At 42.5% G+C, this 57,698-nt stretch overlaps 1 protein-coding gene across 1 annotated transcript; it reads left to right on the top strand.

Annotated features, from left to right (window-relative positions):
• Window positions 1-5,118: 5,118 nt before the first annotated feature.
• On the top strand, window positions 5,119-55,215 carry dhx58 (DEXH (Asp-Glu-X-His) box polypeptide 58). The gene is made up of 13 exons (XM_063037091.1): window positions 5,119-5,237; window positions 18,309-18,489; window positions 23,736-23,940; window positions 26,083-26,273; window positions 31,470-31,586; window positions 34,359-34,485; window positions 38,099-38,290; window positions 40,476-40,729; window positions 48,965-49,114; window positions 50,207-50,368; window positions 52,580-52,770; window positions 53,375-53,468; window positions 54,470-55,215. Exons 2-13 carry the CDS (start codon window positions 18,316-18,318, stop codon window positions 54,644-54,646), a joined length of 2,034 nt encoding a protein of 677 aa, XP_062893161.1. The 5' UTR covers window positions 5,119-5,237; window positions 18,309-18,315; the 3' UTR covers window positions 54,647-55,215.
• The last annotated feature ends 2,483 nt before the right edge of the window (window positions 55,216-57,698 follow it).

The following is a 57,698-nucleotide window of genomic DNA, read 5'->3' as shown; positions in this document are numbered from 1 at the left end:
CCGTACCCTCCGGTCTCACAGTCTGCGGTGGTCGTAACCTTGATCTCCTGTACCCCTGGGTCTCCAAGCCGGCACTGTCGCTGACTGACCACCGCTGTTATAACGCGCAGTCGGTGTGAACGGCGTGAGAGTTAAATTGTAAAGTGAGCTTTTTTGGCTAGATCCCCTAAATTGATTTGATTGAGTCTATCTTTAATAAATAATAATGTCAGAAATACTGCGCAGGTCTGGCAGCAGGAGATTCCACTCTCTTGTTGATCTTGGGTAGAGGACGGCTTCATGCATGTGTTGTTTACTTTATTGTCTACGTCAATAGTTTGGATTTAAACATCCCTACTGCTTTACTGACTTTGTAGTTGTTAGTAACTCGCAGAAACAGCTCGACCTCATTGTCTGTCTAAACAAAAAAGTCCGGTCTGATTTTTCCAGCGGAGGTTTTCTTTGTATTCCTCGAAGACATTGTTGAAAACTTTCTTTCGCTGTTGTTGTTGGTACTCTAGTTTTATTTTATGGAAATAGCACAACGCCGCCGCAGAAATGTAAATATTATACCGTTTCCTCTTCGCTTGTTTTCTGTAGATGTATCTGCGCATGCCCAGTAGGAGTAGATTCTCCCAAATATCCGTTTTGATGTGGACAGAGATAGTTTGAAAAACGCGTAGTGTGGATGCCTGTCGTTTTTACTCAAAACCGGCGTTTTCAGAATTATCCGGCATAGTGTGGAATACAGTCTATTCTCATTGTTGAACTTCAGAATCTGAATTTGTTGTTTTGCAGCAGCAATGCAGTGCAACACATAAACTACTATAAATCACAATGAGATATTTAATTTTTAAATGCATTTCTCATTGTAATTTATAAGTAGTGCAAAAGGAAGGGAAAATAGTGAGGCAGTGTTCATGAGTTAGTTCATTTATTGTTCAGAAATCTAATAGCTTGAACATTTAAATTGTTTTTTTTGTCATGGCTCCTTATAGGAGCAGATGTAAAGTTTGATCATTGTCTATTTTCTTTCTGCTTGGCACTTCAGGCAGCATGTGATTGTGAACCTTTCAGCTCTGATGCTGGATATCCTCTTTAATGAGGATAAGGATGTCCCTGAAGCAGGAGAACCTGTTTGAATCACTGGAACTAAAGTCATACTTAGTAAAGGTGACCACAAAGCTGCTAATGATCTGGATGATAATGTGGTAACAGACATCCCACCCTGCAAAAACTCATTTCAGGGAGGTAGCACCATCGATTTGCGGAAGACTTCCGGGAGAGATGGGATGTTTGCAATAGAGTAGCAGCTGGCCAGCTAGTTTAAATAACGTTAGCTATGTTTAACGTGACCTGTTAAACTCACCACAACATGTCTTTTACAGTCTTAACCCACTATGGGCAATAGAAAAGTCACTGTTGCAAACAGTGTAGCGAGCAACACTGTCATTATTTTGACCCCTATTAGGCTGGGGTACACTTCAGTGTAGTCTGGGGTGACGTATGTTTTATATTTTCTTTTTTTGGAACACTCTGCCATGGCACACACGCGCTCTCTCTCTCTCTCGTGGTCGCTCTGGCACTCTCACTTTCTCTCGTCGCCTTCGCACTTTCTCATGCTTTCTCTCGCTCGCTCGCTCTCAAAAAAATTGATTTCCGTGACATTGTATGTAATTTGCGGGCATCAAGGAACCACTATTAATATGCGGGAGACTCCCAGAACTTCCGGGAGAGGTGGGATGTCCGTAGTAAGTTGGATCAGCAAATTTGCTGATGATACAAAGATTGGAGATGTAGTGGACAGTGAGGAAGGGTTTCAGAGCCTGCAGAGGGATTTGGACCAACTGGAAAAATGGGCTGAAAAATGGCAGATGTTTAATACAGACAAGTGTAAGGTATTGCACTTTGGAAGGACAACCCAAGGTAAATGGTAGGGCACTGAGGAGTGCAGTAGAACAGAGGGATCTGGGAATACAGATACAAAATTCCCTAAAAGTGGCGTCACAGGTAGATAGGGTCGTAAAGAGAGCTTTTGGTACATTGGCCTTTAGTAATCAAAGTATTGAGTATAAGAGTTGGAATGTTATGGTGAGGTTGTATTAGGCATTGGTGAGGCCGAATTTGGAGTATTGTGTACAGTTTTGGTCACCAAATTACAGGAAGGATATAAATAAGGTTGAAAGAGTGCAGAGAAGGTTTACAAGGATGTTGCCGGAACTTGAGAAAGTGAGTTACAGAGAAAGGTTGAATAGGTTAGGACTTTATTCCCTGGAACGTAGAAGAATGAGGGGAGATTTGATAGAGGTATATAAAATTATGATGGGTATAGATAGAATAAATGCAAGCAGGCTTTTTCTACTGAGGCTAGGGGAGAAAAAAAACCAGAGGACGTGGGTTAAGGGTGAGCGGGGTAAAGTTTAAAGGAATATTGGGGGGGGGCTTCTTCACACAGAGAGTGGTGGGAGTGTGGAATGAGCTGCCAGATGAAGTGGTAAATGCGGGTTCTTTTTTAACATTTAAAAAAAACTTGGACAGGTACATGGATGAGAGGTGTATGGAAGGATATGGTCCGTGTGCAGGTCAGTGGGACTAGGCAGAAAAATGGTTCGGCACAGCCAAGAAGGGCCAAAGGGCCTGTTTCTGTGCTGTAATGTTATATGGTTCTATGACATCAAGATTGACATTGTGGTTGATAGTGAGGAAGAAATTTCCAGGAAGCTATGGAACAAACATGAAGGTTCATTCTATGGGCAAACAAATTTGATCATTGTGTTCCATGGTACTTTGTGATTTATAGAGCCAAAGGCTAAAAATAAGTGGGAAAAGGCCTTGCATTGTGAGTTTTGATATTCCTTGTATTTTTGTGAAATGAAGGTTACGTCAGCTGCGCCTCCAGTTGGAGGGAACTTACAGAGCAATTTGAGGGGTTGCTGTTCGGTCACTGGAGGAGTTGGGTGTGGTGGGGGCAGGAGCTCAGTCAGAAGAGCCCTGATGATAACATTTGCAATAGCACATATGGTAGTTATCATAGCTAGACTTGATTCCTGTCTTGAAGATGGTTACTCCGATGGCATCTCTTAAGCCCCTGATGCATGAAAATGAAAAAGCTGCAGATGCTGAAAAATCTGAAATAAAATAGAAAATGTTGGAAACACTCAGCAGGCCAAGCAGCATTTGTGGAAAGAGAAACTGAGTTAATGTATAAATCAGTTCCTGCATCAGAGATGGAAGTGTGTGGAAATGAGTTAGTTTAAAGTTGCAGAGAGGGTGGGAGAAAGCCTCATTGGCACTTTTATTTTTACTTGGCTGCTGGCCAAACACAAGGGAGGAACAGAATTTGGTGACGATTTTGACACAGGTATGTTTCCTATTTGGAATTAGGCTTAGAGCAAACCAAATGATTTTGTTTGGTACAATGGTTTCAGTTGCTATGCATGGGATCATTTGCCCCCTAAAGGACCCCTGCTAAAAAAAAGTAGCTTCTCTGCATTACGTGCTTCCGTGTTGTTGTTAAGTCATACAAATTCAAAGCACAGCAATCTATCATAACTATATCTGGGCAAAATAGACCAGATTAATCATACTTCCTAGCTCTATATCCAAATATGTGAGAAATGGAGGATGCATCCCGATCCCCTTCATGTGCTTTCACCTGTCATCTACCGACCGCTGTCTCACCCCTCCCTCTCATACCATCCACACTGGGCTGGGTCTCAATCTAAAACATCAACAATTCCTTCCCCCGCCCCCCAACTCCCATAAACAGACTTTAGCTGCTCAACCCACTAAGTTTCTCCAGCAGTTTGTTCTATTTTTGAAAGTTGATGTGGAACTGCACTTTGAAAAAGTCCCCTCCCCTCTTTGAAAGTTCTGTGATTCTTGGTCTCATCGTGCCCCCCAACCCCGTGCTTTTTGCTCCATCTGCAGGCTTTGTGTCTCCCTCTTAGGTAATTCCTCTCTGTTTATATCAATATTGCCCAGTTCTGCTACTAAAACCCTCAAGCGACTGAGGAGCAGTTTCTCCCTCTCTGCTATCTGATTTCTAAATGGACATCGAACCCATGAACACTACCTAACTTCTTAAAAATTATTTCTGTTTTTGCACTACTATTCTTAATTTAACTATTTAATATACATATATATACTTGCTGTAATTAATTTATTTATCTCTATATTTATCATGTATTGCCTTGTACTGCTGCCGCTAATTTAACAAATTTCACGACATGATGCGGTGACATTAAACCTAATTCTGGATCTGATGTATTTGGCAAATTTTTAGCTAAAAATTTCTCACAGCTCTCAACCCCATTAAAAATCCTGATCCTTAAGCTAAAATAACCTACACTTTAAAAAAAAATTCTATTCTGCTACTTTTAAATATGTGGAGAGAGGAGCGGATTTAACGACACCTGGTTTTATCTGATGTAACATAACAGCCCATTTCTTTTTCTTTTTTTAGTTTGATTAGGTTGATTTAGATTAGGGTTTTTATCCCTTTTTTTTAATCTTTTTCCATGATATTTTTGTATTTTTTTCTATATATTATTTTTGTACTTTATAAGATTTTGGAGGTTAACATCTGTGTGTTAACTGTGTTCAAAATTTACATACAAACACACTAATTATTAACAATGTATCAATTATGTAACGATGTATAGCTTTCTGTCAATTCTTTGTCATGCTTAAGAATTTGATATTAATTAAAAAATTGAAAAAGAAAGAAAAAAATGAAAGGTTAATACATTTATATAAATAAATCAGAATGAGGTTTAATATCACCGGCATATGTTGTGAAATTTGTTAACTTAGCAGGAGCAGTACATGATAATATAGAAAAAATATGGTAAAAAAAACCTGTACTTTTAAGGGTAATGTCTATAGTCTGTGAACGAGAAATTGTGCACTAAAAGTTAAAATCTTTCCTCTGTTGACTAGGTTAGCTTGCAGTTTCAATTTTTGATCAATATCTTGTCAATCCACTGGTACAGATCAGAACATTGTTTATTTGTGGCAAAAGTGAGTTTTTTTTTCACTCAAATGTCATTTGAACTTCAAACATTTAGTTTCTGTCGGTAGTCGATGTACCCCCTTTAAGGGCCCTTGATGCAGGTACTGTACCAGCAGACTTAGTTTCAGTTTCTATTCCGGAAGCAAATAGAACGGAATTTAGTGTTCTATTCAAAAGTGAAGGCAGGATCAGATATTGTCATTTCCTTCGCTGCTCATCGGAAAAGAACAAAAAGAGCTTAGAGGTGAGTTGGGTTTTTGATTCAAAAACGTGGTGTTTGCATCTTGGCTGGAGCTTCTGCTGAAATTCTCCTTAAAATATTTTTTCGAGTTCAATTCCTGCTTGGGAGGTTTGAGTGCAAGAATCTAGGCTGTGGTCCTAGTGTAGTGCTGGTGGGAGTCCAGCATTATCGGATGTGCTGTTTGTTGAATGAAGACCCATCTGCTTTCTGGAGCATCTAGGACATCGGAACTTAAGCATTGGAATAAGGTTTAATATTACTGGCATATGTCATGAAATCTGTTGTTTCGCTAAATGTTGTGTAATTATCTGGTTACCTGTGGGAGCTTGCTATATGCACTTTACCTTGGTAGTACCTTACTCCTGTGGATGTAAGTGACATCCTGAAATTGATTAAGTATTGGCTTAGTTTGACTAAAATAATTCTAAGAACCCGACTGTAGGTATGGATTCCACATTACAGTGTTTGTTTTGTTTTCCTCTCTTGTGTGGATGGCTACTTGAGCTTGAATGCAGATTTATCAGTTTCAGCAACCCCTAACATCTCAGGCAAGCAGCCGTTCTTTGAGTGTTTGCCACTGTGATGCAGTTTCATTCAATGAGTGATTGGTAAGTCCCAGTGAGTTGGTTTTTAATTTATGTCGTACCTTGAAGTAACTTTAATGAGCCAAATCTCTTGTGAGATTTGTTAATTTCGTAGCCTACAGGCAAAGTCCATTGTTGCAACGAATGCTAAAAGGTGCAATCAATATTAGTCATGTACACTCAGTGGCCACTTTATTAGGTACACCTGTATATCTGCTCGTTAATGCAAATATCTGATCAACCAATCAAGTAGCAGCAACTCAATGCATAAAAGCATGCAGATATGGTCAAGAGGTTCAGCTGTTGTTCAGACCAAACACCAGAATGAGGAAGAAATGAGATCTCTAAGTGACTTTGACCATGCCAGACAGGATGCTGATCTCCTGCAGTTTTCATGGACAACAGTCTCTATAGAGTTTACAGGAAGTGGCGTGAAATACAAGAAAATATCCAGTGAGTGGCCGTTCTGTGGGCGAAAATGCCTTGTCAAATAAATTCAAGCTGACAGGAAGGTGACAGTAACTCAAATAACCACACGTTACAACAGTGGTGTGCAGAAGAGCATCTCTGAACACACAACACGTCGAATCTTGATGTGTGTGTGGGGGGGGGGGCTACAGCAGCAGAAGACCACACCGGCTTCCACTCCTGTACCTAATAAAGAGGTCACTGAGTGGATAGGGTGGAGGAAGCATTTTCTTGGAATAGTTTTAAGACAGAGGAACTAAAATACTCAATGAACAAGAAAATCAAACAAAAATAGGAATGTGGAATTGAGATTATTATAAGGTCTGTCTTAGTCCCATTAAATGATGGAGCAAGTTTGAGAAGGAGTGGCTTATTTTTGCTTCCAATTCATGTCCTTGTATTTCCTGGATCATGCCATAGACAGTGCAGTTTAAGTAAGTATGAGCTGGGCTAAAGGGCCTCTTTCCTGTCCAATAACTCTATGAATTTTTGTATCTTTGAGCAATCTGTGTCACGGCAAACTGAAGAGTGAGAGAAAATCTTTGATTGAATCGTGATTTGAATTATAATAACGTTAAATTTCATTTTGCTATCTACCACGGAGAACAATTAAATGCACCAAGTTAGTATATTTGTAACACTCATGGGATATTTATGTCAGTGCACTTTCCACAAAATTTGGATAGATTTCCAACTTCGCTGCTTAAAAATAACGGAAACAACACCGATTGTAATCGGAAGTGCCCCTGGAGGCCACCTCGGAAGAGGCGTGGGTGTAGATCAGGGTTACAAGTGCGCTTAAGGAAATGAGGTTTTGAACTCCCAATACTGACTATATTGCTGGCAAACGTGCAGTCTCTGGTGAATAAAATCGATGATCTCAGAGCTAGGTGCTGAATCACCCTGGGGACATTAGGACCATGTGTGTTCTTAGTTTAACGGAATCCTGGTTAACCCCTTCCATACTGGATGCTGCAATTCAGATCGAGGGGTTCACTATACACTGTCAGGATAGATCTATAGAGTCTCTCAAAAGCAGAGGTGGAGGAGTATGCCTCATGATTAACTCCTCTTGGTGCACAAATATTAGATTAGATTATTAGATTCAACTTTATTGTCATTGTGCCGAATACAGATACAAAGCCAATGAAATGCAGTTAGCATCTAACCAGAAATGCAAAGAATAGTGTTATTTACAAAATAACTGCGAATCAAAAGTGCTACAGCACACAAATATAAAAGTACTGAGATAATACAATATGGGTGCAATACTGCTTAGTGCTGTGATGAGAGGTTCAGCAGGGTCACAGCCTCAGGGAAGAAGCTCTTCCTGTGTCTGCTGGTGCGGGAGCGGAGGCTCCTGTAGTGCCTACCGGATGGGAGGAGAGTAAAAAGTCCATGGTTAGGGTGAGATGCATCCTTGATAATGCTTTTCGCCCTGCCCAGGCAGCATTTATGGTAGATGTTCTCAATGGTGGGCAATTGGGTACCAATAATCTGCTGGGCAGTTTTCACCACATGCTGGAGTGCTTTGTATCAGTGCTGTCCCAATTCTGCTCACCAGACCTGGAATATGTAGCAGTAAAGTGTCGTCCTTTTTACCTACCATGGGAGTTCTCTCGGGTCATTGTGGTAGCAGTTTACATTCCACCTCAGGCTAATGTCAAGCAGGCTTTAGATTATCTGAGCAATGGGATCAACATGCACAAAACAGCGCACCCTAACGCCTCCACCATTGTTTTGGGAGATCTTAACCAGGCCAGTCTGAAAAAAAATCATTAAGCAATTACCATCAACAGATCACTTGCAATACCAGAGGAAACAACACACTGAACCATTGTTACACCACCATCAAGAATGCCTACTGTGCTATTCCACGCCCTCACTTCGGGAAGTCTGATCACCTGGCTGTACTTCTGCTCCCTGAGTATAGGCAGAGACTGAAGACTGCAGCACCAGTAAGTGAGGACCAAGAAGGTTTGGACAAGGGAAGCACAGGACCACCTACAGGACTGTTTGAATCGGTGGACTGGATGTATTCAGGGATTCATCTTTGAATCCGGATGAGTACTCTGCAGTTGTTACCGACTTCATTAAGACCTGTGTGGATGTGTGTGTGACTACAAAGACTTACTGTACATTCTCAAACCAAAAGCCGTGGCTGAACCAGGAGGTACATCATCTGCTGAAGGCCAGATCTGTGGCATTTAAATCTGGCAACCCAGCCCTGTACTGGAAAACCAGGTATGATTTGCGGGGGGCTATTTCAAGGGCGAAACAATTTCTAATGAGGTTGGAGGAGACATCAGATGCTCGGCAATTCTGGCAGGGTCTGCAAGGCATTACTTCCTACAAAGCGAAACCCAATAGCATGAATAGCAGCGATGCTGCACTACCAGATGAACTCAATGCCTTCTATGGACGCTTTGAAAGGGAGAACACAACCACAGCTGTGAAGATCCCTGCTGCACCTCACAACCCTGTGATCTCAGTTTCAGAGGCCAATGTTAGGCTTTCCTTAAAGCAAGTGAACCCTCGCAAGGCAGAAGGTCCCGATGGAGTACCTGGTAAGGCTCTGAAAACCTGTGCCAACCAACTGGCACGAGTATTCAAGGACATTTTCAATCTCTCACTGCTACGGGCAGAAGTTCCCACTTGCTTCAAATAGACAACAATTATACCAATGCCAAAGAAGAATAATGTGGGCGGCCTTAATGACTATCTCCCGGTAGCACTCACATCTACAGTGATGAAATGCTTTGAGAGGTTGGTCATGACTAGACTGAACTCCTGTCTCAGCAAGGACCTGGACCCATTGCAATTTGCCTATCGCCATAATAGGTCAATGGCAGACACAGTCTCAGTGGCTCTCCACACAGCTTTAGACTACCTAGACAACATAAACACCTCCGTCAGGATGCTTTTCATTGACTATAGCTCAGTATTTAATACCATCATTCCCACAATCCTGATTAAGAAGTTGCAGAACCTGGGCCTCCGTACCTCCCTCTGCAATTGGATCCGTGACTTCCTAACCAGAAGACCACAATCTGTGTGGATTAGTGATACCATATCCTCCTCGCTGATGATCAACACTGGTGCACCTCAGGGGTGTGTGCTTAGCCCACTGCTCTACTCTCTATATACCCATGACTGTGTGGCTAGGCATAGCTCAAATATCTTCTATAAATTTGCTGATGATACAACCATTATTGGTAGAATCTCAGGTGGTGAGGAGAGGGCGTACAGGAGTGAGATATGCCAACTAGTGGAGTGGTGTCACAGCAACAACCTGGCACTCAACGTCAGTAAGACAGAAGAGCTGATTGTGGACTTCAGGAAGGGTAAGACGAAGGAACACATACCAATCCTCAGAGGGATCAGAAGTGGAGAGAGTGAGCAGCTTGAAGTTCTTGGGTGTCAAGATCTCTGAGGATCTAACCTGGTCCCAACATATCGATGTAGTTATAAAGAAGGCAAGACAGTGGCTATACTTTATTAGGAGTTTGAAGAGAATTGGAATGTCAACAAATACACTCAAAAACTTCTATCGTTGTACCATGGAGAGCATTCTGACAGGCTGCATCACTGTCTGGTATGGAGGGGCTACTGCACAGGACTGAAAGAAACTGCAGAAGGTTGTAAGTCTAGTCAGCTCCATCTTGGGTACTAGCCTACAAAGTACCCAGGAAATCTTTAGGGTGAACTTTAGTACCCAGGACTTCTCCACTCAGAAAGGCAGCGTCCATTATAAAGGACCTCTAGCACCCAGGGCATGCCCTTTTCTCACTGTTACCATCAGGTAGGAGATACAGAAACCTGAAGGCACACACTCAGATTCAGGAACAGTTTCTTCCCCTCCGCCATCCAATTCCTAAATGGACATTTGAATCTTTGGACACTACCTCACTTCTTAAAAAAATATACAGTATTTCTGTTTTTGCACATTTTAAAAAATCTATTCAATATACATAATTGATTTACTTGTTTATTTATTATTATTATTTTTATTTTATTTTTTTCTCTGCTAGATTATATATTGCATTGAACTGCTGCTGCTAAGTTTGTCATAAGGGGGTGATGGGAGCGGACCCAAATGCAAGACACAGACACTGAATTACTAGGAACAGGACTCAGTGTGTCAACAAAGCAAGGGAAGTGGGGAAGAAAGGATGCTGGACATTGACACAGGCCCTGGACAAGACTAGGATGCAGGGCCTGGGCTAGGGCATGGACAAGAAACATGGAACCCGGACAAGGAACTAGGAACAAGGAGCCTGAACTAGGGACACAGGACTCCGGAACTAGAGCCTGGACAAGGACCCGGAACCTGGATCTTGGTTGAGACTAGGAACCTGGGTCTTGACTCGGAACCGGAATCCAGGTTTAGGCTAGGACAAGACGTGGCTACAGGACAGGACATGAGACTCCTGGACAGGATGAGGGAACTCCAGGGCTGGGCGAGGTACTCCTGGACTGGGCGAGGCACATGGACAGGACGAGAACACAAAGCCTTGACTTGGTCTTGGGAGACAGGAACCTCGAAGCCTTGGACTGGGAACTCAGGGACCTCAGAGCCTTGGACTGGGAACTCAGGGACCTCAGAGCCTTTGACTTGAGCACAGGAAACATGGAACACAGAGCCGGGACCCCTCCTTGGGAGCAGGACGTAGGGCTGGGACTTGTACACAGCACACAGAGCCAGGACCCCCTCCTTGGGACCAGGGCCAAGGGTCGGGGTTCTTTCTATACACAGAACACTGAACATGAAGAGACAGTTCTCCACTCAGGGTAGCGGCAAATGGCTGGACATAAGCAGCAGAGGCGAGGACAAAGAGACGGTTCTCAACACACAGTAGCAGCAAACTGCCGGACCTACCTAGCGAAGGCGAGGACACAGAGAGACAATTCCAAACAACCTCAGACTGTTCCTTATCTTGACACAGCAAGGCCCCGGGCTTCCTCTGGCGGTTGAACTTGACGGCATTACAGGTGAAGGTTGCAGGCGAGGCTTCAGAAGGAAGGAGAAGGGAAGGGAACAGTCCAGCAAATGAAGCTGTCTGTCTGTCTGTATCTTGTTTTACGGCGGTTGGCATCCAGCTTAATGGTGCATTACTGCCACCCTCTGCTCCAGAATGTGCACTAGACATACATTCTAGATCTCTTCACCCAATCGCGCGCGCGCACACACACACACACACACACACACACACAAACCTACACTTCACCCTCCCATCTTTGACCATCCTAGTATCCTATTCCTGTTTATTCGTCATATTCTATAAAAAACCCCTGTATCCCTTAAAAAAGCTAAAAATACCCGGACTTGTGCTCTCTCACCCATGCCCAGCAACCCTTTTAATGTGAATTCCTGCATCCCCAACTCCCTTAATTTATTTTTCATCATTTCTCTCTGTATCCCATACTTCCTGCAACACAAAACTACATGTTCTACTGACTCCTCTTCCTGACATTCCTCACACAATCCTGTCTGGTGTTTCCCTATCATTTTCAATGTTTTGTTTAATGCACAGTGCCCCAGCCTTAACCTAGTCCACACAATTTCCTCTCTTCTGTTTCCATTACCTACCCTAGTACCTGCAACACTCTTTTGTATTTGATATAAATGCCTCCCTTTCCCCTCCCTGTCCCATCTTTCTTGCCGCATTCGGTTGACTTTTTCCCAGATTACACACTTAACCTCTGCTTTACTGATACTAATGTGCATTTCCACATTTTCTTTCTTTAACGCCCTCTTTGCCAACTCATCCACCCTCTCATTCCCCTTCACCCCTACATGTGCTGGAACCCATAGAAATTTTACCTGACCTCCCTGATTTGCAATTCTTGTAACTAACTGAAGGACTTCATAAAGTACATCTTGCCGACTGTTTGTGTGAAAAGACCTTAAACTTGCTAGAACTGAGGATGAATCTGAACATATCAATGCTTTGGCTTGTCTGGCTTTCTGCACCCATTGCAACGCAACCAACACTGCCAGCATCTCCACTGTAAACACCCCTAACTTATTAGATGTTCTTCTGCTGATTCCAGTTTCTTTTGCTGGTATTACCACCCCAAACCCTGTCACTCCTGTTTCAGGTTCCTTCGCACCATCCGTATAAATGTGATCACTATACTTTTCCATCACATGACAGTTAAATGCATTTACCAAATCTGTTTTATATCTTTCTTTCCTTTTTACCTCTAACAAATGCCAGTCTATGTCAGGCCACACAAGCTTCCATGGAGCTACAACTGGATAAACTACTGAAGGACTTATCCTCAGATCAAATACTCCACATTCTTTCGCGATATCATTCCCTACCCGACTAAAGGTATCCCTCTGAAACCTCCCATTTTCCCAGCACTCCTGCAACACTCCTTTAGTAGGGTGAGAATCATTGTGCCCCTGCAAGTTAGCCCAGTAGTTTGCCATCAGTTGCATCCTTCTTAGTTCCAAAGGCATTATTCCCATTTCTACCTGTAGGGCTGACACTGGTGACATTTTAAAAGCCTCACTGCACACTCTCAAGGCCTGAGCCTGAATCACATCCAGTTTCCTTATAAGAGACCTAGCTGCTGATCCATATACTATATTTCCATAATCCAATACAGATCTCACTAAAGCCACATACATTCTCTTCAAAGCTGAACAACTTGCTCCCCATTCCCTACCAGTCAAACATCTCATCACATTTATTACTTTTTTACATTTCTCCTCAACTTTCCTGATATGGTCTGCCCATGTTAATCGTGAATCAAATATAACTCCCAGAAATTTAAATGATGCAACCCTTTCTAATTCAACCCCATACATCCTTAACTTCTTCCCTACCTCAACCCTTTTCCTGGTAAAAAATACAGTTTGAGTTTTGTCTACTGAAAATCTACATCCCCAATCATAACCCCACTCTGATTATATGGTCCATGTTCCTGCCTCTTTTCCACAAGGCCCCATCATCCGCAAACAGTGACCTACCTATATCCACTGGTACCTTTGTGAAGGCATCATTGATCATAATCATGAAAAGTAACGGGCTAATCACACTACCTTGAGGTGTGCCATTTTCCACTATGTACTGTTTTGATAATTCTGATCCAATCCGAACTTGAATTTTTCTACCAAACAAAAAATCTTTAATCCAATTAAAAACTCTCCCACCAACCCCCATCTTGTGCAGTTTAATTAATAATCCTTCCTTCCACATCATATCATAGGCTTTTTCAATGTCAAAGAACACTGCCACTACTGACTCTCCATTTGCCTGGGCCTTCCTTATTTCAGTCTCTAACATAATCACTGAGTCCATGGAATTCCTTCCCTTTGTAAAACCAATCTGATAACTTGTCAGCATTCCCCTTTTCTCAAGCTCATATGATAACCTTTCTGTTATCATCCCTTCCATTATCTTACATATACTTGATGTTAATGCAATTGGTCTGTAGCTAGTGGGTTTTGACAGATCCTTACCAGGCTTCCTTATTGGAATTACTACTGCTTCTTTCCATGCACTTGGTAATCTTCCCTCCTCCCACACTCTGTTATAAAAATGCAGCAACTTCAAGAGTGCTCCTTCTCCTAGATTTTTTAGCATCACAGAGCATATCAGATCTTTCCCTGGGGAGGTTGGTCTCGATCTCTTTATTGCTCTCACCATTTCTGCTAATGTAAATGGATCATCAATTATATCATCTGTTCCTTCCCTCCTGCTTAACACACCTGGGTGTTGGCTCATTATTCTTTCCCTTCTTCTTCTCCCTTCTTCAGACAAATTTTCTGAACTGTGTATCAGTACAAATGACTTGGCCATGACCTCAGCCTTATCCCTACTGGAGACTGCAGTTTTCTCCTCAGATATCATTACTGGATATTCCCATTCCCTTCTATCTCCTCCCATCCTCTTAATCATTCCCCATACCTCTCCCACAGGTGTTGTTCTTCCTACCTTGTCGCAAAAACTCCTCCAACTTGCCCCTTTAGCTTGACGTATAGTTCTTCTCACCACTGCCTGTGCTTTCTTATATTGAACCAAATGCTGCATATTATGGGTTCTCTTAACTAGCCTGAATGCTCTATTTCTGTTTCTTACAGCCTGACAACATTCCTCTGTCCACCATGGTACCAGTTTTCTATTCATCCTATTTTTACTCCTAGGTATAGATCCTTCTGCTGCCATGATAATTGCTGAAGTCACCTGACTGTTTAATTCATCTACATTTCCAGAAATATCAATCTTTGTCAACCCTTCTTCACTCAACTTCTGGAACTTACCCCAATCAGCTTTTTCAAACACCCACTTTGGGGTTCCGCCACCTGGTCTTACTTCAACTCTTTCACCCACTGAACACAAAACTGGGTAGTGATCACTGCCTACTGTTGAAGCAGTCCAAACTCCCCAGTTACTAATGCCGGCCAAGGTATTAGACACTAACGTAATATCTAACACTGACTCAGTTCCTGTTGTTATATCTATCCTTGTGCCGCTACCATCATTCATACACACCAAATCCCTTTCTTCCATCAAATCTTCAATTACCTTTCCATTTGGATCTGTAATCTGATCCCCCCCATATTGTGCTATGAGCATTGAAATCTGCACACCACACTGCTTTATGTCTGTTTTGTCCTTGTATCTTTAATAGGCTGTCCAAATCCAACCTTTTACATGGATTGTAGTAGTTAATTATAACCACTCCCTCCCCTCTCTCCCACACTTCCACCACTATGTATTCCTGATCATCTCCTTTCTCCAGTACCCTATATGGTATACCTTGCTTGATTAACATAGCACAACCCCCTCCTCCCCCTAGATTTCTATCTTTCCTTATCATTGTATACCCATATACCACAAAGTCTAAAGTTGGTTTCAACCAAGTTTCCTGAATACACACTACATCCGGTTTTACAACCATTTCTTTAATAAAGTGCTTGAATTCCTGGCTATTGGCCAGTAAGCTCCTTGCATTCCATTGTAAAAGAATCACCATAATTAGTATTAACCAACACATGACACTTCCTGGCTTGACTGATTACTGACGTTCTCCCTCACTTCCTCCCATGTCAGTCCTACTAACCCTAAATGGTTTACTGCTGCTTTTACCACCAGCTGAATTTTGTCACTTTTTGACTTTACCTCAGCAGTACTATTAATTACTCCTGCAATGAATGTTACTAGAGCCTTTTTGTCTACATAAATCCTGTCATTTGTTCTTTGTTGCATCTCTCGTATCCCTATTGCTCCCTGTTCATTAGGAGGATTATTCTGTTCTCTTGACATTCTTACAGCTTCTGCATAAGTGATCTTTCTTTTCACTCTTATTTCTTGAATTTTAGTCTCCCGTCTGACAACCTCACACCCACTATATGCAACATTATGAGCTCCTCCACAATTGCAGCATTTTGGTTGAACTCCTGTTCCGCACTTTCCATATTCATGATCACCCCCACATCTAGCACATCTCCTCTGCCTTTTACAGTTTTTAGCCACGTGTCCAAACCTTTGACAATTATAGCACCTCAGTGGTTTTGGCACATACACCCTTACTGGGTAACTCATGAAACCCAGGAACACCTTCCTTGGCACTCTTTCTTCTTCAAATTCAATCAGTACTGATTCACTTTCCTTTTTCACTCCCTCCTTTGTTTTCAGTCTTTGAACATTCATTACTTTCCCTCCTTTGATATTCCTCTTTATCTCCTCCATATTTATACTCATTGGTATCCCCGTGATCACTCCTTTACAACCACTGTTTTGTGCTCCCACCCCCCCAGTGTATTCCACCTTGCATTTTCCTATCTCTTTTAGCTTGAGTGCTTTCTCAAGTTGTTCCTCATTCGCACATATTACCAATAAGTTGCCATCATTAAGGACTTTTGCAAATACTATTTCCCCTACCTTATTTGTCAGAGTTGTTGTTAGCACAAACGGGTTAATTTTCTTCATATGTCCCTGAGCCTTCTCATTAAACCTAATTATGACAACACCTCCTCTCTGAGCTTGTTCATCTTTCTCACTTTCAGAGCTTTCTCCACTATCATTTCTTATTCTTTTATTCCCTTTGTCTTGGTTTTTATTCATCCGACCCCTCACTACCTCCTCATTCCCTTTATTTCTCCCTTCACAATAATCCACCTCTCCCCAGCTGCCTACCTCTGGTCCCAAGTCTCTATCCCTCTCCTTCTCCACTTTCTTTCCCTCAACCCCACCTCTTATCTTGTCCGCCATTACTGGACCCACACGTCCCCCTCCCAGCAATTTCCGTTCCTTCCCCACTCTCCTTCCCTCAACAGGTTCCAAACCACATTCACGCATCAAGCAAAACACAGCCATCTTCCAGTCGAGCCAACTCAGCCGGCCTCCTCCGTACTGCAGCAAATGAAGCTCTCTCTCTCTGTATCTTGTTTTACGGCGGTTGGCATCCAGCTTAATGGTGCATTACCATCACCCTCTGCTCCAGAATGTGCACTAGACATACATTCTAAATCCCAGTGACTGAAGCTGAACCCAGGAGCTATTTATGTAGCCAGCCCAAAATGAGAATCAGGTGCCTCAATTGAGGCACTCAACAGAACAAGGGAGAAAACAGGAAAACCCGGAACAAGGATCGATGGACCAGACCGTGAACTGGAATGCAGACTTAACGGACCGGACCATGGCAAAGTTAACAAATTTCACGTCACATACTGGTGATAATAAACCTGATTCTGATTTTGAACTTGTTACTTAGAAGTGGAGCTGTCAATGTGTGCTGGCTGTTGTCGAAAATGCCCAGTTTTCATTTCCATTTATCTTGTTTATTGGAAATCTGATAAAATGTTTCAAGAATAAAGGAGTTACAATATAAGTAGAGCTAAAGGGATAATATTTTTTTCTGACTGAATGCGAATAATGACAATGGAGATTCAAAAACTATGCCTTAAGTCTTTACGTGTAGCCTTCACAATGCAGTTTTCAGCAGTACATGATCCATAATTTCTATCCCTAAAGCTACTCTCTCTCACTGCTTGCTTTTGCTCTCCTAAGCACACCCATCACCTTACAGGCCATGCTGTAGATACTCCAATTTTTTCATGGAGTAGGACAAATGAGATGGTGATGGACTTTAGGAAGACGAAGCCTGCACTGCACCCTGTTACTACTGATGGTGAGGACCTACAAGTACCTGGGGATGCACCTGGATGACAGACTTGAGTGGAGCACCAACACAGAGGCCGTGTACAAGAAGGGCCAGAGTCACCTCTACTTCCTGAGGAGACTGAGGTCCTTTGGAGTATGCAGGCCTCTCCTTCACATGTTCTACCAGTCTGTCGTCACCAGTATAGTCTTCTGTGTGGTGGTGTACTGGGGCAATGGCATCAACACGGGTGATGCCAACAGGCTCAATAAACTGATTAGAAAGGCTGGCTCTGTTATAGGAGTCAAAATGGACACACCGGAGGCTGTGGTAGAACAAAGGATCCTGTGGAAAATCCTGGCAATTCCGGACTGTCTCTCACCCTCTGCATGCCACTTTGGCTGAACAGAGGAGCATGTTCAGTAATAGACTAAGACAACTGTGCTGCTCCAAAGAGCGTTACATGATGTCATTCTTACCTTCGACCATTAGGCTCCATAATGAGTCAACCTATAGCTGGGGAAGTGATGACCCCCTCCTGTTAGACTGTTATTTATTCTCTTCTAATATTGGTATATCTGTGCACTTGTAATGCTACTGTGACACTGTAATTTCCTTTGGGATCAATAAAGCATCTATCTATCTAAAATCTTCTTACACTTCAATCCTGTCAAATCTGGTATCTTATTGATCTTGACATCAACATTCATACCCTTATTCTTCAAGATTCTCAGCATTTAACTGATGAGGAAAACCACACCTTTTAAGTGAAAGTGACAAGAAAAAGCAGATTACTTTAGTGGCAAAGTGTTAAAAAGATGTTATATCAACCCTAAGCTAAATCCACAGTCTTCTTTGAATTTAAAATGATTGAGAGGGTTAACTTCTTTTGGCCTTGTTGCAGATACACAATGCAAATTGATTTGAGAGATTATCAATGGGAGGTTGTGCAGCCTGCTCTCAGAGGAGAAAATATCATCATATGGCTACCGACCGGTGCAGGCAAGACTCGGGCAGCTGTGTTTGTTGCCAGACACCATTTGGACTCAAGAAGACAAGGCAAAGTAGCTGTTCTTGTAAATAAGGTAAAATATACAGTCAGCATTTTAATATTATACAGGTTTCCCCCGCCATCCGAAGGTAGAGCGTTCCTATGAAACGGTTCGTAAACTGGAATGTCGTAAAGCGAAGAAGCAATTAGCATTTATTTATATGGGAAAAATTTGTGAGCGTTCGCAGCCCCAAAAAATAACCTACCAAATCATGCCAAATAACACATAAAACCTAATATAACAGTAACATATAGTAAAAGCAGGAATGATATGATAAATACACAGCCTATATAAAGTAGAAATACTTTTCCACAATCATTGCCTGCACTGTTCTCCATAGCGAAAATCTCGCGCAAGCACTCTCGGCAGAAAATCTCACGCAAGTGCTGTTGGCAAAAACACGGCGCAAGCGCTCTCAGCAGAAACACTCTCTCCAGTAACCTTTAAGCTATGAAGCTGCCAAATCATAGCAAATAACACGTAAAAATACACAGCCGATATAAAGTAGAAATAATGTATGTACAGCGTAGTATCACTTACGGGAATCGGGAAGACATTGAGCACACTGATGATGGTGTGTTAGGCTGAGTCGTCGCAGGTTGGGGTGGTGCTGTGGCCCCCACCCTCCGGGCAGCGAACTGATACCGATCCACGAAGCATGCAGGGGTCCAGCGGTAGCCAGGAGCCACACAGCACATCTTTAAGAAAAAAGCTGAAATAAACAAGCTAATTAATTAGGTGCCGCCCGGCACGTAATTGTCAGCCCAGATCAGACCGGGTGGCACCTAATTAATTAGCTTGTTTATTTTGGCTTTTTTCTTAAAGATGTGCCGTGTGCCTCCTGGCTACCACTGTATTCTCCGCGAATCGGAATCTGTCCGCGGCCCGGGGGTTGGGGTGGTGGGACACTGGGGTGTCATTTCATCGTCGTCTGTTTCCATCGAGGCAGGCAGGTCATCTTCTTCTATGTCTGCCTGCCTCAATGTCGAAGGTCGAGGTTCGTCATCTGCTATGGCTGATCTGGAAGGCTTGAAAAACGACAGTATGCTGACTGCTGAGCCTCGCGCATTTTTCTATCATACAGTTCTTTGTAAGCACTCAAACCATCTTGCAAATATGCCCTAAACCAACGTACCCTTTCAAAATTAAAGTCGTACTTTATCATTGCAGCGAAAATCTCATGCAGTTGCTTCACGTTCAGTTCCTGGACAACTTCACTTTTAGTCCATTCGCTACTGTATTCTGTTTTGATTGTTATCCTTTCCTCTTCCAATTGCATCAGCTCTTCATCTATCAGTTCTTGGTCATGGGATGCCAAAACCTCTTCAACATCATCTTCGTCAATGTCCACAAGCCAAACTCACTTTGTCCTTACTTCGTTCACCACGATCAAAACGTTTAATTATGTCTAGTTTTACACTAAGTGTAACACCCTTACGAGCTCTTTCAGGCTTTTCCGATACCTTAGAACTCATCTTGCAAACGGATGCTCAAAATAAATTGACATAAAGCACAGATGCTCACAGGCATGTGTTCAAGCAATGCTGGCTAGAATGCAGTTCCGAATCCAGGGGAGAGTGGCTGCTCGGGGTGCGCGCTGCTTTTTTTTTGCGCGCTGCTTTTCCCCGCGCGCTGCCTATTTCCGTAACAGTGAAAACACCTCCTGTTAGCGAAAACAGGTAACTAATGTAGGTCTTTCATAACAGTGAGGTTTCGTAAAGCGAACGCTGGAAAAGCGGGGGACACCTGTAAACCAGGGATTACTGAGTCAGTATTGTTTAGAACAGCTTTATTACTGACAAAGGAACTTGCTGGTAGTCAATGGCTGTTCAATGTTGAACAAGTAGCAGCTGCCAATGTAGTTCAGAAAATGGAATTCTCACATTTACTGGATGAACATCACCAGTGCTGTCTCATTTGAGCTTTGGTCACAGAGTCATACAGCATGGAAACAGGCTCTTTGGCCTAAATTGTTCATGCTGTCTCTTTTGCCCAGTGAGCTAGTCCCATCTGCCTGCATTTGGTCCATAGGCGTCTAAACCTCTCTTATCCATGTACTTATTTAGATAGCTTTGCGAATGTGCCCATCTGAACCACCATTTCTGGAAGCTCATTCCAAATTTGCAACATCCTTTGTGTGAAGAAGCTGACCCTGATGTCCCTTTTAAACCTTTTGCCTCTGATCTTAGCCCTTTGCCCTCTTGTTTATAGCACCCCATCCTTGGGGGAAAAGACTATGTGCTGTCATCCCATTTGTGCTCCTTATGATCTTATATACCTCTATCAGGTCACCCCACAGTGTCCTACATTCCAGAGAGTAAAGTCCCAGACTACTCAACCTCTCCTTGTAATTCAGGCTCCCAAGTCCATGCAACATCCAGGTAATATTTTTCTGCACTCTTTCTATTATAACAACATCTTTCCTATAACAGGGTGCCCAAAACTGTACACAATGTTCCAAGTTTGGCCTCACCAATGCCTTTTATATAACTGCAACATAATTCCCAAACTCCTAATCTTAATGCCCTAACTGATGAAAGACAGCATGCTAAACACCTTCTTCACCGCCCTCTCTACCTATAGTGTTGCGTTCAGCAAACTGTGCATTTGCACTCCTAGGCCCCTCTGTTCCATAGAACTCTCCAGGGCCCTACCAGTCACTGTATACAGTAAGTCCTATTTTGGTTTGATCGCTCAAAATGAAATACTTCATATTTTTCTGGGTTGAAAATCATTTGCCAATTCTCAGCCCCAATTCTGGCTGATCAAGATTCCCCCAGTAATTCCTCCATACTACAATATGTAAAACACCACCTATTTTAGTATCATCCACAAACTTGCAAACCATGCCTTGTACATTCACATCCAAGTAGCTATATAAATTACAACCCTACTAACCTGTATGGCAAATCACTAGACACAGGCCTCTACCTGATAAACAACTTTCAATCATCACTCTCTGCTTCCTGCCACTGAGCCAACTACGAATCCAATCCACTATCTTCCCCTGGATCCCATGCGATCTAACCTTCCGGCTTGCCATGAGGGACTTTGTGAAAGGCTCTTGCTAAAGTCCATATAGACAACAGGCACTGCATTACCCTTATCTATCCTTTTGGTCACCTCCTTGAGGAACTCCAAGAGACACAACTTCCCATGAACTAAGCTTAGCTGACAGTCCCAAATCAAATCCTGTCTCTCCAAATGCTGGTAGATCCAGAGATATGGATTACAAAGTCGGGGTGAGGGTCAGATATTTAAGATTGAGATTAGGAGAATCTCCTGCGGCAATTTACTCATCACCGATGTCAGTCTCATTGGCCTGTAGTTCTCAGGCTTGTCTTTGAAATGCTCCACAAACCAAGGTACCCTTTAGCCTTTCAGAATCTCACCTGTGGACAGAGACAAAGCAAAAATCTGGGTTAAACTGATCAAATTTACCCTGCCTTGAAACACTCCCAAAGGGATTGTTTTGTTCTTGTATAACATCATTGTGTGGATTGAAAGAGATAATTCCCCTGTTAAAGGCAGAGAGTCCATTATCTCTTCATTGCTTTCAGGCAACAATTCCAGTTGAAATATTATTCTTGAAATTTAGTCTTGAGCTTTACAGCAAAGTGCTTTCAGTGAATCCGTTAGATTGATGTATCTGCCACGAGAGTTGAATTAAATAGGTCTGCTTTTTCACAAAGTGCTGAAAACACTCAACAAACGAGGCTGCATCTGTGGAGAGGGAAGCAAGAATTTTATATATGGATCAATGATCTTTCCTTGACCCGAAATGCTACCTGTGCTTTTCACTCCGCAGATGCTGCCTGCCGGTTGAGCATTTCCAACTTTTGCTTTTAGATTTATGTTACATTTTATGTTTGGAGGGATAAGATGTAACTAACATTTATTGGAATTTTAGAGGGGTCGCCAAATTGGATGATGATTGAGAATTTTTCTCCTGCAGGAGAATCCAGAGATATGGATTACAAAGTCGGGGTGAGGGTCAGACATTTAAGATTGAGATTAGGAGAAACATCTTCATTCAAAGATGGCACATCTTTGAAATTCTTCATGGAAGCCAAGTTTATAAGTATATCCATTGCTGAACTTTGGGTACAAAGGGAAGAAAATAGGAATGAGACCATAAGACCATAAGATATAGGAGCAGAATTAGGCCATTTGGCTCACCAAGTCTGTTCCGCCATTTTCCCTCTCAGTCCCAATCTCCTGTCTTCTCCCTGTATCCCTTCATGCACTGACTAATCAAGAATCTATCAACCTTTGCCTTAAATATTCCCAAAGATTTGGCTTCCACAGCCACCTGTGGTACCGAATTCCACAGATTCATCATTCCCTGGCTAAGGAAATTTCTCCTCATCTCCATTCTAAAAGGATGTCATCTATTCTGTGAAACAGAGGAACTGAGGAAGAAAGTTGAATTCTACCTAGAATCTTAGGCACGGTCATAATGATTGTCGGAACTGATTTGAAGGACTTTATATCATTTTCCAGCTCTTAGGGAGGCACGGTAGCATAGTCGTTAGCACAACGCTTTACGATACAAGCAAACTGGGCTCAGTTCCTGTTGCTGCCCGTAAGGAGTTCATACAATCTCCTCATGACTGCGTGGGATTCCTCCGGGTGCTCTGGTTTTCTCCCACAGTCCAAAGACGTATCAGTGGTAGGTTAATTGGTCATTGTAAATTGTCCTGTGATTAGGCTCAGGCTGAAATCAGGGGATTGCAGGGCGGCATGGCTCAAAGGGCCAGAAGGGCCTATTCCATTCTGTATCACAATAAACAAAATTCTTCCTTTCTTCCTTGTAGTGCTCCCAAAAATCCCCTCGTCTTGAGCAGTATTGGTGAAATTCCCTGGGAAAGCAATAATAAGTTTGATTAAGTAAATGTACACACATTATGATCAGGGTATGGAATTCTTACTTTTATACTTTATTGTCGTCAAACAATTGGTACTAGAACGTACAATCATCACAGCGATATTTGATTCTGCGCTTCCCACTCCCTGGATTACAAATATTAAATATTAAAAATAGTAAAAATTAGTAAATATTAAAAATTTAAATTATAAATCATAAGTAGAAAATAGAAAAATGGAAAGTAAGGTAGTGCAAAAAAACTGAGAGGCAGGTCCAGATATTCGGAGGGTACGGCCCAGATCCGGGTCAGGATCTGTTCAGCAGTCTTATCACAGTTGGAAAGAAGCTTATCAGTAGTACTGAAATATAAGTATCTGTATGGTAAACAAAATGATGGGAATTCATTTTACAGGTGCCTCTGGTGAATCAGCATTATGAACAAGAGTTTAAGCCATCCCTAACACCCAAGTATAAAGTGATTCCAGTATCCGGTGACACTGAGCTTAAGGAGCAATTTGCATACATTGTACGGAAGAATGATGTTATCATCTGCACAGCACAGATCCTGCAAAATTCACTGATCAGCACAGAAGAAGAAAAGCACATAGAGTTAACAGGTAGAACAATTTAATCTTCCAGCTCTGTGCCCTTCAGAGTAGAAGCAATTTGGTTTATAAAGTGTTGCATGGAGGGAAAGTAGACCACATGGTTGCACTTTTAACAATTAACCGGATAAGCTCGATGGGATGACTTGTTTCAATTAGCTTGGGTGTAAAGGATGCATTGGTAACTAGTATTATTTATTTCTTCCCTTCTGGCAAAGGATTCAGGATTATGTATTGTGCTAAAATGTTTAATTTTGAACAGGTTTACAATGGAAGGCTTTGATCATGTGCATAACAGACAAATGAGTCATTTTGCTACTCACCTCCCCAATCTGGTTCCATCAACCCATCATCTCCTCCCCAGCCTATCACCTACCATCCTCTGTCACATGCTTTTGCTATATATTGGCTATTTTTCCAATTCCCTCTCAGTCCTGATACAAGGTCTTGATCTGAAAAGTCGACATACATTAGAACATAAAAAATTGGAGCAGGAGTAGGTCATCTGGCCCATTGAGTCTGCTCCACCATTCAATAAGATCATACCTGATCTGTCTGCAGACTCAGCTCCACCTACCTGCCTTTTCCCTCTAACCCTTAGTTCCCCTGCTATACAAACTTATATCTAACTGTGTCTTAAAAGTACTTAATGACGTAACCTCTACTGCTTCCCGGGCAGAGAATTCTGTAGATTCACTACTTTTGCCAAAAAAACAATTTCTCCTCATCTCTATCTTAAATCTATTCCCTCAAATCTTAAGGCTATGTCCTCGAGTTCTAGTTTTCTTTACCGGTTGAAACAACCTTCCTGCCTCTATAATTTCTATCCCTTTCATAACTTTAAGATCCCCTCTCATCCTTCTCAATTCCAGTGAGTGTGATCCCAGATGACGCAATCTTTCCTCATGTCTAACATACAGTACATCTTCGCCTTCATGCTTTACTCACTGAGTTCTTCCAGCTTTTGTTTTTGCTTTTGCATACAGATAGATTGGTGATCAAATTTCTCTCTCCAGGCCAATATGCCAGTTGCCCAGGCACTTTTGATCATTCAACATCTGATCCCAGAAGGTTAACAAATATTCACATGCATTTTTCTAGGACACAGATTGGTTGGAAGGTGAATGTTAAAAGCATTATGTGTACCATTGTATTTTTCCAACATTGACCTGAGTTTAACTGTGTGTTTGTCCATCGTCGATGTCAATGAAGACCTCGATACCATTATGATGGTGTCGAGACTAGCGCGTGATTTGGATTTAAGTGAGGGAGAGTTGCGCAGCGTCAGCCTCACTCTCTCTTCCCAATTCCCATCTGGATCCAGTGGCAAGACAGAGTCGAAACGGCTGGAGATGGGACTAGGCACAGTGGATGACCAGGACGTCTTCTGTGTCTTGTCGTGCTCTACACGTTCCACGATGCTTGCAGAGACCGCCTTCTTGACCGTTGGACCTTCCATTGGTCTCGTCCGCTCAATCCGCCAGAGTCTGTCTTCACATGCTGGGATAGACAACTCCCTATCTCACCGAGGGTTTGAGACCCGTCGGCTACCCTCACCTGGTTTAGCCGGCTTGTCGAAGCCGTTGCCCGGGGTGTGGCCGCTGTCGCATGCAAACAGCTATGGGAGCCACAGGTGAGAGCTGATTGCCAGGTGGGGACCAAAGGTGGGCTAACCGCCTTGAAAAAGACGCGACATGTTCCCCCACCAGAGGTGCTACCCGTCCTTGACACTCCATACACCCCTTAGTTTAACTACCTTATACACTAATGGCTTATACTCTGCACTTCATGTCCCATTAGTTCATGGTTGTTATTTTCTAGTCTTTAGATCCATGTGCTATAATCATAGGGTCCCAAAGAAATATTAATGGAAGTCTCAACAATCTTCTTGTGAGTTCCCATATTCCACCCATATGCTAGAACATGTTTTTGCATACACAAATTCCTTACATACATACCTCTGAAATCCCATGATGTAATGAACTTCTGGTGTCTCTCCACAGATTTTGTTTTGACTGATGTTAGAGAGTTCAAGAAAATTAAAATCTCATTGAGTTTGAAGAGACTCGGCCACAGAGGTGAAATATGGAACTGTAACTTCCAGATTAACAGATTTTCTTGAGGAAATAACTTTTGTTATTCTTCTGAATTTAGAGTTTTCTCTGCTGATAATTGATGAGTGTCATCACACTCAGAAGAATGGTGTGTATAACAAAATCATGACCCGGTACATTGAAGCAAAGCATAACAATGGGAGCAACTTACCGCAAGTCCTTGGACTCACAGCATCACCTGGAACCGATGGTGCCAATACATTTGACAGAGCGGTGAACCACATCTTACAGGTTAATACACCTCCATGAACTCAACCATCAACTATTTGTGCATAACTTTAATGTTTTCTGCTTTGGGGAAAATTTATGTTCTTGGTCCATCCTCTTACCAGAAGTGCTAACCAGTTGCCATGAGGCCTTGTGTGCCAAGCAACACACATCAAAGTTGCTGGTGAACGCAGCAGGCTAGGCAGCATCTCTAGGAAGAGGTACAGTCGATATTTCAGGCCGAGACCCTTCGTCAGGACTAACTGAAGGAAGAGCTAGTAAGAGATTTGAAAGTGGGAGGGGGAGGGGGAGATCTGAAATGATAGGAGAAGACGGTGGGGGGGGGGGGGGAGGGAGGGATGGAGCCAAGAGCTGGACAGTTGATTGGCAAAAGGGATATGAGAGGATCATGGGACAGGAGGCCTAGGGAGAAAGAAAAGTGGTGGGGGAACCCAGAGGATGGGCAAGGAGTATAGTAAGAGGGACAGAAGGAGAAAAAGGAGAGAGAGAGAGAGAAAGAATGTGTGTATAAAAGTAAATAATGGATGGGGTACGAGGGGGAGGTGGGGCATTAGCGGAAGTTAGAGAAGTCGATGTTCATGCCATCAGGTTGGAGGCTACCCAGACGGAATATAAGGTGTTGTTCCTCCAACCTGAGTGTGGCTTCATCTTTACAGTAGAGGAGGCCGTGGATAGACATGTCAGAATGGGAATGGGATGTGGAATTAAAATGTGTGGCCACTGGGATATCCTGCTTTCTCTGGCAGACAGAGCGTAGGTGTTCAGCAAAACGATCTCCCAGTCTGCGTCGGGTCTCGCCAATATATAGAAGGCCACATCGGGAGCACCGGACGCAGTATATCACCCCAGCCGACTCACAGGTGAAGTGTCGCCTCACCTGGAAGGACTGTCTGGGGCCCTGAATGGTGGTGAGGGAGGAAGTGTAAGGGCATGTGTAGCACTTGTTCCGCTTACAAGGATAAGTGCCAGGAGGGAGATTGGTGGGGAGGGATGGGGGGGACAAATGTACAGGGGGGACAAATGGACAAGGGAGTTGCATAGGGAGTGATCCCTGCGGAAAGCGGGGGTGGGGAGGGAAAGATGTGCTTAGTGGTGGGATCCCGTTGGAAGTGGTGGAAGTTACCGAGAATTATATGTTGGACCTGGAGGCTGGTGGGGTGGTAGGTGAGGACTAGGGGAACCCTATTTCTAGTGGGGTGGCGGGAGGATGGAGAGAGAGCAGATGTGCGTGAAATGGGGGAGATGCATTTGAGAGCAGAGTTGATGGTGGAGGAAGGGAAGCCCCTTTCTTTAAAAAAGGAGGACATCTCCCTCGTCCTAGAATGAAAAGCCTCATCCTGAGAGCAGATGCGGCGGAGACGGAGGAATTGTGAGAAGGGGATGGCATTTTTGCAAGAGACAGGATGAGAAGAGGAATAGTCCAGATAGCTGTGATAGTCTGTAGGCTTATAGTAGACATCAGTAGATAAGCTGTCTCCAGAGAAAGAGACAGAAGGATCTAGAAAGGGGAGGGAGGTGTCGGAAATGAACCAGGTAAACTTGAGGGCAGGGTGAAAGTTGGAGGCAAAGTTAATGAAGTCAACGAGCTCAGCATGCGTGCAGGAAGCAGCGCCAATGCAGTCGTCGATGTAGCGAAGGAAAAGTGGGGGACAGATACCAGAATAGGTTCGGAACATAGATTGTTCCACAAAGCCAACAAAAAGGCAGGCATAGCTAGGACCCATATGGGTGCCCATAGCTACACCTTTAGTTTGGAGGAAGTGGGAGGAGCCAAAGGAAAAATTATTAAGAGTAAGGACTAATTCCGCTAGACGGAGAAGAGTGGTGGTAGAGGGGAACTGGTTAGGTCTGGAATCCAAAAAGAAGTGGAGAGCTTTGAGACCATCCTGATGGGGGATGGAAGTATATAGGGACTGGACATCCATGGTGGAAAAAAATGCGGTGGGGGCCAGGGAACTTAAAATGAAATAATTGTTTACCAAGGTTTGCTTACTTAGGGCCAGCTCATGCTGAACAACTGCTGTTTAGGAATCACTGCCCATGTGTAACACCTGTGTAGTGCTCGTCTTATCTAGTGTGACTGGTTGCAGCACCCTTTATGAGAGTGTCACAGTACTACACTAGGTGCTAGTAGAAACTCTAGGTACCGGAAGGAGGGAGTGAATAGAAAACACACACTTCTGGAGGTAAGCTTTGTTTATAAAAATAGCAGTATATACAAAATATTTACACGAATAAGAACAATTCAAAACTCCAACATTCTGTTTAGGTTCTAAATCTCAGATGTCAACGAAAACCAAACTCCTTTTTACGTTTGTAGTTAGAATCAGTGAAATTCATTAGAATAACCTTTATTACTCCAATTTCCCTAACTAATTAGATCTATTGTTATTCCCCTATTTTGAGGTTTACAGACTAATCTTTCACTTTTATTTATCCCTAGTTAGTTAGAAAGCTAATTCAATTCCTATTCTTAACCTCAGTTTCAGTTTCAGGTCAGTATGTCTACAAATTCAAATTCAATCCCAAAAAGAAAATCTCTTAACTCCTTTCACGACAAATGCTCCAATATCACAACTTTTTAACAAAGTAAATCTCATTCAATCACTAATCAAAATCTTTGAAAAAATAATCAGTTCTTCCAGAAAATCAAATTCAAATCCTTTGAATGAAAAATAAACTTGTACATCCAATTGTATTAAATCCTCTACTTCTTGAAACATTTTGTTCCCGTGCTGGCACTTCGATCTTGTTCCTTGGTCTGATGGATGAAATAGCGGGTCATCCACAGAAAGTCGATTCACAAAACTTACAGCAAAAACCTGACCTGTATACAACAGGATTACAATCCGTAAGTTCTTACATGAATTCTATTTTCTATTTCAAAATAATTCAATATCACATTGAACGTTTCTCAGTTACAACACATTTCACACACAAATTATACACTTGGAACAGTAAAAGTGTTTTTAAACTCACCAAGTCCCTTGGTATAATTTAACAGAACTAATTCCTGGGCACACAGTAGAAATCTTGGACACCACTCTCTGCTGATATCGTCTTGCTGTAGCTGATGCGCATTATAGCTGTAGCTTCAATAAACCTTTTATTGATATCATTTCTGCTCTAGGGGTTTTACCCTGAGTACTTCCAGTAAGTAGGGTAGAGATACGAACTACTAACTTCACTTTTAACAGTTTATATCTTTAGTTAGTTTATAGACAATAGACAATAGGTGCAAGAGTAGGCCATTCGGCCCCTCGAGCCAGCACCGCCATTCACTGTGATCATGGCTGACTGTCCACAATCAGTTTCTATAGTTTGCTGTGTTTCTGTCACTTGTCCATACCTTGTCAGCCACACCTTGTTCTCACATAGCTTTTTTTTCCCCCCAAGTTCTCTTTTTTTAAATTCAGTAAACCGTGTTTCCATCTCTTCATAGGTGGAGCTTTCTAACATTACATCTTTGTGTTATATTAACCTAGGTTACATATGGTACTCACATTGTCACACTGAGTGTGGGGCCATGTATTGTTCTTTGGAGTCCAGTTGGTAGGTTGGTATCCAGGCAACATTATGCAGAGGCCTTGTCTTCAAAACAGCCTGAAATGTAGGGTTGCAGCTTTGGCAACTCTGAATTCATAAATCATGTTAAAATTTTGAAACTATCTCAAACATTTCAAAACTACTTTAATTGAACTAAATAAAATATGTTTTTCAAATGAAATATGAATTAATAAAACACAAAACTAATTAAAATATTCATCTGAAGCAAAATTATTACAAAGATTAAAATAAGGGAAGGTAATTTAAAAAATGCAACTTGCCTTTGCCCTGTTTCTTTTCCCCCGCAAAATCTGTGTCCCATGAAGTCTTTTGAAATCACTGGCATCAGGGATCTTGAGCCAGGTCCGAAGGGAAGTTTCCCACAGTGACACAAGACTGGGCTCCATAGGGAATTCATTAGTCAGGTGAACAGAAGGATTTGGTGCTTCAGATCCATCAACAGGTCCTCTGCCTCCATGGTTTTATATCACACACATGGAAATATGTGAATCGTTGAATGATAGTGAGTCTGATTAGGGTTTATAATCTCAGGCATCATAAGTCTTATGGATCTGAAGGTTTTGGACTGGACTAATTGCTTAAAAAATTTTGGACCGTTGCTTCATTGAGTAGATCCTGTGTCAGAACAGATTGGTGTTGGCAGCTTGAGACATAATCAGGTTGATAGAACAATCATTGAAACACTTGACATAGGAACCCATATACGTGGCAATGAAACATTTGACATCTCTGAGGTAAATTAAAGTAGTACATGAAAGCAGTACATGAAAGCAACTTTGAATCCAGACACATTTACAAATATTGACTCCTTAATTAAATAAATAAAGCTTCAGTGCAAAATGTTATGTTATATTTTCAGCATAAATTATATCTTCTAATGTAAAGATTGGTTTTGCCATATTGTTCATCTTCCATTTCATTGACATAATACATGATGCATGCTTTTTGACAGCAATAAGATCACAGCTCAAAATGCAACAGCACCCAAGTTAATAAGGATTTTCACTTCATAAACCAAGTGGCAGAGAGTAATTTCAAAGGCCACAATCTAATCTTACAGTTCAAATAATAGTTATAGACTGAATAATCCTTTTAATCAATTCTGTCTCACTTGGGTTATAGTAATTAGCTAAAGCTCATTAGGTCATACTTTAAAAAGAAGGCTGTTTTGAAATGGTTCACATGGAGGTCAATGAGACTAAACGCAGAGTGAGCCAGCACTATTGTGTAATACCCCAGGCTAGGGTCTACTTGACTTCGCAATAAATAGTGTGCCTTCTGCCTCCTTCAGGAGTTTTTGAAATTCAGATTCAAAGTTAATCCACAATGGAAATAAAACTCAGATTTATCTGGTTTTGACACTTTTCACATTCCAATTACAGTATACGGCCTTTAATGTATTGTGAATGGGTAAGCGCATTCGAGATTCCAATTTTTGCTGACTTCCTCATTTGACTTCTGCAAGTGACTAGGTCAGGGTCAGCTTGCCAAGTGCTGAAGGAGTAGAGGGAACTAATTTTAATGTGCATGGAAGGAAAGAAAAATAATTTTGAAGCATTGCCATGTTTAACATTAACTACTTAGTAAAGCTCCAGTGTTATCTGTTGATGCATATTTTATTGTTAATCACAGATCTGCGCCAATATGGATGCTCAGTTTATCATGTCCTCTACAAAGTGTAAACCACAATTGGATGCAGTAGTCCCTCAGGTTATAAAGAACTATGACGTTACGGAAGAAAGAAAACAGGTACAAAATTTAAAGAATACAAATACCATGAAATTATCACATTACCTAGTCCACACTTTTAACACTGTGCAGTGTTACTGAGTCAAAGAGTGATACAACATGGAAACAGGCCCTATGGTCCAACTTGTCTATGGGGATCATAGTCCCACGCAAACTCGGCTTAGCTGCTTGGATTTTGCTCAAGTTCCTCTAGACCTCCCTGTCCATGTACTTATTCAAATATCTTTTGAATGTTGGTTTAAAAGTGCCTCAACTACTTTCTCTGGCAGCTCATGTCCCTCAGGTTCCTTTTAAATCTTTCACCTTGCACCTTAAACCTATGCCCTCTACTTTAAGTTCTCCTTCCCTGGGAGAAAGATGCAGTCACCCTATCTACACCCCTCATTATCATATACACCTCACTAAAGCCACCCCTCAAACTTCTACACATCAATGAATAAAGTCCTAGCCTGTCTAACCTCTCTCTGTAACTCAGACTTTCAAGTATTGGCAGCATTCTTGTAAAACTCTGTACTCTCTCCTGTTTAATATAATCTTTCCTATAAAAGGGCAGCCAAAACAGAACACAATACTCCAAGTGTAGTCTCATCAACCTCTTGTACAATGGTGCCACTATATCCCATCACCTGTACTCAATGCCCTGACCAACGAAGACCAGCATGCCAAATTCCTTCTTCAGTGCATCGAATATAAGAAATAGAAGCAGGAGTGTGATTTGTCCCCTTGTGTTTGTATCCCTATTCATAAAATCATGACAAGATCATTTACCTCAGTATCACTGGATTCATCTTTGATTCATTGGATTGCTGTATCCATGATTAGCTATGTAACTTTGGATATGTTGGCACATGGAATTATGGAATGCAACCTTGGTTCAGAAATTCCTACCAGCAGCAAGGTGTCAAACCGTGCAGTAAGTGTGAATTTACCTTTATTAGATTTACTGTGGTCAACACAATCCGGGTCTGCCTTGAAGCTTAAAGCTATGAGGTCCTATATGAAACACTACTGTCACGTGCAGTGCTCTGTCCAAAAAAAATGACAAAACAAGTTATCATCCAGCTAAATCATGCCCCCTGATTTATCCAGCTGTTGAAAGCATCAAAATCTTTGAATGTTCCACAATATCTCTGAATCACTTACAAAGGAAATTGTTGCTTTTTTTTTTGCATATTTCTGACTTCTCTGTATCCCCCTCCATTCAAATGCTTGTAGGTTTTGGAGTATCTTCAGTCGGCAGATTTCCCTGCACAGGTACTCTGCTGTTGGCAGAAAAGAGCATAATCCGGGCATCGGGATTAGATTCTGCCCAGTCTTTAACTTTAATCTTTAAATGAAATGATTTTCTGAATAAATTTAGATATAAGCCTAGTTTGTATATTCTGGAACTCTGGAAATAATCCTATTGCTGGAGTTACTTTTTGTTTTGCACTCAGAGCTTTGGACATGAGTGATTGATTAGACTGCTCAAGAGAAATGACTGAAAACCACTAGCTCCACTTTCTCACGCTCTCCGCATACCTACCCCTTGGCATTTTTTAGGTTTCACTGTCTGCCAGTCTCCAGCTGGATTCCGTTCAATGTGTCCATAGCTCTCTGAGGTAGAAAATTCCAATGAGTTCCTCTAAAACAGGGGTTCCCAATCTTTTTTATAGCATGGACCAATATCACTAAGCAAGGGGTCAGTGGACCCCTGCTCTAAGAGAAGAATTTTATTATAATTTCCTTCTTAAAGGGGCAGCCCCTTTGAATAACATGCTGTAGTTCTAGATAACTCCATAGATCCTGCAGAGACACCTTAGTCCATTAATTTCAATTATCTTCCCTTGAGTGAGGTTTGACTCCAAGCACTGAAGTGTTTTTTTTTCCTTTTGATGCCCGTTCAGTTTTACCAGGCCCCCCCGGTGTCACACTCAGTCAAATGCTGCCTTGATGTCAAGGACAAACAACAGGAATTCTGCAGATGCTGGAAATTCAAGCAACACACATCAAAGTTGCTGGTGAACGCAGCAGGCCAGGCAGCATCTCTAGGAAGAGGTACAGAATGACGAAGGGTCTCGGCCTGAAACGGCGACTGTACCTCTTCCTAGAGATGCTGCCTGGCCTGCTGCGTTCACCAGCAACTTTGATGTCAAGGACAGTCATATTCATCCCATCCTTGGAATCCAGTTTGTTGGTCTATACTTGGACCAAGCCTTTGCTAAGGTCTGGTGAAACAGATTAAGCCTTGTTGAGCCACTTGGTAACACCTTGCAGCACTTTAATGATTAAGAGTAGGCTGAATGAGGCCTAATTGACCAGATTTGATTTATGCTGCCTTTATGGATTTTGGGACAATGCCAGTGTTGTACCTGCACTGGAACAACTTGACTAGAGATGCAGCTAGTTCTGTGTACCAACATTCACCTGTATTAAAACTTAATGGAATGAGCCCTTTCCCACTCTTTCACATTGCAGAGAAATGTTGTGTAGAATATAATAATTCAATCAACATCCAGATCTTATGAATGAAAGTGTTTTGTAGTTATCCAGAACACCACTGCCCATTTATATCATTCAGACTGACACACTGAATTTTAATGGAGTCCATACTGTCTATTTCATGACTTATAACTCAAGGAGGATATTGAATATGAAGACTTGAATGCAAGAACAAAGAAAAAAGTGATCTCAGATAAAGATTTTCTTTTAACAAATCTGTTCTTAAAAGCAGAATGTGTTTTGCAGCTTTTTCTTTCTGCATTTTCACTTTCTCTCCCGACTCATTCACAGGACCCTTTTGGGGACAAAATTAAGGTGATGATGTCAAGAATTCACTCCTACCTAAGTGATTCTTCAATCTTAAGGAATTTCGGGACACAGATTTATGAACAAGCTGTGGTAGAGCTGGAAAAAACAGGTGAGGAGATAATATTTTCTGGTTGTTTGCTTATAAGCAATTTGCATCAGCTCAGAAGGTAAGTAAGATAAAATGCTCCCTATATCCATATTGTTTAGTTTTAATCAGGAAATTTCAGCGTCAAATAGCCCATTGGAAAATGGAGGAAGCAATACGATTTACCAAAAAAACCAAGGTAAGCTTCTAAATGTTCCTTTGTTTTGGAATAATCCAAACTCAATGCCCAGAATTGTTGTCTTGTTGTTTGAGGAGAAATAGTGATAGTCTGAGGTTTTTTTGGAAGAAGGGGATCTTAAGAGAAATTTGGTTAAGGTTTAGCATATGATGAAAATTCGACACGGACTGAGCAGGAATGACTGGTATTGGTTTATTATTGACAGGTGTACAGTGAAAAGCTTGTCTTGCACACTGTTAATAGAGATCAGATCATTACACAGTGCATTGAGGTGAAACAAGGTAAAATTAAAGTGACAGTGACCTACGGAGACAAAACACAGCAGCTGAACCTCTATGTACTGAAAAATGGAGGACCATCGTTGCTGGGATGTGAATGGCTCAGGAAAATCCAGTTGGATTGGCACACCATCAAGGCACCAGATGTGTCAACAAAGGAGGGCAGCTCGACGGGGAAGATGTCTGCAGCTCTCCTCTCACCTATTGTCGACTATTACAATGACGAGGAGGAGCTAGACAGCGTCGACGATGAGGACGAACACAGTATCCGTGGCTGCGACTCGGATGAAGATACAGAGGATGCAAGGGAGACAGATATTGCTAATAAGCAGGATGATGAAGACTACCTGGAAGCAAAAGAGCAGATGTACCAGGAGAAATTGACATCTCTCAAAAGACAGCTACAGCAGTTACAGGAAGGCACTTTGCAGGAGTATCAGAAAAGGATGAAGAAACTAGATCAACAATACAAGGCAGGAATATGAAATGCAGAGCTTTTTCTGCAACTGGAGACAGCAAAAGTGGAAAGGAATATTATTGGAGAGAAGAAAGGAGCGGAGAGAGCGCAGGAGCCCCCACCTCAGACCGGCCCGAGCCCCAACCACCTCACGCAGCCCGTCAACACCATGAGTGAGGCTGAGACGGAGCGGCAACCCGAACAGCAGCAGCGGCAACAGCCAGACAAACCCAAATCCCTGCGGAGAAGAAAGTCAGTGCAACAAAGGTTCTCGGAACAGTCAAGTGGTTCAACGTACGAAATGGATACGGATTCATCAACAAGAATGATACAAAGGAAGATGTGTTTGTACATCAGACTGCTATAAAAAAGAATAATCCACGGAAATACCTCCGCAGTGTTGGATATGGTGAAACTGTGGAGTTCGACGTAGTGGAAGGCAGAAGCAGCAAACGTAACTGGTTCCGGAGGAGTTCCAGTCCAAGGAAGCCGATATGCCGCAGACAGAAATCGTTATCGTCGCAGCCAGAAACCCTGGCCACCGAGGTCCACCACGTAATTACCAACAGAACATTGAAGGTGGAGAGAAAGGAGATGGAGCAGAGACAGCAACAGATGGAGAAAACCAAGCTTATCAAAATCAGCAACATCGCCCTCCTTACAGAAGGCAGCATTACCCACCTTACTTTGTTCGTTGTCGCTATGGTCACCACCCACAATATAGCAACCAGTCTCAGGGAGAAATTACTGAGGGTGGTGAAATAAATGAAAACCAGGTTGCTGGGGGAGAAGGTAAACCTAACAGAGGACAAAATCAATTCCATTCAAATAGAACAGCTTTCGCTCAAGGTAAATCTTGAACCAATCATTTCCTCCATTGAGAATCATACACTTAACCCTTTGCAGGAAAGTTTCTTTTGCACGTACATATTTTGAATCCTCAGGCAATGTGTCTTGTTTTGCACAAAGAAGTTGGGAAACAGCATCGAAACAGAAGCGAATTCTGGCAACAAACTGTAAGGTTTCTATTGTTGTATTTTCACACTTGTGCTGAATGTGCATCTGAAGGAATTCTCCCTCTTGAGCCAGACAGATAGCACTGCAGGTAATCCTTAACATCAGCAAAACTGTACTTTAACAGCAGCTTAAGAACAATGGAACGAACAACAGGATTTCGATCAACTGCCTCATCAAATGGTGAAAGATTACGGTAAAGTACTGATGTGAGTCATTGGATTGCCCCTACTTTTGAATAACTAGCAGAGACAGCAGATCACCAACCACTTCTTTTGCTGCTGGCAAGTGACCTGTGAAGCAGACTGTGGAAACTCCCTATGCTCAGAGGTCAACTTTCATGACTTTTATATGGAAATCTGTATTAAAACAAACAAATTTATTGACAGACGTTACCCAGAGGGGCAGAGAAGACCCTCTCCAGAGACTTGAGCTATAATTATTATAATTATTATTATTATGTTACTTTATTATAATTTTATATTATTAATTTACTAATTGGTAAGCGTTTGTATGTTAAGGGTACACATTTGTTTAGCGTAGTGCCCCCAGTAAAAAAAAAGTTGATACACTATTAAAATAAAAGGGGAGGAGTGTACCATATACTCTATTGTATAATATAGGACTACTTAATATTGTAGTAATACATCGCATTAAGCATGCGCTATTAGGCGCATATTGATCTGTACATGTGTGTTCAGTCCGGTTTCAGTTAGTAAAGAACCCTGTTAACGTAGCTCCAGTCTCCAGCGTTTTTATTAATGATATTGTTGTGTAAACGGCCACATACACAACAACATCCATTTCCTTTAGCTGAGAGATCTGTAACCAAGGAGGATTGATTAGAGGGGAAATTACTTTTTCTTTTACAAACAAAAGCTCATCATATTTATATCGAGCAGGTGAAATACTGTAGTTTGCAGGATGAAAAGAAAGGCATTAGTTTTAATCCTGGCTTAGGCATTCCGGCGGCTCTACTTTGTCATTATGTCACCAAGGACTCCTGCAGATTTCTGTGGATGTATGGTGGAGACCATCCTGACTGGTTGCGTCTCAACCTGGGATGGAGGCTCCAATGCACAGGATTGCAAAGGTCTGCAGAGAGTTGTAGACATAGTCAGCTCCATCATGGGCACAAGCTTCTCTGATATCAAGGACATCTTCAAGACGCAGTGTCGCAAGATGGTGGCATTCATCACTAAGAAACCTAAACATCTGGCACATGCCCTCTTTTTGTTGCTACTACCATTAGGGAGGAGGTACAGGAGCCTGAAGATCTACACTTAGCGATTTAGGGCCAGTTTCTTCCCATCCACTACCAGATTTCTGAAACGCTCATGAACCCATGAACATTATCTCATTATTCCTTGTTTTTGCACTGCTTTTTAATTTTGTATTTATAGTAATTATGTTTTTGAACTGTACTGCCATTGAAAAACAACAAATTTCACATCATATAAGACAGAGATAATAAACCTAATTTGAATTTGATTCTGAATAGCTCCTTCTTGACTGGCATGGATGTAATGAACCGAACATCCTCCTGTACTATAAAATTCCATGATTCTGTAATGAACTGCTGGACCTGTTATCACCAGTCAGCAATAAATAGCTTGCAAACTGTCTATTTGTTCTCTGAAGTAACTGGACTTCCCAATCTTGAGTGTCTGATATTTTTTTCTGTGCCAGGTGCTATTGAGTCCAACAGAGTGAAGCGTGTCTGTGCACTTCACCTCCGTAAGTACAACGACACACTTCTGATCAATGACACGGTGCAGATGATTGATGCACTTCACTTCCTGGGGGAATTCTACGAGAATGAAGAAAAAACGAAAGCTGTTCTGGATCAAACAGATCGATTCCTATTTAAGCTGTTCAATGGTAAGCATGCCTTAAGACTTGCTATGTGATTTTGGCCTGTTTGCAGTCTGGCACTGCAACCTACCAAATACGGTGGATCGTGTGTAGGTCTGCGTTGTGGCTTTTTGAGTGAGCTGAAGCTTGCAGAGTGGATAGGCAAGTCTCACAACACGCTGGAGGAACTCAGCAGGTCGGGCAGCATCCGTGGAAATGATCAGTCAACGTTTCAGGCCGGAACCCTTCATCAGGACTGAAGAGGGAAGGGGCAGAGGCCCTATAAAGAAGGTGGGGGGAGGGTGGGAAGGAGAAGGCTGGTCGGTTCCAGGTGAAAAACCAGTAAGGGGAAAGATAAAGGGGTGGGGGAGGGGAGCGGGGAGTGATAGGCAGGAAAGGTGAAGAAGGAATAGGGGAAAACACAATGGGTAGTAGAAGGAGGCGGGACCATGAGGGAGGTGATAGGCAGCTGGGGGAGGGGCAGAGTGACATAGGGATAGGGGAAGGGAGGGGGAGGGAATTACCGGAAGTTGGAGGATTCTATGTTCATACCAACGGGCTGGAGACTACCTAGACGGTATATGAGGTGTTGCTCCTCCAACCTGAGTTTAGCCTCATCATGGCAGTAGAGGAGACCATGTATGGACATATCTGAATGGGAGTGGGAAGCAGAGTTGAAGTGGGTGGCTACTGGGAGGCCTTGTCTGTTGTGGCGGACGAAGCAGAAGTGCTCGACGAAGCGGTCCCCCAATCTGCGTCGGGTTTCACCGATGTAGAGGAGGCCACACCGGGAGCACCGGATGCAATAGATGACCCCAACAGACTCACAAGTGAAGTGTTGCCTCACTTGGAAGGACTGTTTGGGGCTCTGAATGGTGGAGAGAGGAGGTGTAGGAACAGGTGTAGCACTTACGCTTACATGGATAAGTGCCGGGTGGGAGATCCGTGGGGAGGGAGTTATGAGAGTCATTGGGCTTGTAGAAGATGTCAGTGGACAGTCTGTCATCTGCAGAGTATTTTGTGTTATGGATATGCAAGTGCAGTGCCCACACAACCCCACAAGTGAGGTGAATATGTGGGCTTGGTATTTGGTATTTGACTGCATAAACTCAGGAGGTTTGACAGTTAAGGCGATATCTGTGCTTGAGGAGTGAGAGGTGCTTATCAGGATGAAGTGCGAGTCCAGGGCATGAAAAGTTCTGAAGTAATTTGAAAATAAAGAAACTTGAACTCAAAGCAATGGCCTTGTGAAACATTCGGGCCTAAGCAGCAAAGGGGTGATGGGGAGACAGAGCTTACTGTTGACACGCATGTTGGGTACAATGCCATGGATAAGTTAAGTACCCACCCTGGAAAGGGAGTAGGAAGAAGAGGCCAAACTTCCACTCATGGCTGCTATTCATTAACTTGTGCTGGAACTGTGTGGGTATCTGGTGAGCACAGCCGAGTTTAGCTATAATTCTCCACAGTCAAGTACCTTCCCTACAACTTTTGCCATGCTAGCATATTAAAGTATAGTCACTGGATTGGTGGATTCATTTAGGAATACTCACAATTGTAGGGAGAAAATAAGAACAGAGCTTTACAACAGGAAGTCCATTATTTTATACCAGCCCTTCTCATAAAACTGATGAAACCCTCCCCACCATTGAGCACATCGACAAGGAGCGTTGCCACATGAAAGCAGCATCAAAAATCAACGACCGCCCCCCCGCCCCACCGCCCATCCAGGCCGTGCCCTCTTCTCAGTGCTGCCTTCAGGAAGGGGGTACAGGACACTACCAGGTTCAGGAACAGTTACCACCCTTCAACCATCAAGCTTCTGAACCAGTTTGGTTAACTTCACTCACCTCAACACTGAACCGATTCCACAACTTGTGTACTCACTTTTAAGGACTCTACAACTTATGTTCTCAGTATCATTCATTCATTCATTCATTCATTTATTTGTTTTTTTTTGTATTTGCCCAGTTTGTCATCTTCTGGTTGTTTGTCAGCCTTTGTAGTTTTTCATTGATTCTATTGTATTTCTTTGTTCTACTGTGAATGCCTGCAAGAAAATCTCAGGGTTGTATATGGTGACATACATGTATTTTGATTATAAATTTAATTTGAACTTTGATAGCAGAATACTGATAATTTATGCAAACTATTTAGTTATGGATAATTCTAGTGTTCTTTACATTCACAAGCCGTCTGGTTCATCCACCAGATAATATTGAAGAGCTGTTCCTACTTGCGCACAATAAAGACTATGAAAATCCAAAGCTGGACAGATTGGAGAATATACTCCTGGAGCAATTTAAGAACCCAAATTCCCAAGGAATTCTCTTCACAAAGACGCGGCAGAGCACCCATGCCTTGTTTGGCTGGATTATGAAAAGTGAACAGTTGATGGCATCTAATATCAGACCAAGAAGCTTAACGGGGGCTGGCATTAGCAGTCAGACAAAGCACATGACTCAGGTGAGCTGGGAAATATCACTTTTGCTGTGTCATAGACACCGGAGATTCTGCAGATGCTGGAAATCTTAAGCAACACACACAAAATGCTGGAGGAACACAACAGGTCAAGGGGCATCTATGGAGGGGAATAAACAGTTGGTTTCAGGCCGAGACCCTTCATCAAAGCATATTTGTACTGTGTAGCTGGTTTGACCTGCTATACATATTAAGTATGATCAAGCATTTAGGCGTTTTGGCAGAAGCAGTCCATAATTTTAGTTATTCAATTACAACTATTATTCTATGACTGTATGTATGGGATTACAACTGCATGTGCTGTGTATGACTGTATTGACTGTGTTTTGCACCTTGACCCCAGAGGATCGATGTTTCGTTTAGCTGTATAAATATGTAGGGTTGAATGACAATAAACTTGAACTTGAGCTGGTTGCACAAAGTAATGGGGAAGAATACAAGAAGATGGACATTACTCCCTGCCTGTTTTAGAACAGGTAGCTCTTTGTACAAATAGTGTTGAACCCACTAAAAGTGGCAACACGGTAGATACTGTGGTGAAGAAGGCCATGGCGTTGCTTACAAAAGTTGGTGGGTGATGTAACAGTTGCAGAAAATATTGGTTAGACCACACTTGGACTCACACCACCAGGTTCAAGAACAGTTACTACCTCTCACTCAGTGGGCTCTTGAGTAAAAGGGGATAACTACGCTCACTTTCTCCATCATTGAGATGTTCCCACAACCAATGATCTCACTTTAAGGACTCTATCTCATGTTCTCTTTATTTTTTGCTATTTAAGTATATTTTGCAATTGCACAGTTTGTTGTCTTCTGCACTCTGGTTGATCTTTCATTGATCGTGTTAAAGTTACTAATCTATAGATTTGCTGAGTATGCCCACAGAAAATTGAATCTCAGGGTTGTATATGGTGACATAGATGTATTTTGATAATGAAATTCACTTTGAACCTTGAACTTGCAATATTGTGTGCAGTTCTAATCAACATGCCGTAGGAAGAATATGAGTAAGTTAGAGAGGGCATAGAAAAGATTCACAAAAATGTTGCTTGGATTGGAGGGCTTCCGTTATAAGGAGAGACTGTTTTCCCTGAAGTGAAGGAGGCTGAGAAGGTTACAAAATTATGAGGTACAAGGATAGGGTGAAGAATCCCAGTCTTTTTCCCAGCGTCTAAAACTAAGGGCAGAGATTTAAGATGAGAGGGAAGGAATGAGGGGATCTGAGAGGTAAGTTTTCACACAGAGAATGAGCTGAAGAAGATGTGGTAGAGGTTGGTACAATTATGCTTAACAAAACATAGATTAAAATAGGTATTCGGGGATTTAGACCTAATGCAGTCAAATTGGATTGCTGTAGGTGGGTATCTTGGTCAGCAGGGATGGTTTAGGTTGAAGAGTCTGTTTCTGTGGTATATTACTCTATTAGTTTATGATTCTCTATAAAACTAAACCCCACCTTTGTTCCTGTTCTGCTCTTCACCAGGACATTTCATTCTAGGTCTTCAACTCCATCTGATGTCCACAAAGATTGTGACATCAACTGCTATAGGCCAATTGATGAAACACTGGTCTGCGTGTTTTGTTCTTATCCTTTTCAGCATATTCTAAAAGGCGCAACTTAAAATAAGTTAGTAATAAGTGGAGGAACAACACCTCATATTTTGTCTGGGTAGCCTCCAACCTGACAGCATGAACATTGAATTCTGTAACTTACAGTAATTATTCTTCCTTCTCCCCTTCTCTCTTTTCCATTCCCCATTCTCGTTAACCTTTGCCTCTGATTCCCCTCCTCCTTCCAATTACTCCATGGTTCACTGTCCTGTCTATCAGATTCCTTCATCTATAGCCCTTTACCTCTTCCACCTACCCCCTCCCAGCTTCTCACTTCATCTCTCCTCCCCCACCCACCCGCCTTCCCCCTCACCTTGCTTCGCCTATCACCTGCCAGATTTTAACCTCCCTGTTCACTATCCAGTCCTGATGAAGGGTCACTGTCCAAAACGTTGACTGTTTATTCAGGTGCTGCCTGACCTGCTGACTTCCTCCAGCTTTCTGTGCTTCTTAAAATAAACTGCATTGAGAGTGGGTAGCAATTCCAGATACAGTACTAATGTCTTTCTTTTGGTGCTGTTTCCCTGGAGCCACTCACTTCTGCTCAACACTGATCCAGTTCTTACATTTTTTGCCTTTGTATCTGAAGGGTTCAGGTTCAAGTCTGTCTCTGTGATGAAAATATTTTAAATTTTGTTCCTTGTTCTTTTCTGATTCAGCAGCAAGAGATATCCACAAATAAAGGAGGGACTGTACACAGGTTAAGTGCTGTAAGAAATTATTTTAGAGCAATATAAAGAATAATATACAGAAAAAAGAAAAATTGTTAATGAAGTAGTAAAAGAAACAAAATAGTAATTATCATCCAATCACTAAGCGACTCTACACAATATACTGTCAAAGGGAACTGCAAGTGTCCGATAGCTTTTAAAGTCTCCCCCTCTCTCCCCCTCCCCCATCTCTCCACATCTTCCCCTGCCCCTCTCCACTCCCTTTATCCCCCTCCCCCCTCCACCCATCCTTCTCACTCTCGCTTTGTCCCCCTCCCCCCTCTGTTTGTCTTATCTCTAGCTCTTAGCTCCAGAGATCAGCAACTCAACTAAGAGAAGATTCCCACTTGCATAAAGAAATGCCCTTTTTATACTCTTCAAAAATATAACATAATTATAACCCCAGTACTTTTCCTTCTCCTAGTGGTAGCAGCTTGCTCTGTATCTCTCACAACTGTCAGCCTAGGCAAATAACTTGCAAACTGTCACCTTAATTCTTCATCCTTCTTGCACTCTTAACTTCTCCGGTACTGGCTTCAAGGAAGTTCAATGTGTGGAAATGTGCCTAGAGTTGATATAGTAATCATTAACAATATTCCACGAACACAGAACAGAACACAGCACAGTACAGTCCCTTCAGCCCATAATGTTATGCCTAATTTTCAATCTATTCTAAAACCAGTCTAACCCTTCCCTGCCACATAGCCCTCCATTTTTCTATCATCCATGTGCCCAGCTAAGAGTTTCTTAAATGTCCCTAATGTATCTGAATCTACCACCACCCCTGGCAGGGAATTCCAGTCTGCCACCACTCTCCCTAAAAAAAACTTCAGTGAGATCTGTTCAACTTTTCTTTCAACTGTTAGTATGAAGTACTTTGATTACATTTTACCTCAGTGGTGGCGCAAGGAAGTAATGCTCCTGAATACTTGTCATGTTTGTCAATGCAGTGTAAGCAACTGAATGTACAAAGAACAGATTACAGTCTTTTTAAAATGTGAGGCAGAACACAAAGCTAAAGGAGTTGCCCCACAGAGCTACTATTATGTTTTACAGCAAGTTCTGCAGGAATAGCAATGCTTCAGAATGTCTTGGAGAAAGATGGATGTTTGAGGGTGGTGGTGGCATTGAGAGGTTAACTGATTTCCCGCCTCTTGCCACTTTCTCCCTGATCCAGTTTTCAGAAGACCCTTTTATATAGAATGTGAGGGAACACTTAAAATCAATTGTAAGTCCATTTGGAATTTCCAGTGAAAAACCTAAAATCCCAGTCTGATAGTTCAGAAGGGAGGTTAAGTGAGTGTGAGGAAAGAAATGTGTTATAATAACAATAGAAAAAGCTGTAAATCTGGGGAAAGAGAAAGAGCTGACATTTCATGATATTGGACTAAGCCGAATTTGCAGTGTGATGAATTGCTGCATCAGACAGAGCCAGGATTGCCGGAGGTGAAAGTTAACGAGATTGTTGGTGCCAGAGAGACTAATAAGGGATAAGTTGAAATTATGATATAAAGAGACTGAGGGTTCAAAGTTCAAAATAAATTTATTATTGCAGTACAGTACATATATGTCACCATATACAACCCTGAGATTCATTTTCTTGTGGGCATACTCAGTAAATACAAGAATCATAATAGAATCAATGAAAGACCGCACCCAACAGGGTGAACAAGCAACCAATATGCAAAAGACAACAAACTGTGCAGATACAAAAGGAAAAAGAATATAATAATAAATAAATAAGCAATAAATTTTGAGAACATGAAATGAAAGTGAAAGTGCATCATAGATGTGGGAACAGTTCAGCGATGGGGCAACTGAAGCTGAGCGAAGTTACCCCACTGGTTCAAGAGCCTGATGGATGAGGTGTAATAACTGTTCCTGAACCGGTAGGAAAAGAAGAATGAAATCATTGAGGTGGTCTAGGGTTGACCTCAAGTATTTACCTACAGCAATGTATTTACTTGGTTCACTCTGAATTCGCTACTACAGCTTATCCAGCCCAAGAGCATTAAGAGACACTAAGATTTAGATTTTCCTGTTCACTCTGAGTTGTCAATAGATGGGGAAAGGAGGGCTCAAAGTAATTTTTGAATTAGGAATGAGAGAGTTCATAGTCCATTTCAAAACAATCACATCCTGTCAGTAGTCATGCAAGATCCAGAAATTCAACTCTTTATAGAGTTTTTCAAACAATGGGCAGTGATGGAAAGATAGGCAAGTAAGGAGGTCATAGAAAATAGGCAGCAAGGACATTTGCTTGAAAGGAAATAGAAGTTCCTGGTGTATGAGGTACAGTAACGATTGGCAAAGGTGGAAGCTTTGCTACTTATGTGGCTTAACTAAACTGTTTTCTCATTGGCAAGTGTGGGCCACCACAGGGATCAGTGAGGCGACCTTAATTTTTTTACCATTTAAGTAAATGAGTTTGGATGAAGACACCAAGATTTAAAGATTAAAGTATAGCTTTATTTATCACACGTACATCGAAACGTATAGCAAAACAGTTTGCGGCAAATCAAATCAGCAAGGATTGCGTTGGGCAGCACGCTTCTGGCGCCAACATAGCATGCTCACAACTGGCTAACCCTAACGGTATGCCTTTGGAGTGTGGGAGGGGCACCAGAGGAAATCCGCGCAGTCACGGGGAGAACATATAAACTCCTGACAGAGAACAGAGGGAATTGAACCCGTAACTTACAGCTGGAGTTGTAATAGCGTTATGCTAAGTGTTATGTTACCGTGCTACTCCCAAAATTAGATTAGATGAGATTATTAGATTATGAGGACACGCAGTCCTCTTTTATAGTCATTTAGTAATACATGCATTAAGAAATGATACAATTTGTTCCTCCAGAATGATATCACAGAAACACAAGACAAACCAAGACTAAAAAAAACTGACAAAAACCACATAATTATAACATATAGTTACAACAGTGCAACGCAATACCATAATTTGATGAAGAACAGACCATGGGCACGGTAAAAAAAAAGTCTCAAGGTCTCTCGAAAGTCCCATCATCTCACGCAGACGATTGAAAGGAGAAACTCGCCCTGCCATGAGCTTCCAGCGCCGCAAACTTGCCGATGCAGCATCCTGGAAGCACCCGACCACAGTCCAACTCTGAGTCCGTCCAAAAACTTCGCGCCTCCGACCAGCCCTCCGACACCGAGCACCAAGCACCATCTCTGCCGAGCGCTTTGACCCTGGCCTCGGCAACAGGCAATAGGCAAAGCCAAGGATTTGGGGCCTTCCCCTCCAGAGATTCTGGATCGCACAGTAGCAGCGGCAGCAAAGCAGGCATTTCAGAAGTTTCTCCAGATGTTCCTCTGTGCTTCTCACGTCCGTCTCCATCAAATCAGGACTGTGCACGGCACCCTATTTAACAAATACAACATCATTTCGGAGCGGCCGCGCGCGCTGCGTCGCGCCGCCATCTTCTCCTCCCCTCCTAAAGATGCTAAAGGTATTAATGCTAAATCTGCTGACAAGAAAAAGGGAGGTAGCAAAGTTATGTAGAGGTAATGAGGAAATGTGGGAAAATTGTGACCTTGTTCATTTTGGCAGCAACAATAAAAAAAATACCATCTAAATGATTTAAGAAATGGCAGCTGCAGAGAGATCTGGATGAACTACTGTACGATTTGCAAAAGGCTAATGTGCAGATATATCAAGAAGTTAAGAAAGCTAACTGTTGTTTAGTGCTAGGGGAATTGAATGTAAAAGGAGGGAGGTACGTAGGGCATTGGTGAAACCACATATGGAGTGTCAGTACAGAATTGCTTTCATTATTTAAGGAAGGATCTTAATGCGTTGCAAGCAGTTCAGAGAAAGCTCAATAGAATAAAATCTGGAATGGGCATGAATGTTGTCTCTTGATAAAAGGCTGGACTGGCTAGGCATGCATCTGCTGGACTTCAGAAGAGTCAAAGGACACCTGACCAAAAACATATTAGGACCTAAGAAGTTTTGACGTCTTGGATGTGGAGAGATATTTCCTCTTGTGGAGGTGATAAGCAAGGGAATGAACAGTTATGGCAAGTAGACAGGAAATGGGATTTGAGTCAGAAAAAACACAATTTTTTAGACGTTCAAATTCAAGTTGAATTGTCATTCAACCATGAATACCCATGAATACAGCCAAACAGAACAGTGTTACTCCGGGACCAATTTGCAATACGCGGTACCAACAGCCACACACGCACAAGGCACACATAGCACATATAAGATAGCAAGCATGTATAAGATGTCAGTAAAATAGAGTCACACAAAAAAAAAATAGACTGAGACCCTGAGTCCATGGATGTTGCAGGAGACTGCAGGAGAACACAATACAGCTTGTCTTCTGCCGAGTGATCACTGGGGCAGTACCGAGTCCAGCTTGGATGTCACGCCACACTGCCTCCACTGCAATGCACCGACTCTTAACGCCTCTCTCCTGGGCGGCTGTAAACAGGCTACGCTGCAGATTGAGGCCTAGTCCTCACGACAACCAGGGCCACGCAGCTCCCCTGCTGTCCGCCAATAAATGAGCGAATCAGACTTGTAGCATTCCACATTAACAACGTACAACAGGGTCTTGCGATCACAAGAAAAGTGACTAAGACGATCACTTGCTGTTACACTGCACACTGCCTTCGCGCACCAACTCCTTTGACGCCTCTCTGACGCAGGCTGCAGTACGATCTGCACCAAGTCCAGCTCCTTCAGTTCCTCTGCCGTAGAGCAACTTGCTGATGGGGTGGAACTGCAGTGCATTTAGTTCATGATGTCCATCAGGATCTTGCCATCATAAAAAAGTACATTTAAAAAGGACAATAATGCCTTTGGTTGACCCCAGAGAAGCCACTGTAATCATGCGCGCCACCATTTTACCAGGCTTCAGGGGTTCAACACACAAAATTCTGGAGGAAATCATCAGGTCAGGTTGCATCTATGGAAGGCTTCAGGAGTTGTTTGCCCAACTGATGCTCTTTATTAGTATGTTTATCTATGGTAATCTATAGTAATAGCGTATTTGAAGTAAATATTTCACCTTAGTATCTTGATTGGAGCTGCCATGTTTGAAGTAATGAATTGTTCTGTGGGAATCTTGTGTATTGTTAAGCTATTTTACAGAGAGCACAAGCTGTGGTATAGCAGTGAATCCTCAGATGGAATTCACAACATTTTTAAAGCAGCTAAATACAATATCCAATAAAATAAAATGACTCTGAAAACTAAGAATGGAATTCACTGCATTGTAATCATATAGCTGGAAGATGCAAAATCAACCCTGCAATGCCACTCTTGGCCAGAAGTTGTAATTTCAACATTGAAAGTTTACATAGACAGTTTCCCATAGACAAATTCAGAAAATGCTGGAAAAACTCATCAAGTCAGGTAGCATCTGTGGAAAGCGAATCATCTGAACTGAGTTGCAGAGTCTAAATGTTGTCTGTTTCTCCTTCAACAAATGCTGCCCGAGTTGCTGAGCTTTTCCCGCATTTCCTGTTTTTATTTCAGATTTCCAGCATCTGCAGTTTTTAGTTTCCTTTACACATGTGTTGGCAGAACTTACAGTAGAAAAATGTTACGGGAAAGGATGAGATACATCCAACCAAAGGATGTTTTGTTTTATTGGTGGCAAGTGTGCAGGGTTTCACGAGCATCACTTGATGTCGAATTCTAAAAGTCTGACATTTAAGCATAGAATCATACAGCATAGTAACAGACCATTTGGCCCAACTCATCCACACTGACCCTGTGGGTACCTTTCCATACTAATCTTATCACCCGTGACTTGTTTTGACCTTGTTACAATCCACAGAGGAAATAGGAGTAAGCATTAAGATCCCATTTGAATGACCTGTGCATGGAACATTAATTTCTTTGTGTGCGACGATGATTTTTCAGCAAGAGCAACAGGAAGTTATTCAGAAGTTCCGAACAGGCGAAGTCAACCTCCTTATTGCTACCAGTGTGGCAGAAGAAGGCCTCGACATAAAAGCATGCAACATCATCATCCGCTATGGACTTATCACTAATGAGATTTCCATGGTTCAGGTAAACTAATTTCCTCTATTCAGAGTCCATCTTCTTGTTCACTGGGAGTAAAGAGCCCATAGCACACATGTGTTATGGGTGAGGTGAAGACTAATTTTTTTCCATCAAAGGCAGACTTCTAAGGAACATACCACGAGCCAATAACAGGTAAAACACTTTAGAGAATTCCTCTTTGATGCTGTTGGGCGATAGGGACCAGTCCCAGAAATTAAAATGAAAACAAAAAATTCTGGAAATACTTAACAGGTCAGGCCACATCTGTGGGAAGAGAAACAGAGTTAATTTCAGGTCAAAGGTATTTTTTCAGAACTTTCATTTAGAGTCCTTGAAGTTATGTGGAGGAGGTGCTACCTATGAGGTGCCCAAGTGGGGAATAGATGGGGTTCAACCGTTGCAAGTGCTGGTTGGGATGACTAACTAATGAAAAAAGGGCTTGATTTAAAATGTATATTTACTGGAAAGGATATGAATGGGGTCATGATTGAAGTTCTTAAAGTAATGTTAGGAAGTAATCATCAACATCAGCAGAGAGCACATTGAATGCTTGCTGAAGAGACCAAGGTAGCATTACCATGTGGACTACACCGCCACCTAGTGTTATGGATGGTATGTAGTTGAAACACTTCGAAGGGAATGGGATTTCTCATTTCACCTGGAATGTTCAGATTTGACTTGGGGAGTAAGAGAAAGTAGACCAGGTTCAAAAGTAAGATTTGTCTTTGATGGCCTATCTTTCTATTTTACATTCTCCAAACTCTCTCGTCTTCTGCTTCTGGCCTCTTATATATCCTCACTATTGTATTCACCAACCTTTCCCTTCCAGCTCTTATACCTGCCTTTCCTCCCCTCTTTATGGCCTTCCTTAATACTTAATTCTCAAACCATATTTACAGTCACCTCTCCTATTATCTCCTTGTTGGGGTTTCATCCAGCTTGCCTGATCACAGCTCTTCTTAGATTACAGGTGCAATGTAGATGTTTGCAAATAATACATAAACAATTCATCTCCATTGTTTCAAAAGGTAATCATCTTGAACAACTCACTGTGCCTTGCTACTGTATAATTGACTGGCTTTTATCTCCGTTTTCAAGGCCAGAGGGCGAGCAAGAGCTGAGAACAGTGTTTATTCAGTTGTTGCTGAAAAAGGAGGGAAAGAGATGCGACGGGAATTTGTCAATGAATTCCGTGAGGGTCTAATGAAACGTGCAATAGAGCATGTGCAAAGTATGTCTCCACGTACCTACCAAATAAAGGTAATTATCTGACACGAGATTTGCTTTATTTTGGAAATGCAACATAATTTGGGGAGACTGTTCATCTGCAACTTTTGACCCCTGTGTGTAAATCTATTCTGTACACAACCTTAAAATCTAGTCATAATTAGAATCATAGAAGATAGAATTAGGCCCTTTGGCCATATGGGTCTATGCTGAGCAAGATTCCCATCTAAGTGAGTCCCATATGCCTGCATTTGGCCCATATCTAAATCTTTCCTACCCATGTACGTGTCCAAGTGCCTTTTAAAAGTAAGTGTACCTGCCTTAACCACTGCTTTTGGCAGCTCATTCCACATACTGACCACCCACTCGGTGAAAAGTTTGCCCCTCAGGTTCTTATTAAATCTTTCCCGTCTCATCCTAAACCCATGTCCTCCAGTTCTCGATTTCCCACCTCTGGGAAAAAGGTTGAATGCATACACCCATGATTAAGATTAAAGTCTGTCACGAGCCTTGTGGCCCATCAGGCTGGTGCTTATGCCGGTTTCCATGGTATGAAGCGACTGAGAGTACAAGATTTCCCCCCCCCCCGCCCCGGATAGGATGCCAGTCTATCGCGAGGTTAACCCCCAGCATTTTTGCCAGTACCCATTCTCAGCTGGGTAGACTGGAGCATTGTGTGGTTAAGTGCCTTGCTCAAGGACACACACACTGCCCCAACCAAGGCTCGAACCCACGACCTTCAGATTGCTAGTCCAGCGCCCTAACCACTTGGCCACATGACACACCATGATCAGGCTGGGATCAGCAGGAGAATGAAGGGTGATTTTAAAGAGGTGTATAAAATGATACACCCATGCCCCCTCATGATTTTATATACCTCTTTAAGATCACCCTTCATTCTCCTGCTGATCCCAGCCTGATCATCTTCTGTCCATAAGTCAGTGCCTTGGGACCTAGCAACGTCCTTCTAAAACTCGTCTGCACTTTTCCCAGCTTAATGGCGTCTTTCTTGTGGCAGGGTGACCATAAGTGCAACAGAGTTGCCAAAACAATTACATAAGTTCATGGTATCTCGGAACATTTCACAAAGAGGAATGATAGGTTCCCATTTTACCAGGCATTGAATGAATGTGTACAGAGCCTTTTGGGACTGTAAAGTAAGTGAATGGTGAAGTTGTTTCGAAACTTGGGTGCCACGGTCACGTAGCGGTTAGTGTAACGCTATTACAGCGCCAGTGACCTGGGTTTAATTCCGCCACTGTCTGTAAGGAGTTTGGACTGTGTGGGTTTCCTCTAGGTGCTCTGGTTTTCCTCCTCCTTTCCAAAGAGATACGGGTTAATTGATAGGTTAATTGGTCACATGGGTGTAATTGGGTGGCCTGGAGCTATTGAGCCGAAAAGGTCTGTTACTGCAAGAAAAAGAAAAAGAAAGCTGATTATCTTGAACAACTCGGACAGTTTGTGATCCACAGTATGAACAAATCACTCAAACTATTGTAGCCTATTGAGGCTTCTTCTGAACTGGTTTGTGAAGCTGAGGATCACCCTTATAAATGGATGGTGATCTGTAAATAAAGAACTGTGGAGCCAGGTGTCAGGAATGGGGGACCTGTTGTGCTGCTGGAGAGCTGGGACCATGAGCCACGTATGGCCCAGAGTCAGGAATGCATGAGGGCATGTGGCTGGAGCTGAGCTTGGGAGCACAGGCAGGGTTCATTGCTGTAGTCAGCATTGGTAATGTCAGCTGGGTGAGTAGCCAGACTCAGGAGCCAGGTTCTTGGCTTGGGATAGGGCGAGGTTCAGGAACTGGAGATAGACAGGTGGGTCAACTGAGTTCAAATCCTGCCAGTGTCTGTAAGGAGTTTGCACATTCTCCCTGTGACCGAGTGGGTTTCCCCTGGGTGCTCCAGTTTCTTCCCACTGTCCAAAAGGTACAGTTAGGGTTAGTAAGTTGTGGGCATGCTATGTTGATGCCAGAAGCATGCCGACCCTTGTGGGCTGCCCCAGAGCAATCTTCGGATTGTGTTGATCATCGACGCCAAACAAAGCGTGTCACTATGTGCTTAGATTTTCAATGTACGTGTAACATAGAAAGCTAATGAAAAAATACCACAGTTCAGCTTCACTCACCCCTGTGTTGCCATCCTTGCTCTTGCTGGTGCTTTCAAACTCTGAAAGAGCTGTTAACCTGCTTTCATACAAAACAAGAAACCACTTAAACCCAAAATGATTTCTCTGCTTTAGATTCGAGAGCTGCAGATGGAAGGCATAATAAGCCAGAAGATGAAAGATATGAAACAAGGTACCACGAGGATGGAAAATCTTCCTGAAGATGTGAGATTTTACTGTCGGAACTGCAATGAGGCAGTGTGTCATGCCAGTGACCTCCGAATCATTGAGGGCATGCATCATGTTAATGTGAATCCAAACTTCGAGTAAGTGTTCAGAATAACAGTTATGGCACAAATGCTCTACAAGGCCAGGCCAGCTCTGTGACAAGCAAGCCTGTTGCCCTGCTCCAATCCCCATAACTATGCAGGTTATTCTCCAGTAAGTGCTGCTGCAATTTCATTGTTAAGGCGTCGAGTTTGCTTCCATTGCTCATAAAGGCATTGAATTCCAGATTGTAAATACTCTCTGCATCAAGACAATTTTGACACAAAATGTCAGCGATTTCTTTCCTCCCACAGATGCTGCTTAACTTGCAGAGTTCCTCTGGTAAATTGGTGCTGTCCTGATGAAGGGTTTCGGCCCGAAACATTGCCTGTTTATTCCCTTCCACAGATGCTGCCTGACTTGCTGAGTTTCTGCAGCATTTTGTGTGTCTTTCTCTCATAGATTATTGCTACAATTAATTCCAGCATTTTTTTAAAATTTCAGATTTTTGGTATCTACTTTTTGCTTTTGGGCTTCAAGATTTTGGAAGTTTTTTTTTGAAAGGCTGAAAATGGAACATTAACATGAGGATGAGCCATAATCTGTGGTCCAAGCTAAATATAAATATTTTACTTGCTTTTGACTCCTATTTTGTTTTTCCAGTATTTACTACAAAGTCTTTGGAAAAATTAACCTTCCAAGGAAATTTGAAGACTGGGAACTAGGTGGCAGAATTGCCTGTCGTCAATGTGGCCAGGTATGTTTGATCCAGTGAGCCCCACGGAGACCAGTTGCAACATGGGAAATGAAGCAGACAACTGTTTTGGCAAAACTCATCTTGAGCTTCATTAATATCCAAAAATATGTATGCAACTGGAAAGAGTGACTGAAGACCCTGTGTAAATTTAACAAGAGTATTTTGGAGACACTATGAACCACAATGTATTGAGTTCTATTATAGTTATTTATCACAAACCAACCTAGACTATCTGGGGATAAATATGGGTTTTGTTATTCTGTGTGGATTGGTACAACTGAGTGTTGTGACTCACCTACCACTGCATTCATACAGCTTTTGTCGTATTTAAATCCCACTTTGTGTGTTAATGATATGCCCATCAGAAGCAATCTCCAATTGACAAATTAAGCTGATGGCATTGCCTAATCTCTGCCTTGATTCACAGCCGTGTACGTGATTCCATCTCCAAATCAGATAGGATGCAGACTGCATTAGCAATGTGAACTGCCTTTTTCCTTGAAATCCAGATTGTTGGCGCTAACTGTGGATAGTGTTATCATCCTGTTGTGCTGGAGAGACTAATGAGTTCCCGAGATCCCGAGAGCGATGCTGTCTGGAGCTTAGCTCCTGGTAGGGTCACCCATGGCAGTGAGGTCAAGGGGGTGGTCCCAGACAAAGAGTGTTCCAGCCAAGACCTCAACGGTGGAGCTGGCAGAAGGTGATGACACATCACAACCGCAGTGAAGGCGGAGGATGGTAACAGCAGGGCGGGGTCCCCAGTCACCTTGCATGCCACGTCACTGGACCCTGACCCCAATCTGTCAAGGACCATGTGATGGCTGCCCGTTTCCTCAGCCTCCCCATGTTAGACAAAGTAATACACAGGCATTCTCCATTGAGGCAATAACTCCCTGGGAGAGCATCATGCTCGACTCAAGTGATCACACTACTAGTGTTGTCTCCAAAAATCAGTTTTGAAATGGCATTTAATTGTCCCTCTAATATATATCTCCACACAGAACTGGGGAATGCAGATGATCTACAAGAAAGTGCCCATTCCCAGTTTAAGCATCAAGAACTTTGTGGTGGAGCTGCCAAGTGGGAGAAGACCCTTCAAGCAATGGAAAAGTGTTCCCTGCCAGATCCAGGACTTCAACTACACTGAATATTGTAAAAACAACATTCTAGATATCTGAATGAGCGTAATAAGCATTTAATTCTGAATGACACTGTCCAACTAGCTTTTACTTTGGACATCATAGAAAGTAATTTACATATTCCAGTGTGCAATGATGAGAAAAACCTTGCAAACAAAGATGTAAAACGATTTTGGAAGACAATATGAATTCAGAGGTTCTTACTTCCCAGTACTAGTTAGGGAAGTGATACTTGCACTTAGGTTGAGCTTTTACTGTAATGCATGTTCTGTTGTTAGTTTGAGCTTTTACTGTAATGCCTGCTCTGTTGTTAGTTTGAGCTTTTACTGTAATGCATGCTCTGTTGGAACTTATTAATCTGTAACCAAACTTTTGGTATTATTCAAAGCAAAGTTAAAAACTGCTTCTTGTGTTATTAGGTATGAGCATTTAAGAAATGAATGATTTTTGATACATTGCTGTTAAGAAAAATCAGTCGGCTGGTGGCGTAATGGCATCAGCGCTGAACTTCAAAAAGTTGATGGCCTATGCTCCCCGTGAGTTTAAAAGGCAATTTCCTTCGTTCCCTGTAAACATCAGTTGTTAATTGATCATCTGAAATAAAGGAGACTGTTAAAATCTACACCATTGTCTTTGTTCCTTAAGGTTGTTATAGCCGGGGGGTGGGGGGGGGTGTGTTGGTAGTGGGGACAAGCTCCCACTGCCTATTAAATGCTCCCAATGGCATGCACCTCAAGTAGCCTCTGACAACCAAGTCCAGCTCCTGGCCTTCTCATGTGTCTTAGCTACTAAGCCCAACATTTCTACTGACAGAAGAAGGGGCAAAGGCAGGTATCTGGTGCCTTAAAACCTGCCGCTTGGAGCAGAAGGGGCTCGTCAGTTGTGGTTGGCAGGTCATCTAGGAGAAGGAAAACTCTGATCTTAAACTTCCGCTGCCTTGCAGCTATATACATTCATGAGGAAGGCTTCAGGAGTAAACCCCAAGGGAACATCCAGAGCTGCAGTCCCTAAGGTGGTCCTACATTGAGTCAATGCTGGCTGGTGCCAAACTGTATTGGTCTCTACTGTTCTTTTGGGTTCATCAGGATGTGTGGAGAGGGGGAGTCTGCTACATGGGCAACAGCTTGCTCTCTATGTTGTAGACTGTTGCTTTCCGTGTTGTGCCGTCGCGGTGAAGCGACGCTGGAGTGTTCTCTCCAGGGCGCAGGCCTGGGCAAGGTTGTATGGAAGACCGGCAGTTGCCCATGTTGCAAGGCTCCCCTCTCCACGACACCGATGTTGTCCAAGGGAAGGGCATTAGGACCCATGCAGCTTGGCACCAGTGTCATCGCAGAAGTTGCCAGAACGAGGTTGAAGGCAACATCGGATTGCCTTAGGGACTCCAGCTCCGGATTTGTCCTCAGGGTTTACTCCCGAAGCCTTTCCCATGAGTGGGTATGGCTGCAAGGCAGCGGAGGTTTGAAATCAGAGTTTCCCTCTCTTAGATGGACTGCCTTCCCAGGCTGACGAGCTCCATCTACCCGAAGCACTGGTTTTAAGGCACCAGGACCCACCTTCGCACCTTCTCCTGTCAGGAGTAACAGTTCCGCCGGGCTTAGAGGCTAAGCCACATGAGAAGGCCAGGAGTTGGAGTTGGTTGTCAGAGGCTATTTGAGTCGCATGCCGTGAGAAGCACTTGTAGGTAGTGGGAGGTTGTGTATCTAGACAGCCGGCCTGCAGCATCCATGGTTGACCCTGACTGACAGAGGCCTCAATCAGTCCGTGTTATTTGCCTTAGTAAGCAGCAACATCAAGGAGATTACAGATGTTATAGCCTTGGTAATTTTATTTATCTAATGTCCATCTTGCTTTATTTGCTACCCCTCCTACCCCTTGCAGGGGCATTCCTAGTCCCTTGAGAGTAAAGAGATTACCAGCTGCTTGACTACTACTTATCCTGTCCCCTGAAAGGTTGCCTGGTGATTTATTGGGGATGGTGAGGGCGACGTGGCTGATAACTGTCCATCCATCCATGAGGAAAGTTTTAGAACATAGAACATTACAGCACAGTGCAGGCCCTTTGGTCCATATAACCTACTCTAAGATCAATCTAACACCTCCTCCATTTTTCTGTCATCCATATGCCTATCTAATAGTCTCTTAATGTTTTCTCCTTTGGCTTTTGTCTGGCAATGATCTGACAATTTGTTCCACAAAAGTGCACTAATAGAAAGATACAATGTGCAAGGAGGTTACCCGGTCCATTGAGTCCATCTCATGGAGGAGTCAGAGGCTCAGATCGATCTCTCTCTCTCTTTAATGCAAACTAGCTTTTTTGAAATAGTTATGCACTTGTAGGACACTGCATATCCTAACAATACTCAGAACAATAAAAACTCTTCTAAAAGCTATCATGGACTCACAAATCTGAAAAGGATGCAAGCATTTAATTCATAACTAAAGCATTTCAAAATGGACGATGTTTTATTTTATTTAGAGATATAGCACAGCAACAGGCCCTTATGGCCCAACGAGCCTACCGCCCAGTTACCCCCAAATGACAACTGTGACTTTCAACCTGCACGTCTTTGGTGTTGACTCCACATGTTCTTTTGTAAGGTCCATCATCAGTATTTGTATCCTCAGTAATATTGTTTTTGTACGCACAATGTAGCTTGATGGAGTGTTGAGCAAGTCAAAATATGGTAGTGTCTCATTACCTAACATCAAGCTGTTTACGTACACTTTATTTTCTAACTGTATTTTTTGCAACATTCCCTTTTACTTCAATAGTTCAGTAGGGCTAAGGTAGTTGGAGGGCAGGCTCAGATGCAGACTTAGCATATTTACATGCAGACCCGCACGTATGTGCAAGCACACACACACACACACACACACACACACACACGCACACACTGATCTCTCATATACATACACACTGACATCACCATTGATTGTATATAACTTACAGTATATAATATGTATTACTATAAAAGCCAGCCGGTGGTGTAGTGGCGTCCGTTCCGTACTTCGAGGCGAGTGGTCTCGGGTTCAAATCTGTCCGACCCATTGCACACTTTCCATCTGTGCTGGGTTGAGCATCGAGCTGGCA

Source organism: Mobula hypostoma, chromosome X1 (assembly GCF_963921235.1).
Source record: "Mobula hypostoma chromosome X1, sMobHyp1.1, whole genome shotgun sequence".
In the NCBI taxonomy this organism is placed as follows: domain Eukaryota; kingdom Metazoa; phylum Chordata; class Chondrichthyes; order Myliobatiformes; family Myliobatidae; genus Mobula; species Mobula hypostoma.
Note: the sequence above shows the minus strand (reverse complement) of the source record. Positions and strands in the feature narration are given on the sequence as shown.

Coding starts and splice junctions, on each gene's coding strand:
- dhx58 (XM_063037091.1), top strand. CDS start 18,316: ATGCAAATTGATTTGAGAGATTATCAATGGGAGGTTGTGCAGCCTGCT. Junction 23,941..26,082: donor AAAGCACATAGAGTTAACAG/GTAGAACAATTT, acceptor TTCTGAATTTAG/AGTTTTCTCTGCTGATAATT. Junction 50,369..52,579: donor CACGTACCTACCAAATAAAG/GTAATTATCTGA, acceptor TCTCTGCTTTAG/ATTCGAGAGCTGCAGATGGA.